Here is a 72089-nt window from a genome sequence, read left to right as displayed (position 1 = left end):
ATGTGATCCCACGTTCCTCTTAGAAGTTATATATCAAATTCAGGAACATTTTTTGACAGTCTTAACCCAGAAAGTTGACCCTAACTATGGCCATCTTGTTGCTTTATACCTGTTAACTCCAATTATTGCAGACTGTTGGGGACCTCATACAAAAAATCAAAACAACCCCACAACAAGAAAAAATATGTAGTTGTGTGATTCTCAGTGTAATTAGAGAATCCTGTTACCTCACTGCCTAAATGATCAAACAGTTATAACAAAGTTTTTCTTATTTTTTTCCTCCCCTGAATGTTCCAGAGGCGATACCAAGGGGAGTTTCAGGGGTCCTGCAGCCTTGCTGGGGAGGTGCCAAATGCCAGCACCACCTTGCTCCCTGCACCATTGCCCCTATTAGCCCCAATTCTAGGGGATAACCACACTTCTCCTGAGTCTTACTCGACTTTCACAAGTTCCTTTTGAGATTAATTTTGTCAAGCTGTGTTTTATCTCCAGCTCCTGCAACTAATTCTGTCATGCCCTAAATGCATTACTCAACTGCAGACTGCAGGGATCCCAGCAGACAGGAAGGCTGCACGGAGCCTTTGGAAAGGTAATTCTGGGGTTCATGGCAGAAAAGAAACTTACTGAGAAGCAATAAGATTCCTAAAACTGGCAAATCTTTACCACTTCTAAGTGGGCTTAGCCATAGTTAACAAAAGGGTATTTACAGCCCAACTTTCATAATTGCTTTTGCTAAATATTGGAACATTTAAAAGTACAGTCTCATTTACTTTGCATTCAACTGTTTCTAGCGAGGCAGCTGTGTTCATTCCCTCCAGTAACTGATGGTCTTCTCTCACCATAACATTTGTCATCCGTACCACAAAATCACTTCAAGTTGCTGTTCCTGGCATTAGAGTCCTGCTCACAAACAGCATCGGGCAGGCACTTCAGCACGGGAGTCACTCAGCGATAATGCTTTATATACAAATCACAGGTGTCACAAGCACAAGTATTTGCTTGAAACGACTTCTTCCTCTGAAACTTGAGTACTTAGATCAGTTTACAAGAACATAACAGTAACAGCATCAGATTGCAGTAAAAAGCACTGTTTTCAAATGGAGTTAAAGCCTCAGGATAGGACGGGTTATCCATTCTCAGCCACCACTCCTATTAATCCTTTACTTGAATTTCCCTGCACTTAACAACTACATGCAATTGTATAAAATTTAGTCTCAAATTTTTAAAACAATTTTGTACTCTTAAATATACCGTGCCCTGGAGTCTTAGAAAGTCTTTGATACTTCTGATTACTGAAAATACACAACTAGTTTGCAATATCTTCTCAATTTGATTTTACACAATGTGATATTAAGGAGGACATTTAACTTTCCGGTTGGAAGCAACACCAGTGGTGTGCGCTGTGCTTTTTCTCCTTGAAAAGAAATTTGAGTCTATAAAAAAAAATAGATAATCGTATACCTAAACTTTCCTCGATTTTTTTTTTCTTTATTTCTTTACAGGAAGAGAAAGCAAATCCTGTAAAAAGTGCTGTTTTAAACCGCCCAGCTCTGGTGCGACAGCAGCAGACAGACATCCAGACGTCAGGAGCAGAGCATCCTCAGCCCTTTTTAACTACAGAGAACAATAACCCTGTTCCACACAGAAACTACACATAAGCTTTTATTCTGCTTTCTGGATGAGGTTTCTCTCTGGTAACTGAGCAGATGCAGTACTTTGGTCAATTTTATACCGGGGAAAAGAAATAGATCTTATTTTGTTTTCATTCCGCACGACCCCACGAGAAGAGAAATACTGTTCTCAAAGCCAACTGAATTTTTATCAAAAAGAAGGTAATTTCTTCCCTCGAATAACGCCGTAATCAAGCTTTGTAGTGACTGTAATTAGATTTCTTTGAAGACGACCACTAGAAGCGAACAAGCCGGTCGTTTAACCATTCCCTCGCCGGCAGCCGCGCCGCTCCCAGCACCTCCCCGCGGGGTGGACGCGCATCTCCTCGGGGCTTTTCCCCTCCGCCGGCACGGAGCCGAGGAATCGCAGCGCTGTGCTGGGACGAGGCTCGACACGGCACGGCCAGGGCAGCAGAAAGGGTAAAATCCAACAGCCGAGAGTCGCGAGGGGTGAGAGGGGGCCCAACAGCCCGAGCTGGGGGCGGGTGGCAGCCGAGGCGTCGGGGCTGCGCCCGGTCGAGCAGGACGCGCTCTTTCATGCCCCTAAACGCGTTATTTCCTGGCTGAGTTCTCTAAATACCGTTTAAATGCGATTTTACGGCATTTTGGACGCGGCACGGGAAACGCGGTGATGGGCGAGCGCGGCGCTGGGTCGCAGGTGCCGGCGGCGCTGCCACCGCCGCGGGGAGAGCTCGGACACGGTCCGCACACGGAGCCGATCCCAGACACGGACCCCGCACACGGATCCCATACAAGGGTCCCGCACACAGACCCGCACACGGACCCCGCACACGGAGCCACGCGTGGATCCAGTCCCGCACACGGACCTGATCCCATACACGGACTCCGCACACGGAGCCAGACCCGCACACGGAGCCGATCCCATACACAGACCCGCACACGGACCCATGCTTGGACCCGATCCCATACAAGGGTCCCGCACACAGACCCGCGCGTGGATCCCATACAAGGATCCCGCACACAGACCCGCACACGGACTCGCACACGGACCCTGCACACAGACCCGCACACAGTCCCGCACACGGATCCGATCCCAGACACGGACCCCGCACACGGCCCCGATCACCCGGGGCAGAGCCCTCCGCCTCGGGTAGGAGCGCAGCCGCGTTCCCCACCGCGGGGAGCCCCCCGGGGCTCGTCCGTGGCCCCCAGCCCGTCCTGCGGTGCCCGTCCCGCCGCCCTCCGGACGCCGCAGCGACCCCGCACCGAGCGCCCCGCGTGACGCGTTCAGCAGGACCGCGTCTGCCCCGGTGCGTGAACTGCAGAGGCAGCTTCCGAAACCGGGAAGCGTCCTGCTCGCGGTGCCCGTGACACCGATGCCAGGAACACCCGCATCCCCCTCCCTGTGATCATTCCAACAGTGACACCGCGACGTTAAGCCAAGGGTCCCCCCGCATCTGGAACTCACAGCCCCTAAACAAACCCTCGTGTGTTTTATTCGGGCTGTTCCGCTGGAATGGCTCTCGTTCCCTGGGTTTGTCTGCTTGGAGGGAATAGGACGCCGCAGTGTCCCTTTCCCAGCCCCGGGATGCCTGCGCGCCGCAGTGACCCAGCGACACGGCACCAGTGGCAGGAGGCAAAGATGGAACACGGCTCTGGGTACAGGGCTGAGAAGTCCCAACGCAGACGGCAGAGCACGGCCCCCTCGCTCGAGGACCCCAACGCAACTGTCACTGCACTTCGACGTCAGGACTCGTCGGCCGCAGGCCTCGCCTCGGCCTGGCTCAGTGGTCTCTGGGGCCGGTTGGACTCACACCACCATCTTCCAAAGAGAAAAATCAGCCCCTGGGGGTTGTCCCACCCGTGTCGCATAAATCATTTAAACTCCTGAAATACCAAACAGCTCGACTGCAAAACCCGTTTTTTCTGGGACTGACCGCTGTTTCTCCACTAACTGAGATGTAAATGGATCCCTTTGCTTTCTAAGTAGTGTTCTACCTCCCGATCGGTCCTGTATCAATATTAAACTGGCAGTACTGCTCTTTTATAATCCGCTGATTTACATATTTTTGCATAACATTGCTAACAAAACCCAAGGAATATTTACAAGTGAAATGCGCTCAGAGTTTATGCACACAATTTACTTTTTCCCGTTATTTTCCATCCCTTGGCGGCATATTTTAGGCAGAATTTTTCCACAGAGACTGAACCTGGTTTCGTTTTTCCCTCACTGAAAAGACATTCACCGCAGAAATTGTGCAGAAATGGAGCAGTGAGGAGAGAGCAAAATACAGCAATTTTTACAGAGCCCTGTGCAGGGTCTGCATGTTTTCCCCGCACCATCTTCGCCTTGGAATGATAGGCAGCACCCAGGGATGTGCCGCTTTTGGAAAATATATGCAGCAACACTGTGGCTGGTTCTACGCAGGATCAGAATTTGGCCCCAAATGTGCGTATTTTACAAATATTACAAATTACCGTTTCCCCCTCATTCCTATTACCTAGATACAAAAATTCAAATTCAAGAATGTGTTTTCAAATCCCCAGCACTCCAGGGTAATATTAGATGGAGTCCCTTTAATAAAACACATTCCAAGTTGTTATTTTGATGGAAGCATCGTACTTTTTGTCCAGCAATAAGCAGTTCAGATTTCACTAGGTCGCTGAAAATTTTCGAATCAGTCTGTCTTCAAATCATGTTTAAAAGACAGACTGAAATAACCGTGGCAGCAGATCCCTTCACGAGGCAAACCAGCAGTAAGGTTTATAATGTGCATTAAAGCTGGTGCTGCATTTAACTCCTGAGTCAGTGAATGAAATTTTGCGCTCCTCCAAAACCTACTGACAGTCCTATTTACAAAATGTATCACAGTCATGCGGGAAATTATGGCATCCCGTTTTGTCCTCGATTCTCTAAAATAAGAGGTATTTTGGTCACAAATGCCTGCTGTTATCAAAACACTGTCATGATTTCAGCAGGATCCAGTAACCTAGGGAAAGCCGGGCACAGATCTCCCTCATTCTTTTCACTCTGGGTCACATTGCATCTGTTTTTCAATGCTTTGTCGTTCGGAAAAGAGGCTGATGGAATCCCATGTTCTGCGGTGTGGCAATCCCCAAATTCATGGCAGGAATGCACATTGCCCAAATCCTCTCATTCAGGGCTTTCTCCCTAGAAAAAACCACATGAAAATCACAACAGATCTGTAGCAGATGTTTAAATAAATATTTACATAAATATTGAAATATTTACACATGCAGTTCTGCATGCTTGAAAGGGGAAAACAAGTGCAATAAATGTAATTAAGGTGCCAGGGTTCTACACTAATATAACGTGCATTTCTCTTCCTGATAGCCTGTCAGTTAAATTATTAATTTAATAATTAATGTGCTCTGGTGGCACTGCATCTGAGGAACGGTGTAGGTGGTGTCAGGCCAGTAAAGCCTCGTCCCCATTAGGCTGGGGAGCCCCTGAGCGTGAGGGCCGAGGCAGCACAACCGCCATCCAGGAGTGGGGCAGCTGCCCCAGCACCTCGATGGCCTGCGAGGAGGCTGCCGCAGCACCCCGACCCCCACAGCATCCTTGGCCCCACAGCAACCCAGGCACTGCAGCAGCCCAGGCACAGAAGCATCTCAGGCACTGCAGCACCCTGCGCGCTTGGGGCCTTTCTGAGGCGGAGAGCTTCCCACCCAAGACAACTCCAGCAGGAGCTCCTGGAGTAGAAACAGCATCCCTGCTCCGCACAAGCCCTCATCCCAACAGAAGGCTGTGGGCACTGTACAGGAACAAAAAAGGAGCCGTTTCTTCTCTCTTTGTGTGCCTTCATCTAAACTTGTAACTCGCTGAAGACCTGTGATCAGAATGTCGCACTGGGCTTTTCTTTCTTATATATTTGCGCTGTGCATTTCTTTCCTTCTAGTCTGACATTAGCAAGAATCAGTGCGGTGGAAGTGGTAGCGCAGCAGCAGGGACAAACTGTCTGACAAACAGCAACAGCCTCCCAACACCCCTTTAAAATAATAACGATTTACCAAATGGTTGGGAAGTTGTTATAATTCCTTTTCCAAATTATTACTCGCCCTTTAGATTAGAAATGAGGCCAGGGTTAGCAATCAGCCTTAAATGGTAAGATTTCTGAAGTAGGAGCACTTGTCTGATTGTGAAGTGGAGGCCATTATTGCCTTGATTGAGTCTTTTTTTTTAAGCTTGCTTGATTTATGGCTGAGAGCGCACATTCACCACTGTACCAGAAGCAATCAGAGCTTTCCCTGCTCTCTTTTCCTCAACGATTTAGGGTCCACTGCTTTGGCACAGCTGCCACCTTTTAGCCTCTATCAAGCAGAGATATTTTTAAGCGAACTGTATTTTTTGTTTGTCTTTTCTCCTCCTGCCCCTCTACTTCCTCACTCTGTATCTTTCCTTTTTTTCCCCTTTTTTTTTTTTTTTTTTTGTGGGGGACGGGGGGCTGAAAATATTGTGTGAACTTCAATTCCAGGTATGAAGTTGAAAGAAAGCAGCAGAAGCTGGCTGGGATGTCATCTGGACTCCATGGCACATAACAAACCTGCAGTTACATGGGAAATAAGGATGAAGAAATGCTCAAATGACTGAAGTCAATTAAAAGCACTGATGGGTGTGGTAGGTGCTGGAGTTTAGAGTTTTGTTTGTCTGGGAACCAGATTCAAGACGAGAGCTTGAATTTATACCACTTCTTACCAGAAATCATCTGTTTTGCTGGCATATCGTATTTATTTTATAACCCCTCCCAAGTTTTCTGTAGAGGTGTGCAGCACACCTGAGGGGGTCCTGGTACAAGGGGAAAATGCCTCGGAGACCATCAAGGTTCACTCCAGCCCACAGCACTGAAAAGGCAGCACTGACAACTCCAGCCCCACTGAGGTGCCAACCTGCAGCACTCACAGGCATTCGGGGTTCAGAAACACATACACCCATCTGTAGGAAGCCATGCATACCTTTAAAATAAATTTACTTAATTGCTACTGCTCTGAAATAGCTGAATTTTGCTTCAGAGTATGTTCACAGGGAGAAACTCTGTAACACTTCCACTGTCCACTGGCACATCTCTAAAAGAAGTTTAGCACTGAAGCGCTGCCACATCCATGACTGCAGTGGTGGGACAGGCACTGGGAGCACAGAGGTCAAACTGCACCATTTCATGTAATGCTGCATTAGAAAGGCAGCACTTGCTACTGTGTACAAAACCAGGGAGAAGGAAGATAGCAGAACTCGTATTTCTGGGTGCTAAAGGCTGTAGTGCAGTAGAATGACCATTTTAGTGGAGATTTTTAACTCACTTTCACAGCTATCATTTGTTTTCCAAAGCTGTCATTTAGGAGGGTCCAGTATATCAAGGGGGGAAAAACCACACAACTGGCTCATATTTCAGCCCAATTAGCAAGCTTATATGAATGAGGTAATGGAAGACTCACAAAAATAAGTTACTCCAGAAAGAGGAAGAGTCTGTTTCAGCATTATTCAGGAGAAAAAAAAAAGTTAGTCAGACTCAGAGGGAATACAGAATGCACAGTGAAGCCAACACACAATGGCAGAAATGATTTCCTTTCTTACACCTGTATTTACAACACATTCTTGCAGAGCACCATCACGCCTCTTACCCTGAAAGTAGCATCAGGCCAATGGTCGGGAGACAGTCAATACAACCCAAGTGGAGCGCTCAGCCAAGGAAAAAGGTCCTTTCTCTTGCCCTTGCTCATGCCAGCGAGCTGCCCAGCTGTGCAGAGGGGCAGGAGGGGACCCCGGGGCACAGGGACCATCACCCCTTCCCCCCGACTGGTAGGAATAGTCCTGCACAAATGTGGCACTGTGGCAGCGGCGAGTGGTGGCCCAGACACCCGCTTTTCCTCCCCAGACTTGGTAGCCTCTGAGTTGCTCCTCTCTAGCACCTGCCCACTTGCTGAGCCCAGCCCGTCCTCTCCCCATGCTCCTGTCCCCATGCTCCCACCACCTCCTCCACCCCTCACCCAGACCCCAATACAAATAATTGCATTTACCTTCTTAATTAGCACAAGGAGTCCAGAGTGCACTGCACAGCACTATTGTATGAAAATACCAAGGTAGGACAAAACAGAAGAGAGCCTTTGGCTTTAATTCATCATTTACACTTGATGTCGCTGACGTAACTCTCCAAGTGAGAACTGTTTTATTCCCAGTTGATCCAATGCTAAGAACGAAACCCGTCCACCCACTCTCCTTGTACTTAGACAAATGCGCCTGGTTGCATTTGCCCATCTGAGCAGCTCACCCAGTCTGTAACAGGCACATTTGCATAATTGATTACATATTCTGAAGCCCACCAGTTTCTAGAGAGCATAGGAGCACACTGAGAAGGGTGAAGGATTTGACCTTATCCTCATGCCCATGCTTACCAGGGAGGACTTTGTGCCTGCTAAGCTGGCAGAGCAGCTGAGCTGCACAGAAGCCCTAGGGATGGAGAATCAGACCCGCACAGCAGAGCAGAGCCTCCAGCTGGTGTCAGACTCCCCAAAGTGCCCAACTTCCTGATGCGTGAGGGCTCAGGAAACCACCACCGAGCTCTGTCTGTTCATTACCAACTCTCTCCTGCTGCTCTAGGGACAGCACGCAGAGCTCTGACCACATGTGTGTGTTTTTTCTCCCTTCGCATCTCAGCTCCTCGGCTGATCTAGCTCACCATTTCAGCCCTTTGGGTGCAGCACAGGTTTCTGTGGAACAATCTGGTTTCTTCGCAAATAAATCTTAAAGTCCTTAATAAATTATTTTGGCCATCCTAGGCAAGTACCTTGTGACGCTGTAAAGGTTGCGTGCCACAGAAAACTGTGTTTCGATGACTTTTCTCTTTACCTTGCCTGAGGCAAAATCAAATCCAAGGATCCAGATGAAAAAACAGACTAACATTTTAGAGACTTAATCATGTATAGTATGTTGGCGGGGACTGGCGAGAACAGAGAGAAATCCTGGTTTCTCCTCTTCCACAAAACACAGCTTTCGCTTCTCTGCCTTTTTCCCATGGAGTAAAGGACACCCAGGAGGGTGTTATAATGCCTGGGGAAAGGCAAGTTTTCCATAGTGCACATGAGATGTTGGGACCCGGCTGAGCTTCCCCCTTGCGGACCCATCCAAGCGCAGCCTTTGAGAAACACGAGTCCTGGATGGGTCAAGGCAGAAATCGCTCTGACAGATTTGTACATCTTTCGAAGAAAAGCTTGCTTGGAGCCACTAAGTGGACAGCTGCGTGCTAAAACAAGCCCTGTGGGGAAGGTGTTGGGAGGCAGCATCACACACTGTCCCTGCCTTGGCTACCTAATACTGCGATCCTGCAGGGCGTAGTTATTCATTTCACAAGCACCCTCCATCAACTGAAAAAATGTTAGATTTTGAACTATTTTTTGGTTAACATTTCAGCTCAATTTAAATCTTGGGGAAGAAAGGGCGGTTATTTACCTGGAACAATTATCTATTATTTTTTGAGGGGAATCTACCAAAATTTCTATTTCAGGAGAGGTTTTTTAAAAACAAACATGTCGTCTCATTGCCTTCATCAAGCAGCCTGCTCAGAGTTTTGTCCAGGTGTATTTTGTCAGCACTGAGAAAAGTTTGCCAAGGTGGTGACACACAAGATCTGCACATTTCTCTTGTACGTTAGCTAGTTTTATGAATTGAAGGGTCTTGCTCTGCAATGACAACAGAAAGGAGAGGAAATGACCCGTTTTATCCACGTGTAGCCCTTTTCCTTGCTTGTAACCCCCCCTGCCCTTAACCTCCAGCGAGGCTTTGAGGCTCTAGTTACCATAGAGAGCTGGCTGGAGCAGGATGGATAAATCTCTCTTGATCAACCACGAGGTCCCTCGCATTAGAGAAGAATGCATGTTTGATTTCTTCCCTGAAGTCTAAAGCTGAACAAGCTAAATACATTTGACTACAACGGTTCAGAACTGTCACTTAATATTATCAGCTACATCTACTGTATGCCCAAGCAGCTCCCCCAAAGCAGAGGAGGGGGAGAGGGCTGGCTGCAGGGTGGTAGCATGTCACCACTCCTCGAACAGAGCAGGATAACCATCTCTGTAGAGACTTGACATCTATAAATTGATTACACAAGTGGGCAGTGGTGGTCCTTTCAAGTTCACTCCTTTTGTTTCAGCAGTACAGTAAAATTACCAGCAGCAGTTTACAATTAAAGGAAATAATAACTGCATATGCTTTCATCTGCACATACAATTACAATAAACTGCATGCTTTAATAAGATTGTGAAAAATCTGTGTCTGACCCATACAAAAAAGTAAACATTCTTGTTCTGGATACTATATCATTATCACAACAAAGGGAAACTCCTGAAATCTGATGATTTAAACATCTGGAGAATGTTAATCACTTCAAAATGACGGATGTTTTTTATTTTAGCTTTTGACAGACACACTCCTTTCATAGATAGATGATTATTTACATAAATTACATCACCAATGTGAAAAAAAACCAAAATAACTTCAAAGGATAAAAAGCTTAATTAGAAGAGACTTTTATATTTCTTCTCTTGTAGAACATACAATAAATAGAAGAATTTGCAAAGGGAAAAGACAACTCCCTTGTTTTAATTATGACGCAGTTGTGCTTTAGCATTTTTCCCCCTATGTGCACAGGCTTTGGAGGCATACTTTAAACAGAATTAAGGTGCAGTAGCTAGAAATGCCACAGAAAAACACTGATCCCCACCTCAATGAACACAGTATATGACAAGACAAGCATGGAGTCAAGTTTTAGCTTCATTTTTCAAGTACATCTGCAAAATGCACAGATTTTGGTGCCACTTCTATTGGTGCTTGCAGCCCTGATTATCCTCTTACCATAAACTTCATACAATTTAAAGCCCTTAACTTCAGCAGAACTATTCTCTATCAACTCATATTTATTTGTTTATATATATATAAAAACAAAACAAAAAACATAGGTAACGTATATGTATCGTATATAGAATGTGTGCTATATAACATAGTGTGTTCTATATAACATACATATATATATGGAACAGCATTAAGTTCGCCAAGAGTAGGGTTATGGTATGAGATCCTTTAGTCCTGGTTCCCTGATGTTACACATCAGGAGAACAATTCAGCATCACAGCCGATGTGCAATTAGGAGAGCAGATTCAGCAGCGAGGTTTCGGCTCCCAACTATTTGTAAGACAACAGTTTCAAAGAAGGTTGCAGGAATCAGTGGGAGGCAAGGTGCAGGGAAAATTGCACTGTGTAACATCTGCAAACGAACGTGACTACTTTGGGTACAGCCAGGTAATTGCTAGGTTTAATGTAAAGAGTCTGGAGGACCACTGAACCTGTCAACATTTAAGCTGAAAGGATCAGCTATGCTGATCTAATTCATTGTCACCGTGCCAGTTAAGTTCTTCAGGCTGAAGAACAGACTAAACGGGACAAATTACAGCCTGATAGCATCCAAAAGCCAAAGGGCTCTTGCTGCACATTACAGTGTGGGGAGGGAGCTGCGCTCCCACAGTGTCTTGCCGCTGGCCGGCATCATGCTGCCCAACGCTGCTGGCCAGGCCTGCTGCAATTTAGCTGATCTGCTACAATCTCCTCCCACACTCTGAGCTGATCTGCACGCTGACCTTCGACAATTTGTCTTCTTTCTGGCAGAAATGTCATCCAAAAGGAAGCTATTAAGTCAAGAAGGTAATTCTGCAAGAACAGTCCACTGTATAAACAGAACTTGACCTAGGGGAGTTTATTTCTAGTCTTGCACAAAGGAATTTAAAAGATATGATCAATACATTTCAGGATCTAAATACATCAATGAAGGCAAGAATATAAGACTTCTAGGCAATATTTGTGAGAAATTGACTTTAATACCAGAAACTGAAGAGTAACATGCAGCCTTTAAAATCTGAAGAGATTTGGTGTCAGCATTTCAAAGGACAAATATCTGCAGAGAGAAGAGTTTGGTCTAAAGTTTTGTTGACCAACTATCTATCATTTTACTCTCCCCACAAAGACTGTAAACTATGCTGACGCCTCCACTTAACACCAATACAAAGGAAGGCAACATACTGTCTAAATTCTTTACCGACTTTAGAGGCCACTAGAAGTTGGAAATAATTTTAAAAAGGAGACAAAACAGTGAAAAAAATATGAATTCTTACTTTACAATGTTGAAACAAATTAATTTGGAGTGCAGGAGGAGGCCTGTCTTTCTTATTAATACTTATTAATACAACTTCCTTAGCCAAGAATGATCCTCAACGCATTCATGAACATGAACCATCAGCTTTTTCTCACCAGGCATGTACCAAGCACACCACACTGAAATTCAACAGCTGAAGGAAAAATGCTAAGCTCAGGGAAGCTGCCCCAGCAGCATTCGGTTCTCCCCAGGCACAGCTATGAGGGTCCCTGCCAGGACACTGCCACCCTGGGCTGGCCAGCCCCGGGCCAAGTTCATCCTGCTCAGCAGCCACCTCTTGGCACATGAAATGAGTTTGACACTTTCCTGAGTTTAGAGGTACAAAGGCAGGAAAATCACCAAGATGAGCTCTGCAAAGAAACATTTGGGAACAGGATCAGAAGCAGGGGATTTATGTTTTGTAGGCAGAAGAGAGCTCAAGCGTGGCTTTCGGTAGGTTAGCAATGTTGTCATAGGTTCATATATCAGCAATGCACAGAGGGATAATGTCACAGGTTCTACATCATTACACCTCACTACATCTCACTTCATGTGTGCAAAATGAGGTCAATGGTTAATTGTATTTATTGTTGAGAAAGCACGCGACTTCCCAAGCTAAAAAAAGCAGTTCCCTTTCTTTCCTGGTATTTACACTTATATTAAATAACACACTTTCTAGAAGTATCAGTATTTGAAGTTCAAGCAACTTCACAATATCAAATGTTTCCTTAATGGCTGCACCTGGATCTACATGAGCTCATTGTATACACCTACAGCCAAGTTCAAAAGAACTTTCTGTTCTGTTGGTTTTCATCAGTGAAACATGAATATATGTGCCTGACAAACTTAGAATCTGCTTTATGTTCTTGCTCTTGTCACCCAAAAGGGATTTTATAACATACTGTAGGGTCCTCAGAATCTACTGGAAAATTACTAATATTACCTGGAACAAAGAGACAAATAAGTTTGCTAACTTGTGACCGCTGCAGTGCTTTTGGGTATCTCACCATCAGCTGGAAAGATTTCTTCATATTTTGTGCCAGATAAGTGAGTCTGTTTCTTGGCACTATTTGTACATTCTTCCCTCCTTCCAAGTTTTCCTCTTGAAATTGCAAATTCTTTACACAAGGGGTTCGATTTGTCTGCTGAAGCCAAAACCCCTCTGTTTCCTGTCCAAATTTTATGCCTGACACAGTGCAATGCACTTTTGGTTGCTTAGGGTGTGCTTCTGGTGTAATGACTCACAGCACACAGACACTTTTGCAGTCTGGCAGATCGCAGACCTTCACTTAACGAACTGCGTATTGCTGACACGCTTTACTGGACCTGGCCCAAGGTAACAAGCAGCCAGGTACCACAAACCCTAACTTCTGGGCACTTCTCAGTAAAAAAACCCACCTCTTGGCTTCACGTGTCTGGCAGCAAGACAACTTTTATGTTCTGTGTTAGGCAATGTACAGGAGTAGCATGGGACACTGGGAACAGATCCCAGGACTGTCAAACACCCTGTTTGAATGCCCAAGAGCCAGTTCTCGACCCCTCTTTCATTCTCTCTCCTCTGCAATGACTCTGGTCCCTCTTTATGCAGAGGGATGCTGCACCAAAGAGGGTGTACAAGAAAGTTGGGGAGGGACTTTTTACAGAGACATGTAGTGATAGAACGAGGGGAATGGCTTTAAATTGGGAGGGGGGAGGGGAAGGGGGGGAATATATAGACTAGACCTTAAGAAATTCTTCACAACAAGGGTGGTGAGGCACTGGAACATGTTGCGCAGGAAAGTTGTGGATGTCCTCTCCTTGGAAGTGTTCAAGGCCAGGCTGGATGGGTTCTTGGGCAGCCTGGTCCAGGGGATGTCCCTGCCCATGGCATGGGCGTCGGAAATGAATGATCTTTAAGGTCTCTTCCAACCCAAACCATTCTATGATTCTATGATTCATTGGTGGTGCCACGTATGACCCAGGAGACGCAGGTAGGAGAGCTCGGGGCACACCACCTCTTCCTCAGCACCGGCATGCGGTCACACAGGCTGCCTAGATCACCATTTTGGGGACTGTGCTTCTCAACTATCAGTCAGATCAGACCCCTTCCAGCTTGCCTGCGTGGCCTGCCCAGCCCCAGCTGCCTGTGGGACCTCCATGCCAACTGTACAGAGCAGGCACTCAGCATGGACAGGTGCTGCAGAAGCACAGTGCTGAGCCGCTCAGCAGGAATACAGCTCTATGTGCAGAACTGGAGCTCCGCAGCTCCTAGACAGTTTCAGGCTCGCAAAGGAGAAGCCTAGCAAGGAGCCCATCAGAAGGTCTTCCATGTGCATCAATCCAGCTCAGGGATCAAGGGAGGCAGGGGGGTGGGGAGGAGAAGGTTCCACCTTTCTCCAAAACTACAGGATTTCAATCACCCACCCAAACTGCATCATAAAAGCCTCACAATCCCCATCGTGGGCTACGCTCAGCAAGAATGTGCCATGTGCGTAGATTTTTTTCCCTTAACTCTCATTTATTTGTCGTGGCATTTGCTAATTTACTGCCCTTGACCTCAATAGCCCCCAGTGGGACTCCTCTGGCTGGCATGACATAGGGAGGTCATTATTCTGTTTTATCAGTGGGGGTTATAATTTAAAGAAGCTTGCCTGTAACGAGTCACAGCAATGTCATTACCATGTCGGTGAGGCAGAGCCCACACAGGAAGGCGATAACCACATCCACAGTCTGAGCACTGGTAATTCCTTGGAGTAGGCAGGTTACCCAAGGCCCAAGACTGGAAACCTCATTCAAAAGTAAAATCCAAACTAGACAAGGAAAATTCCCCTTGCTGAAGAAGGGTGGTGTAGCAAAGGGCTCCAGAGCAGACAAGTGGTATCAGAGACTGCTCTGTGCCACCTCCAGAACACACATCACTCACAGGGCTGGGTAGAAAGCTTGGCACCGGGACCACCCAGAGCATTCCAGAAGACGACTTACCTACATGCAACTGTCAGCACCATGAACACTGTTTCCCAGGAAAGGCAGGTGAAGGGAGTCGAATGTCCCAGTGTGATATACACGCTTGCACACACTGATGAACAGCCTGGGGAAGAGGAACAAGAAAAGCACACAGGGCAGCACACATGCATGCTTCACTACCCTCCCCATGCCTGACACTGCCAGGGCCCTTCACCACAGGCTCTTTCCAGCCCAGGTCTTTCCACTCCACCAAAGGCACCTGCCAAAACCCTCCCTGAGGACAGAAGTCTGCCTGCACCCAGCCAGCTTGCACTCCTTTCTCAACCCGGAGATGCTCGACCTCCCAGGCTATCCTCAGCAGACAATCAGCAGCGTCGTCTCCAGCCTGAGGATTTTAAGTGTGTGTGAGCTCTTAGTGGATTCACCAAATCCTGTCATGCCAAAAGGCAGCCCGTGGGGTTTTAGGCACCCAGTTTAAAGAGGGAAAGCGGTGGCATTCACACATTGGGAGAGTCATTTTGGCAGTCACCGTGGAGAAGTAAGGGCTGCACCCCATTCTCCCACACACAGTCACAGCACCAACCTCAATCCACTATGGTTACCGTCATGGAGGTTATATGTGGCTGCTTCTGGTCAGCCAAGCAGCCTTTTAACAAGCTCCGAGAGAAGAAATTATGCTTTCCCCTTTGAATGGGGGTTCCGACCAGCAGCACTCATTGCCATTGACAGCCAATATTGAACATTTAATTCCATGAGCATCTGGAGGCAGAGCTCAAACAGCTGAAATCTACACAACAGCAGGAAATTTCCTTAGGAAGAAGGGCCCCAGAGTGTTGTAAGAAGAAAACAAGACCAGAGTTTAGGCTCACATTTTGTACCATTGAATGTACTGGTCACTTTTAGCTTCAATAAATAAATGAAAAAAGTCTAGAGTGTATTTTCTTTTAATATGATAGCTTTACTTTGGCACTATACATAGCTGGCAAAGCAGGAGACTGTTGACTCTCACCTTCAAATGCTCTTCAAATACTCTTCTGGTAGCATCCACGACCCCTGCCAAAAAACAGGTCTCTGAGTAGCCAGCAAAGTGTCAAGCTGGAGAATCGGTGAAAGCAATGAGCTCTTTGAGGAACTATCTGTCACCACATATTTCTGTACGGAGTTAAACAAACTTCTAACATAATATGTAGTGTCATGTAATGCCAGCAGGAGTTAACCTGAGTTTAAAAAAAGAACTGGCAAACTCTAGATCACAAAGGAAAAGTGATTCAAGAAGGCGGCTTTGGATATCAGATGAACAGAAGTTACTGATCGCAACAAACTGTCCATAGGGCGTTAAAACATAATCAAACATGAATCTTTGCTTTTGAGACTTTAAGAGATCCATTCTCCCACCTTTGGCTTCACCTTCTCTGGTCAATATCAATCTGGAAAAGTAACTGTTTGCTAGTGTGCATCCTTGCAAAAGAATACACAGTGAGTAAGGCTGAAAATCCCTTATAATGGTTATAGGTTATCCTAGCGAGTCGATCATTACGATGCTAACTGAAGTGAGCTAATAGACACACTGCCTGAGTGCATTCACAGTCACTGCCTGCACAGGGCTGGGAAATTAGTACAAGAGAGGAGCAGTTATGCCTTCGCTAACCATATAACATCAATGCTGTTATTCATCACAGGTGTCTACAATTGCATTTCTTGTAGCTGTTCACTGGGCTTCCTAGAGGCACCAGAAATTTCTGGTATCACTAAAAGCCAGTTGCTGAAATTCCATCACCGGTGGAACGGGAGGTATGAAGGCATGTCGCTACAAAAACATGCTGACATGCATAGGTCTCAAAAAAAAAATGGGTTTATTATCATCCACTTTAATGTAAAAGCTTGCAAAAGTGTTGGACAGCTTGTTGCAGCTTTGCAGTCTTACAGAGAAGCATGGGTATGGCTGAGAACTAAGCTGTTAAAACTGTGTGCTTGCCATGAATGTTGCACAGATGCTGCCAGTTGTTGAAGAGCCATCCTGACTAACTGACTTCAGATGTTCACTCCTCATCTGCAGCTGAAGGACTGAACCCTGTGGTACTGTCAGGCACAACTCTCTGTCAGTGTTGGGAGCAGGGACCTGATGCAACAGAAACATAACAGAAGGAGGCACTCTGAGCCGCTACCCCTGCTGCTCCCCAGCATTGCCATCCACAGAAGGCATTCATGGAAGCGACACGCCACTTTGAACGGCTGACTTCACCAGGAGCTCTGTCTCGTTGGAAGGCACAAAATTAGATTGCTTCCTCTGAGTTGCTAACACTTAACCATAAACATTTCTAGGACCACATTCTCCTTTGCATCACACTGGCATAGCTGTGATAAAATCAATGTGATTATACCAGCATACCATAGGCAATCTGGCGCAATTCTTTAATCGCACAGCACTCACAGCACATAGTAATGAACCCTCATTCAATAATTTGGGATTTACCATTCTAGCTTGCTCCCCTTGAATCTGTGATTTACTGTTGCGCTACCTTTCTTTTCCCACTTCTGCTAATTTTCAAGGGTATGCAACGTATCATTGTGGAGTTCTCCAGCCTCTTTGCAGAGTCAAGTAAAAACCATTTTTCATGCAGAGTTGTTTAGGAATAGGATATATAGCCACTCCTATCAAGGGTGTTCAGAGAGTTACATAAATGGCTTCCACTATTTTAGAGCTGCAGCCAATAAAAAATTCAGGGTAGAAATTTCAGGCAGTCTAAAGTGCCAGATATTCATTCACATCTTTATAAATGTGTCACCTAAGTTTATCAGTCACTGAAGTCAATCTTGAAAGCACAGTTTCTTCAAGCAAGTTTGTCAATTGCAGACTTACTTCAGCATAGTTCTCCTAGCATCTTACCTCATCCTTCTCTCTGTTTTCATCTAACTGGGGTCTTATATAGCTCAGGCATTGAGAGACCCTAGGATTTCCATACGATCTAATGGTCCATTGCCATTGAATTTAACTATTCTAGGAAAAAAAGATGAAGTTTTTCAGCCCCCTGACTCTGGAATTATCTTCTGTCATTGACTGATGGGGATCCAGGTCTGTTGATCTTCAGGGCACACAGTAAAACCTGCTTCCTCAGCTATTTCCCAAGAAGGAATCTTTGTACCGAGTTTGAACTTCCTGTCATGGAAAATTTCTAGCATGTGTGTTTTCCACCGTTAGAGAGCAAGGTGGAAACTAAAAAAACCAAGAGGCAAACAATAAAGATAACTCAATCAAAGTGGCATATGGAGATATAAAACCTGTCTCCAAAACCAAGCTAAAAAAGGCAAACAACCTCGCTGTGCCCTGAGCATGCCAGCTGGTTCTACCACTGCTTTGCAAAGGCACCTCCATTCCTACCCCCAAACTCTTCATATTGAAAAGAAAGAAAAACAGCTTGATGATTATGATCACTCGCCTTCACCATCTGCAGCCTAGGTCACTGGATGTTAATTAACAAACAAAGCAGTTGTGTGAGCATCCCCAGTTCACACAGTTACATCCACAGTAGCTTCAGGAATGGGCCCAGAGGAAATAAGGAAAGGACACGCAGATAAGTTTTCAAGAAAGGTAGCACAGGAAAGATCTGAGCAAAAGCAGAAGCAGAGGGAGTAATTTGGGTTCTGGTAACTACAGCTCATTCCACAAAAGTAAAACAGCGGAGGCTGTTGACATTATAATTCAGATATCCAAGTCCCAGTGCACACAGAGAATGCTGTTAGTAGTTTTAAACAAAAAAGTGAAATACTATTAACCTTAAGGAGAAATGATGTCAAGGAAATCAACAGCCCTGACAGCGGCACAGCGCTGTGACTCTGGAAAGTGTAACTACTCCACACAGGAAAAACGAGACCAGAGAGGCAGAGGTTGAGACCTCCCCTTCTCCCCAGAGCTCAGGGCTCTGCCTTTGTGCCAGTTATCTTGGCTGTGCTAGCCTGAAGCTAACTCTTCACTACAGAAGCAAAGGGCTTTAGTGATAACCAAAACACCTGAAAAAACTCTTAACTTTTCTTTTTGTTTAAAGTGAATCAAATGTCATCATTCCCCAGGGATCAACGTGCCCTCACTCTAGCAACCTCACAAGGAGGGAACTCCAGGCGTACAATCCAGGATCAGACTGGCACAACTCTACAGTGGGTTTTCACCTTGCCAGTATTACACAAGAATTTGTTTCTCCTCCAGAAATTAGCTGCAATTTCTGCTTTTGAACAGTAAACTGCTGACTAACACACTGTAAAGCAATGCACAGTTAACTTCACAGAAACCAAGTTCTAAGGCATTTTTTTCTGGAGTGGCTAGCCCACCATACCTTTTCACTTTACCCCTCCTGAAATGTTTGGTTCTGAACTCATGGTCCCTCCTTGTCTTCAGCAGCATAAGCAGTTTATGTGCTGTGTTTTGCAGTCACACCAGTCCTTTAGTCCTATGCCAGCAGTCCAGAGCTCAGCACTGTCTCCCAGCGTAGCACCAGGTGAGTACAACACTTACCTGCTGCCCAGCTGCCTCAGGCTCATCTCCACCACGGGGCCCTAGGCTCAGCCCCCATCTATCCAGGAATGCTTCTTCAACACCTTTGTGTCAACTGCTACTGAGATTTGTATGCTGAATGTGCACCTTCTCGTTCCACCAACTCATACGACATTTTCAGTCAGTCTTCCTTGTCTTGGGAAAGGATAGAGGGAGAGCTGGTCTCCAAAATCCTGGTGCCCATGGTCAGTTGTGCCAGGTCACTAATGTTTGAAGTAAGTGCACCAAAACATCCAGGCGAGGTGTCCACCACTGCAGGCAGAGCACTCAGAATCACAGAATCAGAATCACTAGGTTGGAGAAGACCACCAGGATCATTGAGTCCAACCAGTCCTGTCAGCCACTAAAACATGTCCCTGAGCACTTCATCCACCCATCTTTTAAATACCTCCAGGGATAGTGACTCACACAACCTCGGCCTCCCTGAGGTGCCTGGCTCCAGAAGGGGAGGTGGATCCCTGCAAGGACAGGTGTCTGCCTCCCAGGCATTGGACCCCAGCAGCCACAGGCAGGGAGAAACCTGCCAGTGTCAAGACCTGGAGGCAGCGGGGCCCTCTTCTGAGAGAAGTTTCATCCTCATAGACTCAGTCCAAGAGAAGCCAAAGGAGCTGAGCTTTCTGCAGCATTAGTGCCACAGCCCAGGAGCTGAGAGCATGGAGGGGAAGCAGATATCGCTCTGAGCAGGACAGATGGGACACCACTTGCAGGGTTTAGCACAGACGTCACTTCCAGCAGCTTTTGCAGATGCACCTACATTGGCTCAGCACTAACAGCACTGAAACACAGAGAAAGTTGCACTTGTAATGCTGTTTTGTTTGCTTTTGGTGCAATTCTGTTCCTGTTGAGCTATGTGCTTCCCTGCTCAGACTGCCCCTGGACCCAATGCTCCTTGTTGAAAGCCAGTGCCAAGCCAGCTGACAAGGCACGGGAGAAAATTATTTGTTCCCTCTCTCTAAAGAAATTAACTGATGATAACAATAATTTCTCTAAGATGAATTTATTATATAGTTTGACCAAAGGATGTGTAAGATATCAGAGGAGCAGGAGTTCCTGGAAATGCAGCAGTGCCATGTATGGCTCAGCATCTGGAACTATGCACAGAACAGGAAGGACAACACCATGAGTTTAGGACAGGGAAAACCCAGCACCAGGTAACAAAGACTGCAGAACTTTTGAGATCTTGCAGCAGAAGAGGAAGCAAAGCCAGGACCAGGAATGCCTCCAGCTGCTTTGCAGGACCCACAGGACTGGCATACCTGTAGCCTGACTGTTGGTCTGCTCCCCAGGCAGCGACTCCTGGACACAGGCACAGCAGTGACCATGTGGGCTCTGCCAAGCCCGAATCCTAAAACAGCTAAAGGATCCAGGTGCATTTAGGGCTAAGTGGTGATGACATCCTCATCATGGTCCCCTGAAAATCTCATTGAGTCTGCCAGGAGAAAAGCAGTGGAGTAACACAGTGTTGATTCTTGGGGGGCAGAGGGACTGTGCTGTGGCTGACTTCTCTGCACACGAGGAAGAGACATGGCAAGTCCAGCTACCACAAACTGCGGCACAGCCAGCGGGATCGATGGGCACCAGCCAAATGGCACTGCCTCTCAGGCAAACACCACACCGAGCGCCCCAGCAAGCTACAATCCTCACAGCTGGAAGCACCACTCCCAAACTCACACCACTGCTCCTGGGCTTGAAACTGCAGCACAAGACACAGCAAAGGGCAGGCTGACCACCAAGGGGTCCTGATGTGCAGCCTTGCCAGGGAGAAAACAAAAATAAAACAAACCCCCTCTGTTCCTGAAGCTTGGAGTGAATTAGAGACAGCAAAGGACTGGTCACCAAGGAGATTCATGTCTCCTCCTTGGACCCTCCCACCCACAGTCTGAGGCCTGGAAGAATTCCAAAGTAAAAAGCTAGTCTTACAAAATTAAATAAAAAAATAAGTAGTAAGGATGAAAATAAAACTATGACATTAATTGCTCAAAAATTAAAGAAAAATTAGGTATATTAAGAATTACAAGAAATTGAACATATGTTCTTACTGAAATAGCTGAAACCAAAGCCACCTTTTTTGCTTTGGTTGTCATATAGACACATTCTTTTCAGTGAGCTTAATGTCAGGTATGCCTCAGATTTTTCCTATAGCTGATTGTAACTACCAGTTCCGTATGCTATTTTTATAATAATTGTTGGAATTATTACTACTATTATGAACACACAGAAAACTAAAGTAACTCACAAATTAATTGGAAAAATGCATTTTAAAAGATAGAAAGCCAAATCTGAAATGACAGGCACAGGCAATAATACCTCTGTGTGGCAACGATGCCAATCCTCACAGCTATGGATGTAGCGATTCAGAGCTGTTTGTTCAGTAGTTTCCATGTCAAAAGCAGCTTAAAATATCAAGATTAGAGCTGGGTGAAAAATGTTCTGCCAAATCATTTTAGGTCTACGAATTCCATTAGAGGTTCCTTCTTCCCAGTTTTGGAGTGCAGGAATGAACCTGCCCCCACGCTTTGCACCGCAGCCGCCCCTGCACCCGCTGCCGTCCCACACCCCCTGCATCCCAAACCTCCCCTGTGAATGGCCCACATCCCCCGCATCGCTTCGTCACTAATTAGTCCCCAGCGCAGACTGCCGTGCCGCACACAGATCAAAGCTTGCAATATTTCAACTTCTCCCTGCTGCTGTGCCTCCCTCCTGGCTCGCGCCTGTTGGTCTGAGGGACAGTGAGGGGGTGGATTGGGCTCCTTGTCGGTGTCTGTCGGACCCGGATCAAAGGGATTGTCAGCCCTGGTAATTCCTTTTTAAGATTTATATCCTGTACCTTTCGCTTTTCTAAAAAGCATTGAAGTAAACCTAGGGCCACTTGCTTTTCCATTGTTACCGGTAACTTTCCCTATATCACATAAATGGTGCAGCCTTACGTTTGCATTGGCCCTCGTCGGACGGCGAACCCCTTCTATAAGGTCTCTTCAGGCACGGATCGAGTTTCCTGTTCCAGCCAGCGTCGATCTTTTGCCCCCTGGTCGCTGCTACCGGTGCTTTTCCGAGCTCCTGCCGGTCAGGATGGTGACCATATCAGGTCCCGGTCCAGTCAGGTCTTCGGGTCCCTGTTCGGGCGCCACTTGCCACGGCGGGAGGGACTCAAGCAGTCAAATCAATATGATTGATAAAGCAAGGTTGTCTTTATTCAAAACAAGTCAGGTTATATACTTTTCTTCTACTTGATTACATCATCGTATTATAATTTCATTGGTTAGTAACAGCATGCAAATACATGTTCATTGGCCATATTCATATTGCCCCCTATGTTAATATTCATTAACTACTACCTGCTATTTTGCTTCTAACATCCTGCTATAGTTTCTATGTTCAAGGACAAAAAGTCCTGTTTTGGTTACAATGTTCTAGGCTACGTGCTGACTTATCTTAGAGTCAGGCTTAATGTTATCAAAAAGAATAGCTTGTACAGCCAGCTGCTCCCAGCTCATCAGGGAGATGGTTTACACAGCTCCTTCAAGGGAACATGTCCTTGTTCACTTAACCATTTCCCAACAGACAACTCCCTGCTCTGTGAACTTGGAGCTACCGCACCAAATAAACCATTTTCCTTCAGTCAGGGCCTTGTTTTGCAGTGTTAGTGTATTACTAGGGGCATAAAAAGCAGGGCAGGCTCAGGATCCATTGCTGCAAATGTTCACAAATTCACCATTGTTCTGCAAAATACACCTGGAGTAAGGAGTGAATTTTCCAGGGGTGCAATACAGGAATGTGCACATTATTGCGCTGGTTTGTGCTTAACAGTTGTTGAGTGCCGATGCTTCACAGCCTGGGAAGAAAGCCTGTTAGGGTACACTTCGGATGACCTTATGCCGGACAGCTAGAACGGAGGCTGGGCACCAGCCACATGGAATGAGATGTAAGGGAGCAAAATCAATGTATGGAGCTGGCTACAAGACTCAAAGGAAAATAACACTTAACGGCCACTGGCCAAGGGAAGCAGAAGATGGCAACACACAGGGGGCTGGAGCCTGAAACACAGCAAAGTGCAGGAAAACAACATCAACATTGCTGCCCAGTGCAATGGCCAGAAAGGATCCAGGACACAGTGGCTGAAGCTGGCACAGAGCAGGACCCAACTTCTAGTTTTCTGTTCTTATCTCCACACCAGCAACTGTCCTTCAGCTGGCTGACATGTAGCTTTGTCCTGTTCTGAGACGGGCATCTGTACTGCTGGCAAAGCTCCTACAGGGATTAAAAAACTTCAGGGATAACAACTAGGCTTTTAGAGTTTCTCTGGTCGGTGAAAATCAGAAGGCCTAAACTCAGCATATGGACACAAAACGCCACCACTGAGGACATAGCAAAAGGCTGTACCAAACCAGTTATTTCTGTGATGACTAGCAGACAGAGTAAAAGACAGTGCTTTTAAAAAAAACAACACCCAGAACCTTCTAAGGTTTTGTTCTCTGGCATTGAACCTGTGCACAATTCTGTTTAATTACCTTTTTTCTGGTAAACATCCATGGGAGTGTTACTGCTTAGAACAGAGCAGTATTTCTGTCTCTTACAAAGAGCATTACAATTGTTATTCAGTTTGCTTTAGTCTAGATCATGATATCAGCAAAAATATCAAGACTGTTTTCTATATCATCCTCAGGCTCTAGCTCTTCATGCTGATCCTTGGGAGAGGAGCATACTCTTTGTGAACTGTCTTCCTCTTCCTTCTACGAACATACACAGAGCGACTCCTCTCCATCCCCTCAGAATGCAAGTCATTTGCACCAGCGGCAGTTTGCAAAGCTGACTCTAAGCTTCTGTAGAATCTAGAAAGAAACAAATTATGTCAGTATTACTTTTGTAGGTTTGCTCAGAATCTGCAAAACTGAACAAACAAATGCTTTTGTAATATCACCAAAATGTGCCAAGAGAAGAAAATTGCTACTGACATTGAGATGTTCTAGCCAACACTGGAAGGATAATCAGAAATACCAGGGCGTGTCCTTGTGCGTGTCCTGCTACTCCACTCTGTAATGCCTGGATGTTAGCAATCAAGTGGTGGAGGCACTCAAGTGCCATGAAGACCCTGTTAACCTTACAGAAACTAGAAACGGTATCAGGTTAAATGTCTAATGACTGACAGCATTAGCAATCAGATGGACTGCTGCTATGAGCAGTCACTGCTAACTTTAACCACTACAGAGATTCCCAGTGGACATATAAAAAGAAACTCCTCTGGTTACGTATACATAGGTGCCTCACCAGTATCTGTGTCCCTCGCACTCTGGCACTTCTGCCTGTTCTCTTCCTCAGCTGGACACAATTGTACTGTGTGTAACTCTCCACCACCCTCAAAAATCCTCAGTTTTGCAAACTATGCAAAGCATTTAGTGGTTTAAAGCATGTATTGCCACCTGAATTCTGCTGAGATGGCCACTGTGTTAGAATAACAAATGCTGTTAACATGAGAAAAGAAACTCAAACCACACTTAATAACAAAGTCTGCAAACTCATGTCGCTTACAGGTTTTTCCTTAAATACTTTATAGCCTTTGGAGCTCAAACAATTAATTGAAATTGTATTTTAGACTTTGTAAGAGCTGTCTAGTTTGTGTTTTAGTTTGTTTTTTTTATTTAAACAATCTCTCCTGTGCATTTTTCACTTTCAGATTTAGATGTAATGAACAGGACTAGTGGAATCCAACAATTCAATATATTCTTCAGAGACCATCAATTTCCCCTTGTGGCTCAATGGAACTTCTAAGCAATGAGTGCTCCGGACAGCCTAAAAACACACAGAGAAGGATTTCTCTAGAATAAAGTTTTTTATTTTATTAAGGTTGTTTGAATATTATGGGGAATTTACTAAAGGAAAAAAACCACTCTTCCACACAATTGGTTAGTTTGCTGTTAAATGAGGCAGAAAGAATTTGCAGTGCTACAGCATGGCCTGTGAAAGCAGTCAATCACGTTACAGCACAGATCTTGGCTTGTAAAAAAACTGAGGCTACAAGTAATGATGGGATTCTGTTATATTCCTTACAGGTCAGTAGATAAGTCCTGACCATCATAATTTTTCCTCCTCTGCCAACTGTAATACCAGAGTTCCTGAACCCAGAATCAACAGCCACTGAATGCTGAGGAAAAAAAAAGATACCTTAAACAAGTCTCACACACTTTCACAGCAAGGAATAATTCCCAGTAGGTTGCAATGCAGCTCAGTCTCAGTTTTGCAAAAAACTTATTCCAAACCATCTCCCCAGATTAATACAGGAAAATAGATACATTAAAATGTTTTTAAGATCAAACCCATGTAGTGTCACAAATAGTGGGCAGTTTTAAGAGAGCTCCAGTCAATCCTGACTGTCCAATCTAAACCCGTCACTGCAGATGGGACATGACCATCTCTCTGGGCACGGCACTGCATTATCTGGTAGCCATGCACTCAGTCATGCTACTCTTGTACAGCTAGAAGGGCAGCAATGCTATAAAAGCAGCTAATCAGCTCTCTTCTAGATCAATGAAGGAACAAACGCATCATGCATTACTCTCTGGAGTCAGGCTAGAAAAGCAGAAGGCAAAGGTACTATTCAATGAGCTGCAACACAGGAGCCAAACGGCCTGGCTGGCAGCAAAATGCTGTCTACAAACACCGTCACTTTCAGCCCATGAAAGCAACCTGAGCTCGCTGGAAAAGCTTTTTAGCAGGCAATCTGCTTCAGCTTGCAAACCAAACTGCAGTTGAGTAATTTTGATTTTAAAATGGAAAGCAAAATCTCTACTCACTTTAAAGCTGTGTTTTCTTCATTAGCTTACTTTTAATACCTTGGTTATTAAACATATAGCACATCTGGGACTATTCTAAAGTGCTAGAGCTTGCTCAGGAGCCAACACTTTGACCTTTGCAGCACGGAATATAAGAGAACAATATTGTGATACTGTTAGTCAATGTAATTTTACCAGAAGCTGTGCATCCTGCATCTCTTGACACTGCACGTGAAGAACAAATGGTTCAAACTTGAGCACAACATCACCAGTAGCTTTCTCAAGTGCTGCCATCTGGAAAAAACACCAAAATATTTATATTAACACTGGAGATGGGCTACAAAAGAAAGAAAAAACAAAAACAAAAAGAAAGAAAAAAAGTACCTAGTCCATGTGTGAAACAAGCATTAAAATGCAGCCCATGAACTCCAAGGAATCACGTTCAGCTGCTTTTAATTTTTCATTGCTTGTAATACACAGAAATCTCATGGATTTCCATGATTCAGTTTGCTAAGCTTGAGGTTTGATAGCAATTCATAGCAAGAGAGACTTTAAAGGTGTACGCTTCTCTGTTTGTGTCTTCCTACATGCAAACAAATAGATTCAGTCAGACAGCACAGACTGAGGGCTGTGTTGCTGCAACCATGTGAAACCCGAGCACAACTATTCAGTTACTTAAAGCTGTTCTTTAAAATAAAAGACATTTACTTCTGAAGCACATTCCTCAACTTTAGAAACTCTTCTCAGGTTCAGCAGATTAAATTTGTGGCCTAACAGACTTGATCACGTTTGAATCCTAGTTTAAATAATAACACCTACAAAGGTAAAAAAGTCAAAGTTGAAATTAGATGCATAAATACACAAGACAAGGAAAGAAAAAAAAAGAGGGAAGGAACTTCATAATTGTAAAATGCAAGACATCACCTTCAGACCCCCTGAGCTGTGCCAGAAGACTGAGACACTAATGGCAGTTTTTCCTGGATTTGCAAGCGTGGAGAAAGCTGTATGATATTCCACAGGGCTTATCAGTACAATTTCCCTACTCTTCTATGCTATCTTTTTTGCAGAGCGGCCCTAAGGGCTGATACTACATTTTTCCATTCAGAAAAGTTGCTCTGAGGCAGTTATATGACTTATTTCATTTTATGATTATTTAACCAGAAGCACCATTCCCCCCCGTTTGCCTTCACTTGCTCAATTTACAGCACTAAGAAATGTGCTGCGTTAACTGGAGAGATGTCAGCTGTTACCCTTTCCTTTGCTGTCTTGTCCAGCCCTTCTCATCTTTCTTGCAAAATGAAAATATTCAATAAAATAATCAGATTCATATGCTTTTTTTAAGACATGATGGCATAAAAGAAAACTGCTGAAGTAGCACTCTCCACTTCCCTTCAAAAATTGAAAACTACTTAAATGTGTTTGTGTAGAATCTCCTCTGTAAATGTTCTTATTTTAAGTTGGAAGCCGGTCTTTCTGAACAGCTAAGTTAGTAATTCCTATGTCTCTGGAGCGCTGCTTTTCCAGAAAGCATCATCTCAATGCTGCCTGATACAGAACTTCAACCAGTGAAATGCGTGGTTTGATACAGCAATTGTCACTGTGGTGTCAGTGAGGAATACATTTTTTGTATTTCACCCTGTGGCACCTGCTAATGACTCTTATATCACTGCCCAAAGACCAGCAAGCATTCGACAGAAACTGAGCTTATTTCACTTCTGGACAGGACAGCTTTCATTTTGAACAGAGCCACGGCTTTGCAAAACCAAGGCTCACTTCATCCGAGATTTTCATAAATCATTTTCTGAAAGTCAGTGTTCTGTGACAGAAGCAACACCTATTCCTGACTTCTTGAGAAGCTATTGAGACGTGGGGATTATGTGACTTCTGACCATACAAAATCAGTCACATTTCATATTGGCTGCATTTACAGCTAGGCAGGGAACTTGGTCTTAAGCTTAAAAGCGTTCTCCTAAAAACAGCTCTTGAGAATCTGTTAAGTAGAGCAACTAGAGGACAGTTTATTTTTAAATTAGAGTGCTGATTCATCTCAGTAACAGTCATAAAAACACCTGAACATTTCTTTCCATTTACGTGCCATTTTTATCATGACATTAGGAATCCTGCATTACATAAATACAGAAGTTGTACCATAATGTCCTCTTACCACATCGTCTTTGTTACACATTTCATGTGTTACTGTGAGCCAGGTGCAGATTTTCTTCTGGATCTCAGACCTGTTTATATCCTGGAGACAGAGAGAAAGAATTAAAGTGGCACTACAGATACATGATCTTTGATTTTGTGTAAAGAAAACAGTCCTTCATCATAAATAACGTTGCTTTTAAAAAAGCGTGTTTTCTCAAGGTACGAAAATATATTCATATAGGAGTAGTTTAAAACGGATTTATCCATGCTCCTCATGGAAGAACGGAATGTAATCCAGAGGGACCTGGACAGGCTGGAGAAATAGGCCTGGGGAAACCTCATCAGGTTCAACAAGGCCAAGGTCCTACACCGGGTCAGGGCTATCCCCAGATTCAATACAGGATGGAGGACGACGTGATTGAGAGCAGCCCTGCAGAGAAGGACCTGGGGGTGCTGGTTGATGAGAAGCTCGACATAAGCCAGCAATGTGCACTCACAGCCCAGAAGGCCAACCGTGTCCTGGGCCGCATCAAAAGAAGCGTGGCCAGCAGGGCGAGTGATTCTGCCCCTCTATTCCTCTCTCGTGAGACCCCACCTGGAGTATTGTGTCCAGTTCTAGAATCCTCAACATAAGAAGACTATGGAGCTGTTGGAACGGGTCCAGAAGAGGGCTACAAAGATGATCAGAGGGCTGGAGCACCTCTGCTATGAGGACAGCCTGAGAGAGTTGTTGTTGTTCAGCCTGGGAGAAGGCTCTGAAAAGACCTTCTAGCGACCTTACGGTACCTGAAAGGAGCTACAAGAAAGCTGGAGTGGGACTGTTCACAAAAGTTTGTGGTGACAGGACTAGCTGCAGTGGATATAAACTGGAGAGAGGCAGATTTAGGCTAGACATAAGGAGAAATTTCTTCCCAATGAGGATGGTGAGGCACTGGCACAGGTTGCCCAGGGAAGCTGTGGATGCCCCATCCCTGGAAGCGTTCAAGGCCACGTTGGACAGGGCCTTGAGCAGCCTGGTCTGGTGGAAGGAGTTCCCCGCCATGGCAGGGGAGTTGGAACTGGATGGTATTTAAAGTCTGTTCCAAAGCAGACCATTCTATGATGTTATGATCCCGAGGGGCAGAGCTCTCTGTACGGGCTGTGCTGCTGCTGCTTTCCCTGCTTCCCCCACTCTCAGGCCCTGGGCCCTGCCCCATTCCGCAACTGGTTTGTGCCGATGAGTCTGGGGTTCCCCAGGTGCTTGGAGCCACTGGGATGATGTCTGCCTGCCTGCAGCCACTCCAGCCAGTACCGGGCTGCTTCCAGTCCTCTGAAGGTGGCCCCATACTAGGTTCATCACCGGGCTGCAGAATAGTTTATTAAAACTTATGGGTCCATTTTTTTTCTGAGCAGAATAGAAGCTGCTTTTTGGTTTGTTATCACAACATATAAAAGTGACCTGTACTGCAGAAATTGCTTGGCAGAGTGGATTTTTGCCACGTCCTAAGGGAAATCTTAGTAGTGTACATCCCTGTGACCAGTGCTCTTTCTGGCTTGAACAGACAACCAAAACTACGCAGGCTTCTTACAGACTAGAGTTAGGAAAAAAAATAATGTTGAAGTCAGGTCCTTGTGAAAGCTGTAATCAGCTTTGGGAAAAGCCTGCCTCTGTCTGCAGCCCTGAAGTTCCATAACTGGAGTTGGCCAGCAGTGGGATCTCCTGATACCTATAAGGTTCCTATGTGCCTCTGCTGTTCCGTGATTTTTTGCTAGGTCACAAGTAAAGTGCTTCTCTCTGAGTGGATCAGCTTCCTGACAGACCTGTGTATAACTGTCCTGTGGTGGGAGTACCGTGCTCATGGTGGTTTGTTGGAGCCCATCAGGAATGAGTGTGGTTGGAGCAGTTGCACCTCCCGGTGTTGATAAGCTTTCCTTGTGTCCAGCAGTGCCTGTGAGCTGTGAGCTGCAGCACAGGGCTGTCACATACAGATGCAGTTGTGGAATTAAGGACTGGAATCTTAAATGTCTGCATTTCAGTCTTTCCTGGCTTGTTTTAATGTTCTAGGGGTACCTTTGTTTGTGATAGCTGATTAACAGACTTTTTTTTCCTTTTTTACCTGGAGGTTTGACAGCCTGCAGGAGCGGTGACTGGAATGTCACTTGGTTAGACAACCCTGTTGGCCTGTGTGTAGCAGGCTTTTTTTTTGCCAGAGTGTAGCAGTAAGTTGTAGCAGTTTTCCCCCCAAAGTGCTGTATATCTGTACAGATGTGACAGCTCCTGTTCACAGGAGCTGCTGTAGAAACATTTCTATGGGAAAATTATTTGCATGTGGTTCTCTTAATACCCATAAAGCCCTGCAAGTGGTGGGGTAAATGTTCTGCGTTTTGCAAGTTTTGGGAAAAAAGCCCAAACCAACTCTCCTTCCCCCAGTTTAAATAAAGAGTGAAGCTCTGTTTAATCTGTTGCTTGGCAGGTGGTTGTTTGAATTCTTTATTTTGAAAATGCAAAATAAATTATGATGGCAATACCATATTTTTTTTCCCTGCAGATATTCTGATAACTATGGCAGCCACAAGAAATCTGATGAGAGCTGTCAGAGTTTTTGAATTTGGTGGCCCTGAAGTGCTTAAAATCCAGTCAGACGTCGTAATTCCTGTTCCAAAAGAAAATCAGGTATATATGAGTTCTGTGAACAGAAATAATGGCATTGAATGATAATAGGCGTACTCAGAACAGAATGAAGAATACAAACCAAAACTTTTCATCTTGAATATGTAGTTTTTGATCAGTATATTCGTTCTAGGACTTATGCTAGAAAACCAACTTTACCCTACACTCCAGGCTCAGATGTGGCTGGTGTAATTGAAGGGGTTGGAGAACATGTTACTGCATTCAAGGTAGGTGTAGAAAATACATTGAGTTTTAATTCATGATTGTTTATGGGTTCATCTTTGTGGGGTTGCTCTGCTGCTAATCCTGTTTCTATTGCTTTGCTGGCTTTTTTCACCTTTGCCAGCTAGTGGCAGCACACAGTGGGGTCACCCTGACAGTCCAGAGTGAGAGCTGATGCAATCCGTGTGTGTGCCCCAGACAGACATCCCAAAAATGCCGAGTAGCCAAGCTCGTGCATTTGCATGCTCGAGCTGCTTGGCAAACCATTGCACCACCCTGCAGCAGTTACTACCCGGTGTCCGCAGACCGGACCCACCCCATCCACATGCTGGATGTTTATGGAGGTCACCATGCTGGCAGCAGAAGACTCAGAGCTGTGTATCTGTGCCTTCTGTGGGCCCTGGCATTGCTCTGCCAGTGGCCAAGGGCCAGGCTGGGTGCTGTCTTGGCCCCACAGCTGGTGTTGTGCCACGGCGCTGGGCATACATAGGTGACGTGCTGCCCGGTGTGCATGTCCACATCGCCTGTGGGATTTTGGCTTGAGCCGGCCCTTCTGCAGAACAGTGGCAATATTGAGGTGTTGTAAGGTTTATTAAGAGAATATCTCTTTTCCACGTTTAAGCAAAAATAATTGAGAAATGTTTATTTTGTGTTTGTGAAAACTTTTCAGGTTTTGCATTTGGAATCTGTGTTTGGAATTCTCTAGTGTTCAGGTTCATTAAGGTCAATATTAATGAGACAGTAGGTTTGTGTGTTACCCTCTAGAGCCGGGGTTCTAATTATGACACTTTAGGTGTATGAAATGATATGGTTTGTATTGCATGGATTGTATGTATTAGCATTATAAAAATCCTCTCTGTGACAAATATAATCGGTTAGTTTTAATAGGAGAGCTGTTAGAAATCAGCTAAACATCTGTGAACTGGTTCTTAAACTATATTAAAGAAAATATAAGCGAGATGATTAATGTCTCTATTTTTTTTCCCTCCTTTCTAGAAAGGTGACAGGATTTTTACCATTGGTACGATCTCTGGAGGATATGCAGATTATGCAGTTGCTGCAGCTAATAAAGTGTTTCCTTTGTCGGATAAACTGGACTTTAAACAAGGAGCAGCAGTTGCAATACCCTACTTCACTGCTTATCGTGCTCTTTTCCAAAAGTAAGTGTCAAATCTAAGTTTATCCATTTTGCTTATGAATATTTAAAATATTGAAGCCCGCATTTTCATTGTCCTCTAAAAGGAGAGGAGATCAATGAGTGGAAATGTTTAAAACTCTTAAGTTAAATTTGTTATGCTGATGGCATTGTCATATCATTGTCACCTAGAAGCTAGCAACTGTGTTCTCCTGTTACACATTTCTTCTCAAGAGAACAGGCCTGGAAAGGCTTCTCCGATAAGATTCTCGTAATAAAATGTATAACTCTCTCTCAGTGCTAATTGTTACTTTAGCCAGTGAAGAACAGGAATAGTTCTAATTTCTTCTAATTTCTTCTTCTAATTTCTCTTCTTCCTGAGCCTCTGTGCCAGAGAGGCTTCATGTACAGCCCTGTCTGTGCCATAGGGCAGGGTAATGAGTTAAAGCCAGGCTTCATGTCAGCTAGGTGAGAGCTTAGGTCTGGACATCTGGTTTAGTTTGATGGAACAAATTGTTAGAACCAGCATGGTTTACTTTTATGTTCTGTAACAGGTGAAAATCTTTAAGTTCAGTACCAGACCATGACTTGCTGCTAGGTGCACAACATAACTGTGCAGTACGTAAATTTGTAAGTGATATAGTTTATTTTGCCTCCTTGTTTTCCCAAAGAAGCTGATTGTACCTGTTTAGCCATAACATGAATTGGAAATCATACTGTGTGAAAGATGAGATTTGACGTTGGTTTATACAATCTGATGCGTAACGGCTGCGTACTGCAATCTTCATGCCAATATTTTCTGTTTTCCACTCAGAGGGCATGCCAAAGCAGGAGAGGGCATGCTAGTGCATGGAGCCAGTGGGGGGGTAAGTATTTGGAGAAGGCAGCTTATAAGAAATGCTGCTTTCTGTCTTTGCATCTGCTTTTGTCTGTGGTATGATTTATGGTCACATTTATATCAATTAGTGGATTAACAAAATTAGGTTTCTGTTTCAGATGATTTAGATGCTTTTTTTTTCTGGAGCGTGTCCAGAGAAGGGCGACAAAGATGATGAAGGGGCTGGAGAACAAGCCTTACGAGGAGCAGCTGAGGGAACTGGGGTCGTTTAGCTTGGAGAAGAGAAGGCTGAGGGGAGACCTCTGTAACTACCTGAAAAGAGGTTGTGGAGAGGAGGGAGCTGGCCTCCCAAGTGACAGGGGACGGGACAAGGGGCTGTGGCCTCAAGCTCCACCAGGGGAGGTTCAGACTGGACGTCAGAAAAAAATTTTTTGTGGAAAGGGTCATTGGGCACGGGAACAGGCTGCCCAGGGAGGTGGTTGAGTCACCATCCTTGGAGCATGCGTTTCGGAACATATCCTGTAACTGTGGCTGCTGTGGGAGCTGCTGAATCGGTAGCCTCCGGGAGCTGACCAGCTGGGACTGAATCCTGGGCAGGCAGTGTCTGTGTTCCCCCATCTTGGTCTCCCATGCTGTTGCCATGACACAGAGCAATGCCAAGAGATGGCATTGCTGTGCCTGGATGACCATTGGCTCCAGCACCAGGTTTTTGTGGAGGCATCCAACACCTCCAAACGTCCTCTGGAGTGCAGAGCAGGTACGAGACCCAGAGAATTTGGTTTCTAAAGGAACAATTTATCTGGTTGTGCAAGGTTCATAATGTTAACAAAATTTCTGCTTGCAGGTTTTCTTTGCAGTATGTAGTGCTGGTATCAATAGCAGATGATTCTGTGAAGGCAAGAATTTCCTTGGCTTTGTATCAAGTATCTATGGCCCAGCTTTAACAAACAGACTGCATTCTACGTGGATTTATATTAAATGCTGATATCTCTTCAAAAACCCCACAAAGTTTTACCACATCTCTGTAAATATCTTTTCTTTATTAGACTGATTCTAAGGTGCAAATAACTTATGGCTAAAAAAATGTTTCCAGGCTAACTTTTTAAATTGGTAAGTTCCAATTTGCAGGTGAAATATATGAAATCGATGCTAAGAAAGAAAGAGAAAAAAGACTTAATTACTTAATTTTTCCTTTTTGTGTTTTTTTTTTTTTTTTCCTTTTCTTCCCTCCCCCTTCATCCCCTCAGGTTGGAATAGCGACATGTCAGATTGCCAGAACTTGTGGTTTAAAGGTTTTGGGTACAGCAGGAACTGAGGAGGGCATGAACATAGTCCTGAGAAATGGTGCTCACCAAGTATTTAATCACAGAGAAGCAAATTACATTGATAAAATTAAGGTAAGCATGTATCAGGGCTAGGTGATTCTTGTTACTAACAGAATGAGCAGTCATTTGCAGAAGTTTTTTTTAAGTAGATTTATGTGGGAGCAATAGCGTACTGTCTTTGTCATTTCTACACAAGATAAAACTTTCCCAGGCTAGAAGAGCTGAGCTTTCTTCACTGGCGATGGAATTTAGAAACTCTTGCATTCCAGCAATTTCCAATATGGTAGCATATTACAATTCATCAGATCAAAATACTCTAAAATTAAATTTATTACCTGTCAGTCTTAGTACAAAGGCTGTATTTAAAATGTAATCAATAAACTGTAAAATGTGTGTTATTTATAGGATATGAAATAAACGGTAGTACCCAAGCACTAATTGGACTGATAATAAGGTATTATATCCTGTATAGGAATACACAAAGATGGAAGGAGTTGATATAATAATAGAAATGCTCTCTAACATCAATCTTGCTGCTGACTTACAATTGCTGTCCTGTGGAGGAAGGGTGATGGTAAGTGGTTTTGTCACTTACTTTGTGCACGTAACACCGCAGTTGAATAGTTACGAATGGAACTCGATCGTAACTTATTTGTAACAGGTTGTGGGCTGTAGAGGTCCCATCGAGATAAATCCCAGAGACACGATGACTAAGGAATCTAGTATAATTGGAGTCAGTCTGTTTCTTGCAACTGAGGCAGGAACATTTTCATTTTAAAGCATGTTTTGTTGGCATATTCCAACACTTCTCTGTTTTCAGTTAAAACCTATTGTAGGGATCATTTCACCGTAAATAACTTGTTGGTTCATTCCTTTACATTTTTATCTAATCTCAGAACATCATAAAATATTTTTGGGTTGTGAAATTTGGTTTAACTTTTGCATAAACAGTAAATACATTTCTAGAATGTAAAGGCCCTGCGGTGGTAAATGCTGTCTTTATTACATGCCGGAGGAGATGCATGAATGTGCAGCGGCACTTCTTGATGGCATAGAAGCTGGCTGGCTGAACCCAATTGTGGGCCCAGAATATCCACTGGAGCAAGTAGCTAAGGCTCATGAAGACATTATTCATGGCAGTGGTGCACGAGGAAAGATGGTGCTCCTTCTGTGAAGCCTTTTCCCATTTATTTTGTAGCTGTTCTAACTGCATCTTTGCTTACATGATTAATTGGATGTATGGTATAAAACTTACTTCTAATCAGGTTTAGCAGTAACAGCAAATGCTGATTTACATTAATTATATCAATCAATTACCAATTGGTTTTCTTTTTGTAATAAGCAGAGTTGTGTATACTTTAAAGTAATTTTTGTAGCTCTTTTGGCTGATGTGGAAATAATAAATTTTCTCTGGTGATGTGGCCTTGTGGTACAAGGGAAGCGAATACCTCAGGCAGGATTGGATCTCTTGCTCTCTGAGAAGTTACAATGAAGCTGCTGTGGGCAGTGCAAAATGATTTTTAACAGATACACATATGTCTAGAACTAGCTATACAGATATAACTAGGACTTTGTTAATTTTTTAACCGTAATTTGTCTTATTCCATTTTTGTCACATAATTTACTTGGAATAAAAGCTTTTACTGTCAAAACAATTCACTGTTGAGCTCATGGCCAAAGAATCTGTCAAATGAGAACTACTAGGACGCAGAGGCATTTTTGTTTTGCTATGTCTGACTTAGTATCTGAATTGCAAATGTCACAGATAATTCAGAGGGACTGTAACTCTGAAGTTACTTGCTGTTATTGTATTTGCTACTCTGTAGCTGATGATATTGGGAGAAACAGCTAATTCCTTGATGGTAAGTAGCTGGGTAGCGAGGATTTAAATTCTTCCTGCAAACTTTATTAAATTTAAAGTCACCTGAATCTGTGGCTAAAGTGAGGAGGAGAGAAAGGCTGAACAGCTTTCATTGGTGCTGAGAATTGTGTTGGTTCATAAATGAATGTGGATACATTGTTGTCCATATCCAAATACAATGCAGTTAAGGAAGAACAATTTCTTTGTGTTGACAGTTTTTACACTCAAAATGTTTGGTATTACAGGCACTTCCTTTTAATGATCCAATTCTCTAATGAGTCATGAAGTCATCACTTGCAGATGAGTTTTCTCAACTTCAAGGAGAACTTCTGTTCCTCTGAGGAAAAGTGAGTCCTTACTGACCATAAATTTCAATATAGAGGCATTTTTGTCTGCGAAACTTGTTTTTTAACGTTTGGTTTAGATTTGTTTACTGTCATACTATCACAAATCAGCACATGTTCTCTGAATCCAAGTGTAGTTTCCTCAGGCATTGCACTACCTTCTTTGAAGCTGTGATTTTATTTTTTTTTTCTGAGACGGCATTAATTTCTACTGATGTTTTGCTTAATCCCAACTAAGAAAATAATTGGCAAAATCTTTTGAAATGTCTGGATTTCTCCCCTAGGTTTGTCATCCCCTGTTAAAATATTAAGGTGAGAGAAGAGGTTTTTACAGGGAGGCTTACAGAACTAATTCAGTTAATATTGGTGGTGAAAGAGCAAGGTCTCAGTCTCAAAGAGGAAAGGAATGTTCTTCTAATGGAAGTTAAGTCATGTAAGGAAGACATTGTCCAGCACCAAGCTTGTCCCTGTGGAAGTGCATCTCTGGTGTTTTGCATTAACCTCTCAGTAGAGAGGAGAGCGCTCCAAGTCACCGATTCAGACTTGCAATATCAGCCTTTTTCAGGTATGAAAGCGTCTCTTTTAATGCCATGTTTGGGATTGCTACTCAAGTGATAATTTAAACTTACAGGTGAGTAAATTTTCTAACATAGCATAAATATACGCACCTCTAAAAAGCTCTACCTATTTTTCCCAGCAGGAATTCAGAAAGTGTTTGAATTTCTGATGGGGGGGGATAATGCTAAGATATTATAGCTATTAAACATAGGTCTAAAGGAATATGCTGGGTGACTGAGTTAAGTCCTCATTTCTTTCAAGATGTGTGTAATTGGTTTGGTAAACTACTTGAGCTCCGTCTTCTATAGCAGGCAGATCACAGTGCTGTTTCTTCTGTGCAAATGTAAATGTGAGGTCCTTCTGCTATTATACGGAGTCATTTAACTGTTCCTTGTTCATACAAACCTTACAGCCATTGCATCAAATGGATGCTTTTGCCAGGGATAAAGATGGGAGTGTTTCTGGAGTTAAGTATTTCAAACTAATATTTTAGTAAGTGCTTTTGAAAGTAGTTGCTGGGGAAGAGAAGGGTTATGCGAACTTGGCTGTAGGAGTGCAGTAGCGTGGTCCTTGCCTGCCAGTGTCACAGGTTTGGCATCTGTCACAGCTGGAGGCTGTGTGGATGTCCCAGTGGCCAGATGCTGGCTTCCCTGCAGGTCAAAATTCCAACATGAGTAGGGAGCTGCATTCCCACTTGCTCTGAATTTGAAGGTTTAAGAATGATTAGCCTAGTGTAAATGATGTGGGTAGGTAGTGTTTAACTGATTATTAAGGTAAAAGATGCTGATTATTCCTGTTCCTTCTGGTGAAATTATGGCAGGTAGGGAATCTGTGATTCTGCTTGGCAGCACTGTTAGAAAAAGTAAAACATCTCTTAATGTGAAGGTACTAAATAGCAGGTCAAGCATAGCAGTTAATGGTTGATATGATGATGTGTGTATGAAAATACACATTTTCTTTATACACGGTATGTTTTAAAATCTGTGGTTCTTTTTAATTTGTCCTTTGCTCAGAGGGTGTTACAGGAATGAGAGGCTTATGGTTTACAGTGACTCCTTTCTTGCTTCATGCCGCCTCTGTGCTGGAGCTAATGCTCAGAGATGAAATTCAGAGCAGTTTCCCTGTCAATGCATTTGCTGATGTTCATAGGACAGGGTTTGTTACAGGCTCCTGACCAGAAGGTGTCAGAGGAGTTCTTCTGTTTCTCTGACGCTGCAGGCTTCTCCCGGCAAAGTTAAGCACATTGAACCCGCAGCACTCAGACAGCTGTGTCACAGAATCACAGAATCACTAGTTTGGAAAAGATCCACAGAATCATCAAGTCCAACCATTCCCATCAACCATTAAACCATGCCCCTCAGCACCTCATCCACCCATCTTTTGAACACCTCCAGGGATGGTGACTCAACCACTTCCCTGGGCAGCCTGTTCCAGTGCCCAATGACCCTTTCTGTGAAATTTTTTTTTCTGATGTCCAGCCTGAACCTCCCCTGGTGGAGTTTGAGGCCATTCCCTCTCGTCCTGTCCCCTGTCACTTGGGAGAAGAGGTCTCCCCTCAGCCTCCTCTTCTCAAGGCTAAACAACCCCAGTTCCCTCAGCTGCTCCTCGTAAGTCTTGTTCTCCAGCCCCCTCACCAGCTTCGTTGCCCTTCTCCGGACACGCTCCAGAGCTGCAACATCCTTCTTGTAGTGAGGGGCCCCAAGAAGACATGCAATAGAGCATCTAAATTCTTGGTCTATATCTGATGTATGGTACAAATGGAAGGGGTTGTTTTCATTTTGGGACACGCAGTGTGAATAAAAATTACAGCATAGCACTGACCACAAGGTACAGGGAGGAACAAGGAGATGCAGTGGCTCTTTGGGACTGTGGGCAGGAGGTGGGCGTGAGGGATGAGAGGGCAGTGTTGTCAGTGCTGTGGCAGACATGAGCCTGGGCTGCGGCTGTAGGTGGAGGTGCAGCGCTGTGAGATCTTGTCATGCTGAAGGTGAGGGGGCCAGGGCTTGCCCACAACTTAGTTCCAGTAGCCCCAGCCTCGCATTTCAGTGCAAACCTGCTCTCACTGTAATCTGCCAGGGGGAACGGTTGAAAGTGTCCATGGATGTTCCGTGCTGTGTTCGTTGTTAGCAGAACACTCTTGTCACTGGAGGGGGAACCACTTTGGCTTGGGAACTGCTGCAGCTGAGCTTCTTGGAGACGTTGCTTGTCACATTTCTGACTAATCCTTCAGCTGCGTCTGGTCTGTCAGGGCACCCATCTGCAGAGTCTGTCAACCTAGAGATCCCTTGGTCCAGCTCTCTTTTTAGAACGTGCCATCCCCTCCACAGAGCGGAGAGTATGGAGGAAAAGGATAGCTGTTGCCTTCAGGGGGCGTTGCCTCCGGAGGCGTGGCGACCTGGTTCAGGAACGACACGGTGACCAAACCCAGGTCACTCGGTCCATAAGCTCACAGACACCAATGTGGTGGACGGCAAATGGCGTTTATTGATACGTAACACAGCCTTATATAGCCTGGGCTTACGACGTCACTTCCGTCTGCTTACATCATGAACTAATACGCAATTGGCTACCCGGGAGGGGGTCCTACCTTTCCGTACATCGCGAGATCTTCCGACCGCCGGGCCTTAGCTACCCACATTTCCCCCCTCCCTATGCTTAACGAAATAGCCAAAAATTTATAAAATATAAAAATCTTAGCAAACATAAAATCTTAACCATACATAATCTTACCAAATTTAAATAAATTAACAAATATAAAAATCTTAACAAGTCTCAAATATAACATCAAAAGTCTGAATTTAAAATATAAAGTCTAAAAGGTGTAAACAACAGTTCCATAGTAACAAACACTTGGCACACTTGGGCCAATGGTAACTTAAATGTAACTGGGTGTAGTGCTAACCCAATACCTTCTTAAAGCAGCTGCTGGTATTCTACAAACATAAAATTAACCTTCGCTGGCCAGCTCTTAACAAACGACGCATCTCACTCAATATACAGGGTCTAAAGACCAATACCAATATGATTATTACAATCAGCTCTAAAATCAAAATTGCACAAACAGATACCAGCCCCTTCCCATAGAGGCTACGTCGCTGTTGTTTGGATTCCGCCGGTGCGGAACTCCCAGGTGCAGACAGGATGCTTGTCGACTTGTCCTCTCCTGCCACCGGGGCGTACGGGTTACAAGGGCATCTGATAATCTGATCCTGTGGACAGAAACTCACAGTTTTCGTTAGCTTTGTCGTGTAAGTCCGGTTTAATAGACTTAAGCGGACACCACTTAATTTTACCATCTTTCTTGATAGCAGCATACCCTCGCCTTGTCAGGACTAGCTTCCACCCTTGTTCCCATTCTCCCAGCTCATTTCTAATTGTGACTAACAGGCCTTCCTCTAACGCTCGGGTGGCCCAATGTTTTTGGGTGGGACTATTCACCTCTTCCCCCGGGGGGAACTGATTTAGTGCTAGCAGAGCAGTCGCTAGCAGGCGTGCTTGGTCTCCCAGGGGAACGGCATTGACAAAACCTTCCATTTTTGCTAATACCTCTAATTTAGATTTCAGCGTTTGATTTGCTCGTTCGACTATGGCTTGTCCTGTGCTATTATACGGGATGCCGTGTATTAAGGTGATACCCCACTTCCAAGCAAATGCCTGGACTGATTTGGAGACAAAGTTCGGGCCATTGTCCGTTTTGATCTGATTAGGGATGCCAAGCCATGCCATAGCCGTCAGCCAATGTTGGATGGTCGCTTTGGAGTCGGTCTTAAGGTGTTGCGTAGCTACAATGACTCCGCTATATGTGTCTACGGTTACTGCTAGCCATGCTCGAGGTTTCAGCAACTGACAGAGCATGAAATCCGTCTGCCACACCTCGGAGGCCTTACGGCCTCTGGGGTTGACTCCACTGGACCACAATGGTGCTTTCTGACAGTGGGGACACGTGGCTACTATGTGTTTCGCGTCAGTAACTGAAATCCCGCACCTCTTTGCTAGCGCTTTAGCTCCAATATGGAGAGACTCATGCAGCTGACGGGCATCTCTTAGCGTCCACAGTCCTTTCGCTGCGGCGTCTGCTTTGTCATTACCAGTTTGGAAGAACCCTTTGATTGGGTTATGGCTATTGACGTGGATGACCGATATGGTACCTTTTCGGGAAAAAAGTGCTTCTTCCAACATTAAAGCTGCTGTGGATGTTGACGCGCCAGGCCCCAACATGGCTAAGCAAAGCTTGGCCACGAACATCGAGTCAGTCACTATGTTGAGGTGTTCCATTGGGAACAGTCCGCATGCTAGTACTACGGCCATCACTTCTAGTTGCTGGACTGAAAGCGCACGATCGGTCATTTTAATGCAGTGCCATTCTCCTTCCGACTGCCATACTGCTGCTGCAGTTGAGGTCACTGAGGATGCGTCTGTGAAGATCGTTGGTCCTTGTTGGGGTCGGTCCATGATTTTCCGTGGGAGGTCGATGTCGACAATTGCCAGCATCTGAGTCCAGGGGGGCTTTGTAGCATACCGGACTTCTCCACCAAATCTGACAAGGGCTATGGCCAGATACTCTGACATTGCTACTGATTGCGTTGGGAGCTGTTTGCGGAAAGGTAGGTATATCCTGGCAGGTTCGATGCCTAGGTGTCTTAGGGCGAGTTTTCTGCCTTTCATGATGAGGTTACCAAGGCACTCGATTCCTGGAGAGAATGCACGTGACGGTTTTCCTAGGACTATCCATTGTATAGGTTGAGCTTTATCAGGGGGGTCCTGGGCTAGTGCCCCTACTCCCCCTCCTTCCGTGAAATGTACATACAGGTCAAGTGGTAAATTCGGGTTCCATCTGGCAAGTGTGCTTGACGATACCTGTTGTTCGATGAAGTCGAGAGAGTTCATTGCTTCCGTCGTCAGTGTTTTTTGCTCCCATGGATGCTTTCCTTTTAGAAGATCATGCAGAGGGGCCATGGTTTCAGGAGGGATCAGGACGATATTACGGAGCCATTGCAAAGACCCCACTAGCTGTTGCATATCATGGAGTGTTTTGATGCGTCGACAGATTTTTATTTGGGGGGGGGTCACATAAGAACTTGTGATCCCCACTCCCAAAAAACTGACACATGGCCCTCTCTTAATTTTCACGCTCGCAATCTCGAACCCGTTTATTTTTAGAGTTTCTGAGACTGTCGACACTAGCTGGTCCACCTGACTTTCTGACGGCGCAGCGATCAGAATATCGTCCATGTATTGAATGATTGTCGCAGTCGGGTCACTGCACCGAACCGGTGCTAACGCTCGATCCACCGTAATTTGACAAATAGTAGGCGAGTCGATCATTCCCTGAGGCAGCACTTTCCACTGAAAGCGCAAGTTGGGGCGTTGGCTATTTGGGAACACGACAGAAAAAGCAAACCGCTCCTTATCTGCCTCGTGTAGAGGTATCGAGAAAAAACAGTCCTTAATATCAAGGACAGCACAAGGTTGTCCTTCCGGCATCATAGAGTTCATGGGCAACAATGTTTGGACAGGACCCATTGGTTGAATTTTCTTCTTCACTGCCAGGGCCACCCTGGGGTTTCGCCCCCAGAGGGTGGTCCTTGCTGTCCCTGAGATAAGGGCAGGTTCGACTGGACCGCTAGTTGGATCATAAAGTTGGTTGCTTCTCGGGGGGCGCCGCAGGTTCGGGGGCGCTTCGCCCCATTCGGGGTTGGCAAGTTGGGCTGCCTGGTGTCCCAAGTGGGAAAGGGCCGTGTGCGGCCCAGGTGCCCTCTCCCCCTCCTGTTTCCCTGAGTTTTAGATCTGCATTCCTTGGCAAAGTGCCCTTGCTTCCTGCAGACCCAACACGGTCCTCTGGGTCGATTCCAGCGCAGGGGGAATGCTGTTGGCAAGTCATGAAACCGAGGGCAGGTTGTTACAACGTGACCCACCTGGCCACATTTAGAGCATGCCATCACGTTGGCTATTGCAGTGCTAACGGCCATCTGGATTGGGGCTAGATGCTCTTCCTTCGCGACATGCTTGATCATGTCTGCGATACTCGACCCCACCGGCAATGACCGCAGAATTTCTTTGGTTGTCAAGTTGCACTGCTGACGCAAGCATTCTGCTACCACCGGGCCTTTTGCTTCCGCAGGCAGGCTCGAAGAGTCGACCGCTGCCTGGAGACGGTCCACAAATTGTGTGAAACTCTCACTTTCACTTTGTTTTATCGTGGACCATGGTGATGGCTTGGCGATGACTCTAGAAGCTGTGCGAATGGCTTCTCTGGCCGCACGGGTAGTTGCCATAACTTCATGGGCCCGCAGGCCCTGAGCTTGCGCCTGAGGGGTGATCATGGTTGGGTCTGTTCCCATGAGCCGCTGCAGGCTGGAGCCGTGCAGTGGGTGATCTGCCCCAGCTACTTGGGCCAGCTGCTTTACGCAGTTGTCCTCCCATTCTTGTTTGAACACAATCATCCCTGCCCCGTCGAATATTAATCTGCAAGCTTGTTTTATATCAAAGGGCAGCATATCATCTCCACCGAAAACGCTGTCTATGAGGGTGGAGACCATGGCAGAATTAAGTCCTTTATTTGCAATTGCTTTAACAATTGCTTGTATGTCCTTAGGGTTTATTGGTGAGTGGACCCTCTGTCCCCCATCTGTGACCCGGACCGGGAATGCTAGCGTGGCTGATGGGGCCCAATCGGCACACGCTATCTTTATTTTTCTCCAATCCGTGAGAGGGATTTGTCCCACTCTCAGCTTTTCTTTAATTCGAGTGGGGATGTGTCGGTTTTTAACTCTATGCACCCCCACTCCCTCCTCCTCTGAGCTCGAGTCGGTTGTGGACCACCCGCCCCGACTAGTGTCCGAGCCGGAGTCGGAACTCGACTGACCGGTCACTTCCGGTCCCCGATCTCTTTTTGTCGGGCCCCGGCCCCGCCCACCTCCCTTGCCGGCGGGGCCGCTCCCTCTCCCTGGCTCGCCCTGCCTGCTGCTCGGCAGCAGACGGACGCTCTGATTGGCTCTCCGCCCCTCGCGCGCACCACCCTTCTCTTTTATGTTCTCCTCCCCCTCACGCTTGCACGCGCTATTCAATTCCAGCGCTACCTCCTTGTTCCCGCCGCGAGCGTTCTCACCCCGCCTTTCCCGCTCGGCGCCATCTTGGGGCGCATAAGGTGGCGGTCTCTCCGAGATTTCCTCGGGCTCCGCTTTTCCAGCGGCGCCCCTGGCCTCCTCGGCCAACCCGCCCCAGAAGGATTCCACTCGTTTCTGTCCCTCCGTAAGCGGGACGGGGTTTGAGGATTGAGGGGACGTATCACCCTCTCGCAAACATTTAGATTCTGCATAATCATCACCACGTGGGGGGTGCAGAGTCCGTGTGGCCGCCCCGACCCCCAATCCCGGGGTGGCCGACAAACAGTCCCTTGCCGCCCCCCAGGTCTCCTGCTCCTGCATGGCCTCCTGCAGGGCCTGTACAACTTTCCCCCACGACTTAAGGCTTTTTGCACAACCCGAGAACATCGCCTCCTCGGCTAACGCTTTGGTGCATTCATCCCGCACCTCGGGGTGGAGAATATCCACCGGCTGGTCAATGACCCCAAGCTCTAAAAGCCTCGCAATGGCGAGAATAAAATCTTTAGGCTTACAATCTGTCTTATCTAATAGTGATACGACCTTCACAAGGGCTTCCATCTTCCTTGCGGGTCCGGGAGCGTCCTCCCCGCCGGGCTGGTCCAGCCGCACCGGCCGTCGTTCACCCGATTCCAAGCGACTTCCCGATTCCCGGAGCTCCTTCCCGGCTCCCGGGTTTCGGCACCACTTGTTGCCTTCGGGGGGCGTTGCCTCCGGAGGCGTGGCGACCTGGTTCAGGAACGACACGGTGACCAAACCCAGGTCACTCGGTCCATAAGCTCACAGACACCAATGTGGTGGACGGCAAATGGCGTTTATTGATACGTAACACAGCCTTATATAGCCTGGGCTTACGACGTCACTTCCGTCTGCTTACATCATGAACTAATACGCAATTGGCTACCCGGGAGGGGGTCCTACCTTTCCGTACATCGCGAGATCTTCCGACCGCCGGGCCTTAGCTACCCACAGATAGCAGACAAACAAACTAGGCAGAATAATTCTGTCAGGTTGGCTGGTTTTGAGTTTAATCAGAGGAGGGGTCTGAATCAGCGAATGCTGGTGCTCTCTGTGATGGGGCTGTGAGTGGTGGGAGAGGCTACACCGGCTCTCACTGTTGTGCTCAACTTCGCACAGACAGGCAGGGCTTGGGGTTCCACGCTTGCCACATGTTATCTGTGTATCTGTGTGTGCCATGTGTAGCCATGGCAGCATCTGGAAAGGGCAGGTACGTGTATTTCTGAAAGACAGAGGGGTGGAATTGCAGCTGTGGTTCGTTAATATCATTGTGCCCAAAATAAATGGTGCTTCAAAAGTATCCCCTCTCCGTTGTAACCGAGTGGTTCCCTGCATGTGTTCCTGCCGCCTTGGTGTGTTCCAGCAGGATACAATAAATTAATGAGACTTTAATTGCAGGGTTGGGAAGATAAAAAAGTCTGGAAGATGTTGATGTTCTTGATAGTTGCTTCTTTTACAAGAGACAATTCAGTATTCCATGTGGGTGGATCATGGCACAGAGGACCATTGAAGGACAGCTGAAGTCCTTCAATGTTTTGGAGCTGGTTCATCAGCAAGGGAGGGCTGGCCCTGCTCTTCCTCGCCTTCTCAGTTCAGTTGTGCTGCAGCCTTGAGAGGAACCGCTGTGATGCAGAGGAACAACAGGAGCGGGGAAGGATGATGATATCTCCTGTATCAGAGTCAAGCTGGAGGCCACTGAAATGCACCCTTTGGAGCTTTCCTGTCATTTGTGCTGAGAGAATGGAAATGTGGATGGATATTTGAGCAACTAATCTGGCGAGGGGGCTGGAGAACAGGCCTTATGAGGAGCGGCTGAGAGAGCTGGGCTTGTTTAGCCTGGAGAAGAGGAGGCTGAGGGGAGACCTCATTGCTCTCTCCAACTACCTGAAAGGAAGAGAGGAGGGTGCTGGCCTCTTCTCCCAAGTGACAGGGGACAGGATGAGACAGAATGGCCTCAAGCTGCACCAGGGGAGGTTTAAGGTTGGACATTAGGAAAAAATTTTCACGGAAAGGGTCATTGGGCACTGGCAGAGGCTGCCCAGGGAGGGGCTTGAGTCACCTTCCCTGGAGGTGTTTAGAAGATGGGTGGATGAGGTGCTGAGGGGCATGGTTTGGTGATTGACGGGAATGGTTGGACTCGACGATCCGGTGGGTCTTTTCCAACGCGGTGATTCTATGAGTCTATGATTTGAAACAATCGAGCATCCTCTCATCTCCCACTGTGTTTTTAAGTTCACAGGCGTGTATTGTATCCAAAGGCCTTCTTCATCCTTCCCTTCTCCTTGCCTTTCTCTTCCTTTACCCTGGCAGCTCGCTGGTACTGCAGGGGAAGAGCCCGTTGCAGCGTCTCCTGCCAGCTCGGGGTCGGCGTCACAGGCGGCCGCCGCCGGGGGGTTGGGGGGCGGCCCTGGCAACCCCGCCCCTCCCCGCTGTGTCCTAGCGACGCTCGGGACGCGGCCAATAGCGCCGCTGGGAGCCGCCGCGATGGGAGCTCCGCAGACGGGGTGAGTGGAGCGGGGGCCGGGCCGTGCTTGCCCGGTTCTGTCGGGACGCGGAGCGAGAGCCTGGGGGGGAAGGAGGGTGGGGGTGCAGCCGGGGGCTGGCTCCGCGTAGAGCCGCGCCGCTCCGAGCCTTGGGAACTCGGGGACCGCCGTGTCGCTGCGTCCAGCGCGGGGGGGATGCGCCGCCTGTCCCCTCACAACGAAAGCGCCGGCCAAGACCCCGAGAATTCGTTGTATCCCCTCCGTCCGTGAAGGGGCTGGCGGCAGGTGTGCCCCTCCTCGGTGTCTGGCTTCGCAGCCGCGGGCTGGAACGTTCAGAGCATCCACACGGCCCCAAGGCGGCACGAATTACAGATCCTGAGGACCTGTGCACGTCCCCGTCTCTGTAACGTGATTTGGCACGTCCTGTATGCTGAGCGATGCTCTGGGTAAAGAACCGACCGAGTCCCTTGCTCCCGGCCGTGTCACAAATCGGTAGCAGAACAAGAGCCTTTTGGCTCCCGTTTCCATGCCAAGTTGTGCTCAAGATTGGAACCTGTAGAAAGATTTGCTTGTATAAAAGCCTTTGGAAAAAAGTGTGTTTCTTGTATGCAGAAATATATAGGACTCCAAACAAAATACTTAAAACCTTATTCTTGGAAGATTGTTTCCCTCTAGTTACCGTGAAAGGCACTTTTGGAGTCGGGATGATAGTTGGTTAGAACAGTTTTGGGGAAACAGTTCTGCCGTGGCTGATGACATTTATTTCACAGATGTATTGAGGAATAGCTCCAATCTCTACCTTACAGGGAAAACACTGGAAATTGCAGAGCTGTGACTTGCAAAGACCTTGCTGAAGTGGAGAGGCCACCACATGTGGGGTTTGCCTCTGCTCCTCACTCTGGGAGCCGTTCAATAGTGCTAGCTTAGTACAGCAGTCAAATGAGCCACAGGATCACAAAATAATTCATTCTGCAAAAGACAAGGAAGATCTCTTGTCTGGTCTGCTCATGGGGTCAGCTGACATCAGACCAAGTTGCTTCATTCAGACTGACCCCTGCTCCGGCTGCGCAGCCTCTCCTCCTTCAGCCTCTCCTCACAGGGCGTGTGCTCCAGCTCCACCATCCTGGTGGCCTCCTTGAGCTCACTTCAGTGCATCCACGGCTCCTGTGCACTAGGGCCCAAACCTGGATGCAGCCACGCACATGGGGTCTAGTGGGTGACAAGGAAAGGGGACAATCGCTTCCCTCCTGCCAGCTGTGCTCCTCTTATTTCAGCTCAGGATGCTGCTGGCCGTCCTCGCTGCCCGGTGCTGTGGCTGACTCACCTCATCCAGCTTGTGTCCCCAGGACTGGCTAATCCTTTCCAGTAGAGCTACGTCCAGCCTGTCTGTCTCCAGCTTGTGCTGTTTGTAGCACAGGGTTGTTCGTTCCTGGGTGTAGGACTTTCACCTGGCCATGTTAAACTTCCTAAGGGTCCTGCGTAGCCTTTGGGCAGTGCTGGGCAAGCCACTGTCTGTGTTCCAGAGCTTCGTGACTGCCTTTGGGTGCAGGCAGAGCAAGCTCATTTCTGTCTGCTTGTTAGATCTCTGGCTGCCTTTGAGGTCATTGACCATGCCCTGAGGCAAAGTATTCATAAAATAAAGTAATTTTCACGGAGTATCTGGCCAAAGAATCTTCAGTGGTTTGGCCATGAAATAGTTCAGGTTAGGCAAAGAATAAAGAGAGCCGCTTGAAGCTTTTGAAACAAAAGTGAAAGGTGAATGTAGCCTGTGTGTCCATGAGGCAAACAACTGGTAGTCTCATTGAGATCAGCTGGCCAAGGCTGGAGGGGACGTGCAACTATTTAAGCAGAGATGCAGTGTGGTTTGGAGAGACTGTGACCTTCCCCTTCCTTGTTATCACCTGAGGAAGATTGTACCTGGGCTTCAGGGTTTTGTGAGCTTGAAATAATGCAATTAATTATCATTAGACTGCACAGCCCCATCCAGATTTCAAGTCATCTACTGACTTCAATGAAGTTTGGTTCAGTAGCTGGGTTCCAGCGTGGCTTCTTATTCTTATAAGCACAGCAGCAGAGGTTGAAATCAAAAAACACAGAAGCCAGAGCTGTGCCTCAAGTCCAAAGGTGGTGCAGCTGAGGGTCTGCCAGTGACCCAGCTGCACAGCAGCAGCTCCCCATATTTTGAAAAGGGCCACGGCCTAAGGCTGTAGTTGGAAAAGTCAGTTCACAAGTGTTACAACCCTGCCACCCTACAAAGCAAGATCCTCTTTTTGCGGAGACTGGGGATTGTTTTCCTGGCTTTTCATCTTCTGGTCCTCTTTCACAGAGAGAGGAATCCAAGTGCAGTGTAGTCACTGGCCGTATTCACTTGGCTCAAGCTTGGAGGCACCAAACGGAACAAGCATTTATGTTGAGTTGTGTGGCAATGCCAGCAGTTGTCTTCTAAATGCCTGTACTGGTGGGTTGATGGCAAAATCCCATCCTCTGTGATGGAACTATGCCGTCTTTGGAATCTTAGGCCCACATGTGCCTGTTGGGCTATTCCCAGCTAAAATTCACAATGTCCTGACCTTCAGGACTTCATGTCATATTCCAGTCCTGCAGAAAATCACTTTGCCACCATCTGCTTTCCTCTGTGGAGACCCTGACGGCATTGTTTTTTGAAATGGGATGTACTTAACGGTGGCTGAAGAGTTTCCTTAGGGAGGGTATTGCAGGCAGTGGCCAGGTGTCTGGAAAGTCTCCTGGGAGGAGTCTTTGCTCCCAAATGGAACATGTTGGGCAGGGGCCTTGCCTTGTGGGGTTCTTAACTGACAGTCTGTGTTTGAATTTGTTCTGTCTGGAGGCTGGCTGAGCCTTTCTTGTTTATGTCCCCAGCAGAAGCAATGCCAGATCCATTAGCTTGTTAAAGCGAGGAATGGTCTCCGTTAGGGCAGGACTCTTTGCTTGATTGAAGGAGCAACGAACTCCAGTGATCATGTAAAACATGGGAGCTGTAATTCCCTGTGACTCTACCGATCAATAACTAGAGCTTTGATGCTCTCTTAGATTATTTCTTTGGTGAACGGTCACTGATTTAATTGCACTGTAAATTATTAACTGTGAACATGTGCTTTACAAAACTGATGCTGGATGCCTACTGTGACTTAGTCCTTTCAAATGAATAAGAGTGGTTTTAAAGATCCTTTTGATACACAGCACAAGCTCTGCACGCAGTGCGTTGCGCTGTAAGCAGATCAAAACCAGATACTGTTAATAAATAGTAATGGTAATGATAATGCAATGAAAATCTGGTATAATACAGAGTTCTAAGTGGACACTTCCTTAATTTACTAAAATCCTAGTCACTGGCTCTGGTGTATTTTTTGTTTTGTGTACTTAGTCATCTGCACAGCTGGACTCCCTGCCACTGCAGACGTAATTCCTTCTGCGGGGCTTTGGGCTGATAATTGGTTTACTTTGGCCCTCAATACATTCTTTTAAAGCAGAACAAATTGTGGCTTTTTTGGTTTGTGCCTCCGTTCTGTGTGTTGATTTGTGTCCTTGTACTTGGCTTTATTAATTTATTACTTTTGGGAGAAAAGCAGAGTTGTCTCTAGCAACAGCAGTTTGTTTTCATGAACAGGCAGTTAAGGTGTTACCTAGGAGCGCAGATGGTACCGAAGGGTGAGTGAGCACCTGGCATGCTGCTGGTCTCAAAGGGTGGGAGGTCAAGATGCCCACATAAAGCAGAGACAGACCTGGGAATGGGATGCATCTGCCTCCCAGGGTCCCCTCCTTGTGCCAGCGGGTGGGGAACTCCCTTCATGTACTAAGTTCTTCAGGGTGTCCAGAGAGAACATGTGCTCCATGCGCATGATGGTATTTGGTAGACTTCCTTGGTGCCTGGGGGAAGGAAGTTACCTGGTTTGGTAACTCGCCCTGGCTGCCCTTGGGCTGGGAATTGCACCTGCACCTCATCCTCTGGAGTGCCGAGTCGGTCTAACTCTTTGGTGTCAGTGGGATACTCCAGGGGGACTTGGGACAGGTGTCAGCATGGCCCGCTCCAGCTGCACTTGCCTAAAGTCTGACAGGGGAGGATGAACCAGTCAGTCAGCATGAGCAGGAACTGGGCAGCAGCTGCTAGTGGGCACAGACTTGCAGGGCTAGATGCTGCTTCTGCACACAGTTTGAACCCAAGCTTGAGCCAGTGCCCGGGTGTTCAGTGAGGCTCTGCTTGTGCTGCTCTTCTAGGCAACTGAGGCATTCACCTGGGCAGAGAGCTTGGGTGTCTCTGGGAAGTCAGGCTCTGCCAAAGCCTAGTGGATGCCCTTCCATTCTTTCCAGTGGTTTCCTGGGTTTTGTTTCAGGCCCAAAACATTTCCTCGTTTTCCCCAATACTCTCTGAACTTTGAGTTTAATTCAGCATTTTTAAAGACCAGCCTGTTCATAATTTAAATGAGAAAACGTGTGCAGAGTTGTCTTTGAAACTAAAGTTGCTGTGTCACCGTGCTCAGGTGGGAATTGTGTTTTGACTAGTTACATGGTCCATGAAATATTAGATGGAAGGGAGTAAATGAAGAGGAGTTGGATTGAGTTTCTCCTCTGCCTCTGTATGCAACTGCCAGGGCGTACTGTAAGTCAACATTTAGCATAATTGATGTAATCTGGTGGTTTCAAATGCAAATGGTTTTAAAAAGTAATGTAGAACAGTTGCTATAGTGCCGGTATTTGATCAACGTGCATAACAAGGTAAGCTAACTTGTTTGTTTAAAGTTTAATTTATTGTTGGTAGGCTACTTGGGCGATTATTGTGAAACCCCAGATAAAATTCCTGTAAATTCATGATCTCCTTGCTTTTTTCTTATTTTTTTTTTAATCAAATTGTTCTTTCTTCCCCTGAACATGCTGTTGTGTGTGGTGCCCTGGCCTAATAATAGACATTTTTCATGAATCGTCCCATTGAAAGACAGGCAAGAGAGGTACAGTGGCATTTAAATTTAAAGCCAAAGAAAACCAGAGAGATCAATCTCTTGTTGTGTAATTAAAATATTTCCTGCCCAGAGAGCCTGAAGGTCAGGCTGAACACTATGCAATGTGTGGCTGAGTGTGTGCATTTAACAACGTGAATGGATCTAGACTATTAAAAACTTCAGCTGACTGAAATGTATTTTGTTGTTTGTCCTCTTTCCAGAGGGTGACGTACGATAAGGTTGTGCTAAGAACTCTTAAAAAAGGTATCTGCTAGTTACGGATGCTTCTGGTTTTGTGTTTAACTCTCATATCTTGGGTTCAATTTTTTGAAGCTCTGATCTTTGTCAGCTAGGAAGTTGTAGCTCTGTTGGCATTCCAGAGGTGCAAGGCATTTCTTGTGTGGAGCAGGGGAGGGCCTTACTCTGACAATCTACATGATCAGGGTCTCTATGTTTGTTGATTTGGCGGATTTTCACCAATAAAGAGAAGAGAGATGCAGTTTGTTCACTTTGGATTGCTCAGTGTATGCATTAAAGACAATCCTGAGTATTTTAGCATGGGAACTGGAAAATACTCGAGAGGTTCTTGCATTTCATATTGGACCCATGTTTATTGCTCCAAATACAGAAAAGGACTTTTGCATAACATGAGGGGTGTTTTGAGGGGCAAAGATTGGCAGCAGGTAGTGTAGCCCAGCCACGCTGGCCGCTACGACTGCCTAGTCCCAGGACTCTTTTAGACTGAGCAGCCCTTCAGAGCTGTTGTGCTACTGGCTAGTCAGTCTCGTTAAAATCTTGAGAGCATGGTGTGGCAAAAGCCTTGGGTCCTTGGCTCTGAGCTGTGCAGGCTGGTACCGAACTGAGCGATGGGTTGCCCGGTGTCTGTGCTTTCTAACCCAGGAAGACCTGGGTTCTCAAGAGAGATCCTTCATCACTTGCCTCTTTTCTGACACCTGGGTCTGGAGGGGGACTTTCTTCGGTCCTGCCAGTGCAAAGCGTGCTCTCCACAGAAAGGCCGAGGTGGTGAAGAGGTGGTAGCTGGCTGAGTGCTGGAGCAATAGTGATGGGATTCCTGCAGACACAGGAGTCTGCTTGCTGCCCCAACTTTGGCACAAACTCTTTGCTTTCCTGCAGAGCGTGTTTGGATTTTATTGAGTTTGAGGAAATAGGCTACACAGAGCAGATCTGCTGATTTTTGGTAAAAGGTAATAAAGTAAATGTAAAAATGTAACACAGTAACTGTATTTAGAGAGCAAAATTGTTCTCATCAATGCAAGTTGCACTTCAAACTATAGCCATGTGGGGCCAGCCAGCAAAACCGTAATGCCGTACCGTAGGCTTCCTGGCCTGTATATACCATGGAAGTTATGAATCTTGCCCTGCACAAGTTTTGTGCAATTGAATTTATCAATATGTTTGTGGGATAAACATTCTTGTCTGTCTGTTTAAATAATAGCCTGGAGTCGCTGTTGTGTTCACATAAATGCTCCCTGAAATGGTTTAGGATGGTTCCTAATGTTGCTGTTGTAGATTCGTTTTCCTGAGTTGTTTGTGAGTTCTATTTGTGTAAAGGCCAAATGGAGAAATGCTTTTTGAGGCAGGCTTTTTTGTTCATGAGCAAATTAGTGGTTAGCCAGACAACATTGTAACAGATACGTAGCTGAATCCCAATTGAGAAAATTGTTCAAAACAGAAGGTTATATTTAAGCCTATTTTTTGACATCTGCAATTGAAGCAACCTAGTTTTCTGTATAGGTGTTTGAAGTGGCAAATTTGATGTACACTCCCTCTGATGGAGGGAACGTTAAAGAAGGGGAAATAGCTGTTAAAATAAAAGGTTGGAAATGTGGATACAGAAGGAGGCTTCGGCTAAAAAACCAAATAAATAGTCCCTTCATCAGAGCAGAATTTGCATCCAAGTTAATAACATGTCTGCTAACTTTCAAGGCAGTGAAAATAACACGGAAACAGTGTTCTGTCTTGAAAATATATTTTGGTGCTAGCAGTTTCTGTTAACCTGAGTAGATGGAAGAAAGCAATTTTTTTGGTGTTAGAGACCAGACAATAATGGCTCAGAGCTGGCTATGAAGACTGCAGGAAAATTCTTTTGTAGAGATAAAGTTGTATAAGTGATCTGTCTGGAGCTGGGATCTGGATTAGGTGGCTTCTGAAGATCCCTCCCAAGCCAAGTTATTATTATAGGTCTTTGCGCAAGCTGCCAGAAGCTCTATCACTGCCATGCCTACCACGAGTTGGGAGGCGGGAGGAGGAAGGGGAGCATGAGGTGCATGGTAGGGCAGTGCAGTGGTGCAGGAGTTCTGGGACATCCCCCTCCCTGGAGATGTACCATATACTGCACTTCTGACAAAGCCCATGGCTGGGTAGCAAGGGAGCTGGAGTCCATGCCAGTAATCCAGCTCCAGATGTTGTATGATATGGTGATGGCCTGGTGAAGGTCACCTGAGGAGGCTGTTGCGAGAGTCGGTCTTGGAGGAGACTTTCAGAGCTCGGCTTTCTTGGACCCTGTGCCTCAGTGGTGGGATGCTGGTCAATGCTGAACTGCTGTATCTTACGTAGAAGTCAGTTGTTTCTGATAGGAACATTCCACAGACAGTAAGATCTTGCTTTTACATAGTCTGATTAGCATTTATCTGACAAAATGTTGGGCTTGATTCATCAAGATAGCATTTTGTGCAGCAAACTATTGGGTAAGTATGTATAACTTAAGCTGTAATAATTTGACTATCAAAGGGATTATATGCATCTATATTGATTTTATTTCAGATTTATTGGAACCTACAATAGCCTTACAGACAAACACCTGGTTGGATATTTCAGCAATGCCAGGATAAGACGACATCTTGTGAGATCAGGACTGGTGAGACTGAAAAGTTTCCTTTTCTGAGAAAAAAAAAGAGGAGAGTTCTTTGTTTCCTCTAATAGTGGACAAATCAAACCACTAATGGATTTGTTGTTTGTTTGTTAGAGGTATGTGTTGGTGAGGAGTTGACCAGCTAGCCAAATGTGAAATCATGCTGTGCCAGATCACAGCCATGCGATCACACTGAGACTGAGGGCAGGTTTGTTTAATCCAGGCATTTTCTGCTGCATTATTACCTACCGTAGGTCATCTAGATAACAGAATCACAAGGTTGGAAAAGACCCACAGGATCGTTGAGTCCAACCGTTCCCATCAGTCACTAAACCATGCCCCTCAGCACCTCATCCAGCCGTCTTTTAAACACCTCCAGGGATGGTGACTCAACAACCTCCCTGGGCAGCCTCTGCCAGTGCCCAATGACCCTTTCCATGAAAAAAATTTTTGATGTGCAGCCTGAACCTCCCCTAGCGGAGCTTGAGGCCATTCTGTCTCATCCTGTCCCCTGTCACTTGGGAGAAGAGGCCATCACCCTCCTCTCTACAACCTCCTTTCAGGTAGTTGTAGAGAGCAATGAGGTCTCCCCTCAGCCTCCTCTTCTCCAGGCTAAACAACCCCAGCTCTCTCAGCCACTCCTCGTTAAGTCTTGTTCTCCAGCCCCTTCACCAGCTTCGTTGCTCTTCTCTGGACTCGTTGCAGAGCCTCAACATCCTTCTTGTGGTGAGGGGCCCAGAACTGAACACAGGATTCGAGGAGCGGTCTCACCAGTGCCGAATACAGAGGGAGAATAACCTCCCTGGACCTGCTGGTCACACCGTTTCGTCCTAAGGCTGCATTACTGAAATCCGAATGACAGAAAGCCAGAGCTCGGAGCTTAGCTCTGTGTGCTAAGCAGTTTTGAAGACAGTAGTTGCAGCTGAGGAAATGCTTCACCTGACACTGAGCGTGTTTCAGGATGACAAGGTCCAAGGGCCACCTGGGGCTCTCAAAGTGCTGCCATGGGGGCTGCTGGTGAACGATGATTCCACACAAGAAGGAATGTGCTAAGAGTCAATATGGAGGCCATACTCCATGGAATATCAAGCTTATGCTTCCACTGCAGCTTCTGTAATGCAGCAGTCATAATGCCTGTCTGCCTGAAACTGCGAAGAGTGGCTGACATGGATTGATGATGTATCTAAACATTGGAGAGCTTTGGCTTAGCCCTGAGCTTCTGCTCAGTAAATGCATTTCCAGTAAGAAGTTACATGTGGCACTGTATTACTGTACTGTTCTGGTGATGTGAGAATGCTTGTCAATCTGCTTGCATTTCACATCCAGGCAGAAGAAGATCTTTCATGGAGGTGTTTTGATAAATTTAGAATGTTTTATGTTTTTTGGTCTGTATTTCTTTTTGCTTACTGGATTTTTTCTCTGCAAGATCTTTCAGTTTGCAAATATACAGACTCATATTGATTCTCTTGGTTTTTTTTTTAAACTGTGAGATCTAAGCATCTTTGACTCTATTAGCAGTTTAAATAGCTTCAATGTTATTTTTCAAAAGTGTTTAATGGAAAACTGAAGGATTTGGTAAAGGTGAATGTGCTGAATATTTTAAAAAATACCTATGCACTCCTAGGTGTGATGCTGGTTAGCACAGGCAGATGCAACCCTCACACAGTGGGAAGGCGAGTGTTTAATTACCCTTCACTGACTTGGGCGATGGCCCGTGAAGAGTAAGGGTGAGCCCTCAGTTGTTAGAAAACGTGACTGCTTCTCTCCTGCTCTTGTTTGGCTGGTGGGGTCCATGCAGTCAAAGAAACTACAGTTTTGTGCTGGGAAGGTGAGCTCCAGCACCACGACAGAAAGCAGAGGTGCTACTCTGTTTGAAAACATACTTTAGTCTGTTTTCTGTTCTTTTTAGTCACTTTATATTTGATTACCACAGATCTCAAGGAGTGGAAGAATAATACCTGATAAAGAATACTGGCAAAATGTTCGGAGGAAGGATCAGCAAAGATACGCAGAGGAGTGCCTGGCTCAGGCCACGTTTCAGAAGATCCTTGATATGGAGGTATGCATTTACTAGGGATCTGTAAGCCTTTTCAAATACTTCCCAGCAGACAGACAGTGGCTATTATCTCATACCAGTCTGTTTTCTGTAGCTGTGCCCTCATGCTCTCCTGAAAATGTATCTCCTGCTGGGAAGAGGGACAATCTTTGTACTTGGCGTCCCCCACATGGAACCTCCACTGGCCTCTAGCTGTTAAACCATACTGCCATTAGAACAGACACTATCTTGGCTCACTTAATGCATGCTGGCAGTTGTCAGATTCTGGGGTGATAGTCACAGGCTAGTTTGCTTAAAAAATTCTAATAAAACCAAAATAATTTGAACATGGTTATATATGTTACCTGAGTACAAGATTTGGTCACATTCCCACTACGTATCAAGAGTGCAGCTGGTCCCTACAACTTTACAAATGCTCAGTTGTTCCCTTTCTGATATTAATACACATGGATGTAATGCAAATGGATTGAGTCAGTAGTAGTTTCATAGCTGGGCAAAATGAGGATAATGGCCAGGGAGCAGGTGAGTGATAAGCAGAACAGAAGCAAATGCTCTTACATTCACTGACATCTCATAATGTCTGTTAATGAGATTTCTTTCTCTGATATTGATAGCGTCATCACGAGCTGGAAATGAAAAGGAAACTTGAAAATTCTGTGAAGAAGGTGAGGGGGCAGAAAATCAAGGTAAGGCTTGAACGCTATTGAGTACTGATGGGACTTGCTAGTTTTGCCCTGTGCTAAATAACAGCCCTGAGTCAGGCCAACGATTCATTGAATCAAGCATCCTGTCTCTGTGGGTTATGGAAAAAGTACAAGGAACAAGCAAGTAGAGGATGATCCTGCCCCAGGTTACCTCTTCTAGCTCTATCGAATGGCTCAGGAGCTCCCATTCATAAACATGATTCCCTTTGTATCAACTTATTATTTTGGTTCTGCAGTATACTTAGTTGTGGAATTTAATTGCAAGTTGAATAAAATGGTACTTGCTTGAATTTCTGCACAATAATTACTGTATCTGCTGTCTGATAATTCTGTTTGATGCTCCATTGTTCTCATTATGAACAAAATTAATAACTATTCCCCTTTTCCAAGACATTTGTGATTTTGCATGCGTTTTTCATATTCCTTCTCATTTTCCCAAGCTGAAGACCCTCAGTCTGTTTTCAGTCGTTTGCCTCTCCTCACGATGTTTGTCTGAACCAGCATGTAACTAATGAAAAGAGTTTGGTGTTGTGTGGGTAGAGCTTGATGCTGTAGTTGTTACAGTAGTGGAAATCCCAGAGAAGTCAATGGTTCTCCCTGTGAAGTCACTTGGACGCGTATGGGAAAAGTTGTCATTTTGGCTGACATGTCCTCAACATCCTATCTCTTCGTTAGAGCCTGCATTGAGAAGCATGCGCTGAGAAGCTAGCTGCTTCTTTGAGCAGTTAAAGAACAGTTTTGAATCTTTTTAGTTTTAATAATGCGTTTGTGAGCAATTAATCAGGTAAAGAAAGGAGGAGATTTTAATGAAAACCACTGCTCACTATGATAATTGCAAAAGCATTATTTACTGACTGAACTCCTGCTGGTAGAAAGTTGCCACTGTGTAAGCAGTGACCAAGGCACCCTATTAAGGGATTCTGGAGTTGGGTACTTTTGGAACATAAAGCAAAACTGCTTCCTTCAGTGAGAAGTGTAAAGGAGACGCCTGCAGATATACGATCTGTGTCTTTGCTGTGATGCCACGCTAGGACACAGGAACCTGTCTGCAATTAGTATTGTAATTTAATTCTCCCTTCATACATTCAGTGAAATTGGTTGAGTAGCTAATCTGAAAGGAAAGGAGAAAACCTGATGACTGGGCAAGGGAGGATAAGAAGTGTAGCTATCTATGTCCAGGAGGGTAATCAGCCCAGTGTGGAGCTCTTGAGAAGAAAAGGCAGGGAGGGGCACTGTCAGAGCAAGGAAATGGCAGATGCACTCAGATTTTGAAAAGAAAAAGGCCTTCGACTAAATCAAGAAATGGGAGATCTACAGAAATAGGCAGAGGAATTGAACTTGGGGAGATGTGCAGCTGTAGAAGGGTGCAGGGGAATCAATCAGAGACTGGAACAAGTCTTTTCCCTCATCTCTCTCTCATTCCTTAAGCAGGTGTTCAATTGGATCTGGGCAATTTGATTATCATAGCTGTCTGATGAAAGACAGAGGGAAGGCAAGCTCAGACATTGCTGTTAAGGATATTTAGCACCTCAGAGACATACATTTCTATTCTTTTAGGTGGAAAAATCCAGAAAATCAGTGGAAGATGCTAGCTCTGTGTACACCCCACATCCACAACTCGGTCCACGAAATCATTATAGGCGCCATCCTTTTGTGGTGGGAGAACCATCTGGTCAGTCACAACTGGTGAGTTTCACCAAATGCTCTATACGCTATAATGTAAGCATGCACAGCCAAAAGTGTGTACGTACACCTATGACATCTATGCCTAGTGTAAAGCAATGATCACCCTGATTGTTCTACCTGAAGGCTTCGTCTTGCCCGACTCGAGGCTGATTTCCTTTTTGCAGGATTGTGTAGTTAAAAAGAAATCTCCAGAAGCTGAGGTTGCAAGAGTGTCAAATCAGAACCTAGAGAAAAATGGCTTTGCTTTGTGATAAATCTACTTTAATATTTCCTTTTTGTGTGCCTCGTCACCCAAGGCTAGGCTGGTATCCTTACCATAAGTATTGTCAATGACTACTGTGGCTGCAGACAAGCTTACACATGTTATAAAACCCTGAAAGCAAGGGAGGATTTTTAGAGAACAGAGTTGAAGGGGCGAAGTAAGACTAAAGTTCATTCCAGAAGGCCATGCTTTGGAGTGCTGGCTCAGAAATTTCTTACTCTGTTGATGGGAAGAGAAGGAATGTTAATATACTGTTGAAAAAGAATGATACTGAAGTCCAAGGTCAACTATATAGCACAGTTTTATCTGGTTCTCCATTTCTATAACGATAGTTGGTGCGGACTGAAGAAAGTTGTTCAGTCCTGAATGACCTTCTCCTCTCCATCCCATACAGAGGGCACGTAGGGCTGTAGTTGATGATCATGGTGAACATCCTTCTCGTCAACACCAAGCCAAGGAGTTTGCCTTTTCCAAGATGGTGACTTAACTCAGTTAAACAGGTTTTTTTTTTTTGTGGGGGGAGGTGTTTAACATTTCAATGCGGTATTCTGAAGAGTATACAAGGAAAAGATAAAATAAAAAGTCAGAAAAGTGTTCAGCATTGAACAGTTGTGCTTTTGTGGTGTAGTGTCTGAATGTCCATGTGGTGAAGCCACCGAAACAGCATGCTGCTACAGTTCCTTTCAGTTCATTACATTTGCTTCAAGGCTGCACTGTGAGGAGACAGTAGCAAAAACTATATTTATGGCCAAGAATTCTTTTGGATGCTCCAGTTTGTGGATACTCAGTTAGCGATGCCTAAAGTGGTCTGGCTCTTTGGAGGCAGTCCAGGAAATTTTGTTTCCCCAGGATACCTGAGAGTCACTCATCACTTCCAAATATATTGATCAGTGCTATTTTTTATTTTAAGAGTCTACTCTGCACTGGAAGTGGTCCACTGAGATTTTGTAGCTGTTTTCTTTTTCCTTTTTAGACTTCTTGGCGACCAAATACAGCTCCAGGAAATACGCTACAACCTCTTCGCCTCCCGCCAGTTTGTATCTCTGCTGCCATAGGGTCTGCGCCGAAGGCTTCAAGCTGTAAACAAAAGCACCACACACTTGAGCCTGATAAGCAGTTTGCCAGTGGGGTGAGGCTGGATTTCATTCTGGAGGTAATGCAGATTCATGGAGAGTTTTATAATAGTGCTTTAGTACTGCAGTTCGCAGAACTGCATACTGCAGGCAACACGCCTTCCAAATATTTATCAGCTTTTATTTAAATGCTCCTTTTTGATCTCTGTTTAATTTTCAAGACATTGTCTTAGTGGTCTAATGCCCAGTTTTTCATCACAGCCCGGAAAAATGTGGTGACTTGTCTTTTATAGTCTAAAATCTCTCTATGTGCAAATTTTTCTACCTCTACATAGGTTTTCCTTTATGTAGAGAGGGAAGCAGCCATCTGGGTAAGATCAAGAACTCAGGAATATTTTCACACAGTCTTACAAGATTTCATCTTCATCTACAGCTGAAAAGTAGCAAAAACCATCTTTCTTTTTTTACCATTACTACTACTAAATCACACTAGCGGGTTCAGAGAATGAGAGCTTTTTGGTGTAGCCAAACATGATCTTAATATGCATTCAGTTACTTTCAGGTGAGATTTGGACTTGTCTTCTCTTCTAGGAAAAGCATTATGTAATTGACTGTATGATAGGAGTTCCATGGGAATGGAGGATGTTGGATCTGTGACCACTGACAGGCAGGAAATGCATGAATAACTTTGTGCTGCTGTGCATTTGTTCCATATTATGATGGTCATGATCTTCCCTCCAAGAATTTGCTGACACTTTCTATGTCTTCTATAATTATGGGTGATTTGCATTGTTTCTTTAATGCTCACAACAGACAAAACAGCTAAATCAGTCACAAAGCATGAAGATGATGCAGAACTCGGATCCAGAGCACGCAATGTTTGCAGAATTTATTCTCTAGAGATGTTTTGCTTTTCAGGGCCTTGGTCCTCTGTTTGCAATTCATTCAGAAGGAGGACTAAACCTCTGCTACAAAGGCAAAGAAGCGTTTTGAACAACTTCTTGTATAATTGGTGCCAAATAGTGTTACTGTTGGAAGATTCTGGGTGACTGCTTTGGAGTTTGCTTGCCATCGGAAAGAATGCAGCAGTGCTGTGGGGTTGTGCAGTATTGTGCCTGCCTGGAAGCAGAACTCTGCATGGTTACGAGTAGTATGTGTTTAACAATGATGGTGTCTAGATCTATAAGGGCCACATTTTCAAGCCGCCTGTCCGTTGCTTTGCAAATTAAACCGAAGAGGTTTAGCGTATAAAGGTTTTCATAAACGTAATGGCAAGCACGAAGTGAGGAAATTGTTCGAGAGGCATGAGTGTTACTAATTGTAAAGAGCAGTCAAACCATGAGTAGTTCAATATGCTTGGTAGCTATTTTTTGTGTCACCTACTTAACCTGGTTAACATGTTTTTGCAGGGGGAGAGGAGTGAGTTAACACTTATGAATTCAGTGGAACACGTAACTGGTATATCCCCGTATCAACTCCCAGTCATCAATCATATGATACCAGTGCCACCTCCCCCTCTGCAAAAGGGAGACAAGAGCGTAAATGCAGTGAGAGCAGTGAGAACTAGGATGCTCAGAGGCAGATTATTCCATCCCACCACTGCAGCAAATGACAGAGGGCAGCTTTTACCAAAGGTGAGTTATTCCTGTCTGCTTCTCTGTTTATTGTTACGTTACCTTCCCTGTGGGTGTATTTGCCTAAAGCTGAAAGATGTGGCTATCTAGTTTGCATAAAGATTCCCTGAATTTTTGAAAGAAAAAAAAATTATAACTATTAAAATACATAGCTGCCACCCTTTTCTCTGTATACTAAAACATTGGGTGTTTTTCATCAGCTGGGGCTAAAAAGGTGCTTGAACAAAAAGGCGTAGGAACTCTTACTCATGGCCTTCTGTCTTCGTCAATCCTTCTGTCTTAGTCAAGATCCTGCCTCTGACTGTATCTGGTGCCAGAACTTCAGCAGGATGGGGGAAATGCTGTGAGTGTGTGAAAACTTCTTCTGTTACACTCCAGCCAGTCTTGACTGCTGCAAGGAAATTGTAGGAACCCAGGACTGGGAGAGACAATCAAACTTGGTCCCTGCCATTCTGGGAAATTCAATTTCTAGCGACTATCCACTTCTGACTGCTGCTGAGCACTGCATTCAAATTTTCAGTCGTTTGCCTCTCCTCACGATGTTTATCTGAACCAGCATGTAACTAATGAAAAGAGTTTGGTGTTGTGTGGGTAGAGCTTGATGCTGTAGTTGTTACAGTAGTGGAAATCCCAGAGAAGTCAATGGTTCTCCCTATGAAGTCACTTGGACGCGTATGGGAAAAGTTGTCATTTTGGCTGACATGTCCTCAACATCCTATCTCTTCGTTAGAGCCTGCATTGAGAAGCATGCGCTGAGAAGCTAGCTGCTTCTTTGAGCAGTTAAAGAACAGTTTTGAATCTTTTTAATTTTAATAATGCGTTTGTGAGCAATTAATCAGGTAAAGAAAGGAGGAGATTTTAATGAAAACCACTGCTCACTATGATAATTGCAGAAGCATTACTTACTGACTGAACTCCTGCTGGTAGAAAGTTGCCACTGTGTAAGCAGTGACCAAGGCACCCTATTAAGGGATTCTGGAGTTGGGTACTTTTGGAACATAAAGCAAAACTGCTTCCTTCAGTGAGAAGTGTAAAGGAGACGCCTGCAGATATACGATCTGTGTCTTTGCTGTGATGCCACGCTAGGACACAGGAACCTGTCTGCAATTAGTATTGTAATTTAATTCTCCCTTCATACATTCAGTGAAATTGGTTGAGTAGCTAATCTGAAAGGAAAGGAGAAAACCTGATGACTGGGCAAGGGAGGATAAGAAGTGTAGCTATCTATGTCCAGGAGGGTAATCGGCCCAGTGTGGAGCTCTTGAGAAGAAAAGGCAGGGAGGGGCACTGTCAGAGCAAGGAAATGGCAGATGCACTCAGATTTTGAAAAGAAAAAGGCCTTCGACTAAATCAAGAAATGGGAGATCTACAGAAATAGGCAGAGGAATTGAACTTGGGGAGATGTGCAGCTGTAGAAGGGTGCAGGGGAATCAATCAGAGACTGGAACAAGTCTTTTCCCTCATCTCTCTCTCATTCCTTAAGCAGGTGTTCAATTGGATCTGGGCAATTTGATTATCATAGCTGTCTGATGAAAGACAGAGGGAAGGCAAGCTCAGACATTGCTGTTAAGGATATTTAGCACCTCAGAGACATACATTTCTATTCTTTTTGGTGGAAAAATCCAGAAAATCAGTGGAAGGTGCTAGCTCTGTGTACACCCCACATCCACCACTCGTTCCACGAAATCATTATAGGCCCCATCCTTTTGTGGTGGGAGAACCATCTGGTCAGTCACAACTGGTGAGTTTCACCAAATGCTCTATACGCTATAATGTAAGCATGCACAGCCAAAAGTGTGTTCGTACACCTATGACATCTATGCCTAGTGTAAAGCAATGATCACCCTGATTGTTCTACCTGAAGGCTTCGTCTTGCCCGACTCGAGGCTGATTTCCTTTTTGCAGGATTGTGTAGTTAAAAAGAAATCTCCAGAAGCTGAGGTTGCAAGAGTGTCAAATCAGAACCTAGAGAAAAATGGCTTTGCTTTGTGATAAATCTACCTTAATATTTCCTTTTTGTGTGCCTCGTCACCCAAGGCTAGGCTGGTATCCTTACCATAAGTATTGTCAATGAATACTGTGGCTGCAGGCAAGCTTACACATGTTATAAAACCCTGAAAGCAAGGGAGGTTTTTTAGAGAACAGAGTTGAAGGGGCGAAGTAAGACTAAAGTTCATTCCAGAAGGCCATGCTTTGGAGTGCTGGCTCAGAAATTTCTTACTCTGTTGATGGGAAGAGAAGGAATGTTAATATACTGTTGAAAAAGAATGATACTGAAGTCCAAGGTCAACTATATAGCACAGTTTTATCTGGTTCTCCATTTCTATAACGATAGTTGGTGCGGACTGAAGAAAGTTGTTCAGTCCTGAATGACCTTCTCCTCTCCAACCCATACAGAGGGCACGTAGGGCTGTAGTTGATGATCATGGTGAACATCCTTCTCGTCAACACCAAGCCAAGGAGTTTGCCTTTTCCAAGATGGTGACTTAACTCAGTTAAACAGGTTTTTTTTTTTTGTGGGGGGAGGTGTTTAACATTTCAATGCGGTATTCTGAAGAGTATACAAGGAAAAGATAAAATAAAAAGTCAGAAAAGTGTTCAGCATTGAACAGTCGTGCTTTTGTGGTGTAGTGTCTGAATGTCCATGTGGTGAAGGCACCGAAACAGCATGCTGCTATAGTTCCTTTCAGTTCATTACATTTGCTTCAAGGCTGCACTGTGAAGAGACAGTAGCAAAAACTATATTTATGGCCAAGAATTCTTTTGGATGCTCCAGTTTGTGGATACTCAGTTAGCGATGCCTAAAGTGGTCTGGCTCTTTGGAGGCAGTCCAGGAAATTTTGTTTCCCCAGGATACCTGAGAGTCACTCATCACTTCCAAATATATTGATCAGTGCTATTTTTTATTTTAAGAGTCTACTCTGCACTGGAAGTGATCCACTGAGATTTTGTAGCTGTTTTCTTTTTCCTTTTTAGACCTCTTGGCTACCAAATACAGCTCCAGGAAATACGCTACAACCTCTTCGCCTCCCGCCAGTTTGTATCTCTGCTGCCATAGGGTCTGCGCCGAAGGCTTCAAGCTGTAAACAAAAGCACCACACACTTGAGCCTGATCAGCAGTTTGCCAGTGGGGTGAGGCTGGATTTCATTCTGGAGGTAATGCAGATTCATGGAGAGTTTTATAATAGTGCTTTAGTACTGCAGTTCGCAGAACTGCATACTGCAGGCAACACGCCTTCCAAATATTTATCAGCTTTTATTTAAATGCTCCTTTTTGATCTCTGTTTAATTTTCAAGACATTGTCTTAGTGGTCTAATGCCCAGTTTTTCATCACAGCCCGGAAAAATGTGGTGACTTGTCTTTTATAGTCTAAAATCTCTCTATGTGCAAATTTTTCTACCTCTACATAGGTTTTCCTTTATGTAGAGAGGGAAGCAGCCATCTGGGTAAGATCAAGAACTCAGGAATATTTTCACACAGTCTTACAAGATTTCATCTTCATCTACAGCTAAAAAGTAGCAAAAACCATCTTTCTTTTTTTACCATTACTACTACTAAATCACACTAGCGGGTTCAGAGAATGAGAGCTTTTTGGTGTAGCCAAACATGATCTTAATATGCATTCAGTTACTTTCAGGTGAGATTTGGACTTGTCTTCTCTTCTAGGAAAAGCATTATGTAATTGACTGTATGATAGGAGTTCCATGGGAATGGAGGATGTTGGATCTGTGGCCACTGACAGGCAGGAAATGCATGAATAACTTTGTGCTGCTGTGCATTTGTTCCATATTATGATGGTCATGATCTTCCCTCCAAGAATTTGCTGACACTTTCTATGTCTTCTATAATTATGGGTGATTTGCATTGTTTCTTTAATGCTCACAACAGACAAAACAGCTAAATCAGTCATAAAGCATGAAGATGATGCAGAACTCGGATCCAGAGCACGCAATGTTTGCAGAATTTATTCTCTAGAGATGTTTTGCTTTTCAGGGCCTTGGTCCTCTGTTTGCAATTCATTCAGAAGGAGGACTAAACCTCTGCTACAAAGGCAAAGAAGCGTTTTGAACAACTTCTTGTATAATTGGTGCCAAATAGTGTTACTGTTGGAAGATTCTGGGTGACTGCTTTGGAATTTGCTTGCCATCGGAAAGAATGCAGCAGTGCTGTGGGGTTGTGCAGTATTGTGCCTGCCTGGAAGCAGAACTCTGCATGGTTACGAGTAGTATGTGTTTAACAATGGTGTTGTCTAGATCTATAAGGGCCACATTTTCAAGCCGCCTGTCCGTTGCTTTGCAAATTAAACCAAAGAGGTTTAGCGTATAAATGTTTTCATAAACGTAATGGCAAGCACCAAGTGAGGAAATTGTTCGAGAGGCATGAGTGTTACTAATTGTAATGGTGTGAAATCCAGCTGGAATGGTGTGAAATCCAGCTGGAGGCCAGTGACAAGTGGGGTTCCCCAGGGCTCAGTGCTGGGTCCAGCCCTGTTCAATGTCTTCATCAATGATCTGGATGAAGGCATCGAGTGCACCCTTAGCAAGTTTGCGGACGACACTAAGCTGGGTGGAAGTGTCGATCTGCTGGAGGGTCGGGAGGCTCTGCAAAGGGATCTGAACAGGCTGGACCGCTGGGCAGAGTCCAATGGCATGAGGTTTAACAAGGCCAAATGCCAGGTCCTGCACTTGGGGCACAACAACCCTATGCAGTGCTACAGACTGGGAGAAGTCTGTCTAGAAAGCTGCCTGGAGGAGAGGGACCTGGGGGTGTTGGTTGACAGCCGACTGAATATGAGCCAGCAGTGTGCCCAGGTGGCCAAGAAGGCCAATGGTATCTTGGCTTGTATCAGAAACGGCGTGACCAGCAGGTCCAGGGAGGTTATCCTCCCTCTGTACTCGGCACTGGTGAGACCGCTCCTCGAATACTGTGTTCAGTTCTGGGCCCCTCACCACAAGAAGGATGTTGAGGCTCTGGAGAGAGTCCAGAGAAGAGCAACAAAGCTGGTGAAAGGGCTGGAGAACAGGCCTTATGAGGAGCGGCTGAGAGAGCTGGGGTTGTTTAGCCTGGAGAAGAGGAGGCTGAGGGGTGACCTCATTGCTCTCTACAACTACCTGAAAGGACGTTGTAGAGAGGATGGTGCTGGCCTCTTCTCCCAAGTGACAGGGGACAGGACAAGAGGGAATGGCCTCAAGCTCCGCCAGGGGAGGTTTAGGCTAGACGTTAGGAAAAAATTCTTTACAGAAAGGGTCATTGGGCACTGGAACAGGCTGCCCAGGGAGGTGGTTGATTCACCTTCCCTGGAGGTGTTTAAGGCACGGGTGGACGAGGTGCTGAGGGATATGGTTTAGTGTTTGGTAGGAACGGTTGGACTCGGTGATCCGGTGGGTCTCTTCCAACCTGGTTATTCTGTGATTCTGTGATTCTGTAAAGAGCAGTCAAACCATGAGTAGTTCAATATGCTTGGTAGCTATTTTTTGTGTCACCTACTTAACCTGGTTAACATGTTTTTGCAGGGGGAGAGGAGTGAGTTAACACTTATGAATTCAGTGGAATACGTAACTGGTATATCCCCATATCAACTCCCAGTCATCAATCATATGATACCAGTGCCACCTCCCGCTCTGCAAAAGGGAGACAAGAGCGTAAATGCAGTGAGAGCAGTGAGAACTAGGATGCTCAGAGGCAGATTATTCCATCCCACCACTGCAGCAAATGACAGAGGGCAGCTTTTACCAAAGGTGAGTTATTCCTGTCTGCTTCTCTGTTTATTGTTACATTACCTTCCCTGTGGGTGTATTTGCCTAAAGCTGAAAGATGTGGCTATCTAGTTTGCATAAAGATTCCCTGAATTTTTGAAAGAAAAAAAATTATAACTATTAAAATACATAGCTGCCACCCTTTTCTCTGTATACTAAAACATTGGGTGTTTTTCATCAGCTGGGGCTAAAAAGGTGCTTGAACAAAAAGGCGTAGGAACTCTTACTCATGGCCTTCTGTCTTCGTCAATCCTTCTGTCTTAGTCAAGATCCTGCCTCTGACTGTATCTGGTGCCAGAACTTCAGCAGGATGGGGGAAATGCTGTGAGTGTGTGAAAACTTCTTCTGTTACACTCCAGCCAGTCTTGACTGCTGCAAGGAAATTGTAGGAACCCAGGACTGGGAGAGACAATCAAACTTGGTCCCTGCCATTCTGGGAAATTCAATTTCTAGCGACTATCCACTTCTGACTGCTGCTGAGCACTGCATTCAAATTTTCAGTCGTTTGCCTCTCCTCATGATGTTTATCTGAACCAGCATGTAACTAATGAAAAGAGTTTGGTGTTGTGTGGGTAGAGCTTGATGCTGTAGTTGTTACAGTAGTGGAAATCCCAGAGAAGTCAATGGTTCTCCCTATGAAGTCACTTGGACGCGTATGGGAAAAGTTGTCATTTTGGCTGACATGTCCTCAACATCCTATCTCTTCGTTAGAGCCTGCATTGAGAAGCATGCGCTGAGAAGCTAGCTGCTTCTTTGAGCAGTTAAAGAACAGTTTTGAATCTTTTTAGTTTTAATAATGCGTTTGTGAGCAATTAATCAGGTAAAGAAAGGAGGAGATTTTAATGAAAACCACTGCTCACTATGATAATTGCAAAAGCATTATTTACTGACTGAACTCCTGCTGGTAGAAAGTTGCCATTGTGTAAGCAGTGACCAAGGCACCCTATTAAGGGATTCTGGAGTTGGGTACTTTTGGAACATAAAGCAAAACTGCTTCCTTCAGTGAGAAGTGTAAAGGAGACGCCTGCAGATATACGATCTGTGTCTTTGCTGTGATGCCACGCTAGGACACAGGAACCTGTCTGCAATTAGTATTGTAATTTAATTCTCCCTTCATACATTCAGTGAAATTGGTTGAGTAGCTAATCTGAAAGGAAAGGAGAAAACCTGATGACTGGGCAAGGGAGGATAAGAAATGTAGCTATCTATGTCCAGGAGGGTAATCAGCCCAGTGTGGAGCTCTTGAGAAGAAAAGGCAGGGAGGGGCACTGTCAGAGCAAGGAAATGGCAGATGCACTCAAATTTTGAAAAGAAAAAGGCCTTCGACTAAATCAAGAAATGGGAGATCTACAGAAATAGGCAGAGGAATTGAACTTGGGGAGATGTGCAGCTGTAGAAGGGTGCAGGGGAATCAATCAGAGACTGGAACAAGTCTTTTCCCTCATCTCTCTCTCATTCCTTAAGCAGGTGTTCAATTGGATCTGGGCAATTTGATTATCATAGCTGTCTGATGAAAGACAGAGGGAAGGCAAGCTCAGACATTGCTGTTAAGGATATTTAGCACCTCAGAGACATACATTTCTATTCTTTTTGGTGGAAAAATCCAGAAAATCAGTGGAAGGTGCTAGCTCTGTGTACACCCCACATCCACCACTCGTTCCACGAAATCATTATAGGCCCCATCCTTTTGTGGTGGGAGAACCATCTGGTCAGTCACAACTGGTGAGTTTCACCAAATGCTCTATACGCTATAATGTAAGCATGCACAGCCAAAAGTGTGTTCGTACACCTATGACATCTATGCCTAGTGTAAAGCAATGATCACCCTGATTGTTCTACCTGAAGGCTTCGTCTTGCCCGACTCGAGGCTGATTTCCTTTTTGCAGGATTGTGTAGTTAAAAAGAAATCTCCAGAAGCTGAGGTTGCAAGAGTGTCAAATCAGAACCTAGAGAAAAATGGCTTTGCTTTGTGATAAATCTACTTTAATATTTCCTTTTTGTGTGCCTCGTCACCCAAGGCTAGGCTGGTATCCTTACCATAAGTATTGTCAATGAATACTGTGGCTGCAGACAAGCTTACACATGTTATAAAACCCTGAAAGCAAGGGAGGTTTTTTAGAGAACAGAGTTGAAGGGGCGAAGTAAGACTAAAGTTCATTCCAGAAGGCCATGCTTTGGAGTGCTGGCTCAGAAATTTCTTACTCTGTTGATGGGAAGAGAAGGAATGTTAATATACTGTTGAAAAAGAATGATACTGAAGTCCAAGGTCAACTATATAGCACAGTTTTATCTGGTTCTCCATTTCTATAATGATAGTTGGTGCGGACTGAAGAAAGTTGTTCAGTCCTGAATGACCTTCTCCTCTCCAACCCATACAGAGGGCACGTAGGGCTGTAGTTGATGATCATGGTGAACATCCTTCTCGTCAACACCAAGCCAAGGAGTTTGCCTTTTCCAAGATGGTGACTTAACTGAGTTAAACAGGGTTTTTTTTTTGTGGGGGGAGGTGTTTAACATTTCAATGCGGTATTCTGAAGAGTATACAAGGAAAAGATAAAATAAAAAGTCAGAAAAGTGTTCAGCATTGAACAGTCGTGCTTTTGTGGTGTAGTGTCTGAATGTCCATGTGGTGAAGGCACCGAAACAGCATGCTGCTATAGTTCCTTTCAGTTCATTACATTTGCTTCAAGGCTGCACTGTGAAGAGACAGTAGCAAAAACTATATTTATGGCCAAGAATTCTTTTGGATGCTCCAGTTTGTGGATACTCAGTTAGCGATGCCTAAAGTGGTCTGGCTCTTTGGAGGCAGTCCAGGAAATTTTGTTTCCCCAGGATACCTGAGAGTCACTCATCACTTCCAAATATATTGATCAGTGCTATTTTTTATTTTAAGAGTCTACTCTGCACTGGAAGTGATCCACTGAGATTTTGTAGCTGTTTTCTTTTTCCTTTTTAGACTTCTTGGCTACCAAATACAGCTCCAGGAAATACGCTACAACCTCTTCGCCTCCCGCCAGTTTGTATCTCTGCTGCCATAGGGTCTGCGCCGAAGGCTTCAAGCTGTAAACAAAAGCACCACACACTTGAGCCTGATCAGCAGTTTGCCAGTGGGGTGAGGCTGGATTTCATTCTGGAGGTAATGCAGATTCATGGAGAGTTTTATAATAGTGCTTTAGTACTGCAGTTCGCAGAACTGCATACTGCAGGCAACACGCCTTCCAAATATTTATCAGCTTTTATTTAAATGCTCCTTTTTGATCTCTGTTTAATTTTCAAGACATTGTCTTAGTGGTCTAATGCCCAGTTTTTCATCACAGCCCGGAAAAATGTGGTGACTTGTCTTTTATAGTCTAAAATCTCTCTATGTGCAAATTTTTCTACCTCTACATAGGTTTTCCTTTATGTAGAGAGGGAAGCAGCCATCTGGGTAAGATCAAGAACTCAGGAATATTTTCACACAGTCTTACAAGATTTCATCTTCATCTACAGCTAAAAAGTAGCAAAAACCATCTTTCTTTTTTTACCATTACTACTACTAAATCACACTAGCGGGTTCAGAGAATGAGAGCTTTTTGGTGTAGCCAAACATGATCTTAATATGCATTCAGTTACTTTCAGGTGAGATTTGGACTTGTCTTCTCTTCTAGGAAAAGCATTATGTAATTGACTGTATGATAGGAGTTCCACGGGAATGGAGGATGTTGGATCTGTGGCCACTGACAGGCAGGAAATGCATGAATAACTTTGTGCTGCTGTGCATTTGTTCCATATTATGATGGTCATGATCTTCCCTCCAAGAATTTGCTGACACTTTCTATGTCTTCTATAATTATGGGTGATTTGCATTGTTTCTTTAATGCTCACAACAGACAAAACAGCTAAATCAGTCATAAAGCATGAAGATGATGCAGAACTCGGATCCAGAGCACGCAATGTTTGCAGAATTTATTCTCTAGAGATGTTTTGCTTTTCAGGGCCTTGGTCCTCTGTTTGCAATTCATTCAGAAGGAGGACTAAACCTCTGCTACAAAGGCAAAGAAGCGTTTTGAACAACTTCTTGTATAATTGGTGCCAAATAGTGTTACTGTTGGAAGATTCTGGGTGACTGCTTTGGAATTTGCTTGCCATCGGAAAGAATGCAGCAGTGCTGTGGGGTTGTGCAGTATTGTGCCTGCCTGGAAGCAGAACTCTGCATGGTTACGAGTAGTATGTGTTTAACAATGGTGTTGTCTAGATCTATAAGGGCCACATTTTCAAGCCGCCTGTCCGTTGCTTTGCAAATTAAACCAAAGAGGTTTAGCGTATAAATGTTTTCATAAACGTAATGGCAA

General features: G+C 45.2%; 2 pseudogenes; one reads left to right on the top strand and one right to left on the bottom strand.

The window, feature by feature from the left end:
- Positions 1 to 23768: 23768 nt before the first annotated feature.
- On the bottom strand, positions 23769 to 26625 carry LOC138723396 (tRNA wybutosine-synthesizing protein 3 homolog; annotated as a pseudogene).
- Positions 26626 to 30762: 4137 nt separating this feature from the next.
- On the top strand, positions 30763 to 36050 carry LOC138723395 (quinone oxidoreductase-like; annotated as a pseudogene).
- The last annotated feature ends 36039 nt before the right edge of the window (positions 36051 to 72089 follow it).

The sequence above is a fragment of the Phaenicophaeus curvirostris genome, chromosome 8 (genome assembly GCF_032191515.1).
Source record: "Phaenicophaeus curvirostris isolate KB17595 chromosome 8, BPBGC_Pcur_1.0, whole genome shotgun sequence".
Classification (NCBI taxonomy): domain Eukaryota; kingdom Metazoa; phylum Chordata; class Aves; order Cuculiformes; family Cuculidae; genus Phaenicophaeus; species Phaenicophaeus curvirostris.
The sequence above is the reverse complement of the archived record's forward strand: the minus strand, read 5'-3'. Positions and strand labels throughout refer to the sequence as shown.